This window comes from Rhipicephalus sanguineus, chromosome 1 (genome assembly GCF_013339695.2).
Source record: "Rhipicephalus sanguineus isolate Rsan-2018 chromosome 1, BIME_Rsan_1.4, whole genome shotgun sequence".
NCBI classification, from domain to species: Eukaryota; Metazoa; Arthropoda; class Arachnida; order Ixodida; family Ixodidae; genus Rhipicephalus; species Rhipicephalus sanguineus.
Genome location: NC_051176.1, coordinates 133,087,674 through 133,159,762, shown reverse-complemented (window position 1 = coordinate 133,159,762; position 72,089 = coordinate 133,087,674). Strand labels below are relative to the sequence as shown.

General features: G+C 48.1%; 2 protein-coding genes across 2 annotated transcripts in view; both read right to left on the bottom strand.

Moving 5' to 3' along the window:
* The window catches only part of LOC119379265 (cholesterol 7-desaturase nvd-like), a gene marked incomplete at its 5' end in the record, with an annotated part of 8,828 nt that extends 2,037 nt beyond the window's left edge, over nt 1-6,791 (bottom strand). The window contains 4 exons of the mRNA XM_049412100.1: nt 4,351-4,946; nt 5,298-5,486; nt 6,591-6,681; nt 6,780-6,791. Coding sequence (XP_049268057.1) covers nt 4,351-4,946; nt 5,298-5,486; nt 6,591-6,681; nt 6,780-6,791 — 888 coding nt within the window. The remainder of the gene's footprint in view (nt 1-4,350; nt 4,947-5,297; nt 5,487-6,590; nt 6,682-6,779) is intronic.
* Nucleotides 6,792-16,156: 9,365 nt separating this feature from the next.
* On the bottom strand, nt 16,157-47,718 carry LOC119398507 (cholesterol 7-desaturase nvd-like). The gene is made up of 6 exons (XM_049412098.1): nt 47,631-47,718; nt 43,976-44,164; nt 37,514-37,932; nt 30,384-30,453; nt 19,852-20,456; nt 16,157-16,477 (listed from the first exon to the last, which is right to left on the bottom strand). The coding sequence occupies exons 1-6, from the start codon at nt 47,716-47,718 to the stop codon at nt 16,313-16,315; spliced, it is 1,536 nt and encodes a 511-aa protein (XP_049268055.1). The 3' UTR covers nt 16,157-16,312.
* Nucleotides 47,719-72,089: the final 24,371 nt, after the last annotated feature.

The following is a 72,089-nucleotide window of genomic DNA, read 5'->3' as shown; positions in this document are numbered from 1 at the left end:
GGACAACAACCTGCTACGTATCACTCAGTCAAATGACGTGATCCGCTTCTGACTTGCGTTACATCACCATAGTTCTCACCCATGCGTGCGCTCCCATTAGCGGCCAACATTCATATCAAATGAAATTATGTTCAAAGTGTAATATTCTGATCACTAGTGACTCAAGTAGTCTCCACGCTTCATATACTCTTCAATACTGACGGTATCCATATGAAATTAAGTGATTGTGTAAAGGGAAACGTTCGCACGTTTAGTCACACGTCTTTCAATGAAATGAAGCACCGTTAGCGGCTGTCGACCTGCGTATCACTGTTTTAGTGGAGTGATACTTTGTTCATTATCCCAGCTCAGTCAATTAGAAGCGGGAAAATGGAGACCAGCTTAATCTCACATGAGGTGGCATTCTTTTCTTGCATATATAGCTCAAGCATCGACAACCAGAGGGTCACCTGCAAAGTAGCATCGTGACGTGCTTAATGAGAAGCGTCCTTCGAGGCTATGGACGTACAAAAATGCGGCTATCTCGATGCAGTAATGATTGTAAAGGAGACTAGGGCACTTTCTGGAGGGGTTTGTAAGCACAAAGAACGTCGGTATGTTTTCCTCTCTGAATGCAGACAAGTTGTGCCTATCGACAAGTTGTGCCTATCGAATGCCGCGCAATCCACGCGCTGAACAGGTGGCATTGCGTGTTGTGCTGCATTCACAAGCAACGAACGCCTGTGCTCCATTTGTACGCCCTATGTGGAGTCACCAGGACTGCGTCGCGCTGCTCACTGAGGTACTCCTTGACAATGCCTTTAAACTTCGAAAACACTTCCTAAATCGGATTAAAGAAAGCGGTGTATCACGGCGGCCTCTTGATAAAATGGTCCGAGCTGGCCAGATTTTCCTATTCTGCGCGGTTACGAGCAGGAACGTTATCAGAAATGAAGACGGCCTCTGTTTCGAGGTCCTCAGACTCAACCAGGGCCGACACGTCGGCGAGAAAGTCATCGAACACACTCCAATGGACTCTTTTGGCTATTAGGCAGTGCAGCGCGCCGTTGGCAGACATGCAGGCGATGACGCTGATGTTTGCTCCTTTCGTCGACGTCGTCGTGTGGAGTGCTGGCACGCCCCCTTGAAATGCGAAGCATTTAGCGAACTTCCACGACTTTGAGCGTATCTATCTATCTATCTATCTATCTATCTATCTATCTATCTATCTATCTATCTATCTATCTATCTATCTATCTATCTATCTATCTATCTATCTATCTATCTATCTATCTATCTATCTATCTATCTATCTATCTATCTATCTAGCCACCCACGACTTCGTGCTCCCCTGGCCGTTTCGTTATTGGGATGTATACCAAAATTGCCATGGCAAAACATGATCGTATTACGAACATAAATGAGCGGTCGTAACATGAAAATCATGGCATGCATGCCATGAACGGCATGATTTACATGCCACGTTCATGGTGCGCTGGCAGCCGTTTCGCTGGCTTTATATTCACCAAAATTGGTATTGCGCGACGCGACTGTATGATGAACGTAAATGAGAGATGGCAACATGAAAATCATGACATGCAAGTCATGTACGACATGATATACATGCCATGCTCATGGTGCGCTCGCGGCCGTTTCGCTCGCTTGATATACACCGAAATTGGTATTGCGCAACGTGACTATTCGCAATGCCCATTTATGCCGATAGACTGTCACGCCACCAAGCGGAAGTTAGGAGAACCCCCACGAGGAGGGTCAGCAGACGACAAACTGGCAGCTCTGGAAGCCGTTGCCTTGTTCGTCTGTGCTAGACCGATCGTTAACGCGTTGGCAGGAAAGAAACACTACGACGTGGCATGCTTCCTGCATCAGTGAACAAACCGGGCCCTGCGTGACATTAGAAATCTGGTTCGTTCTTGCGAGGCGCGAAGTTTTTGTGAAAATACGCGTGCTTTCAATGATAGCCCACAGCGTGCACATATCAGCGTCGCGAGGTTTTCTGTTGCCACGTAGATTAGTTAAATATTATCGTCTGACCTTTTCAGTAGAAACTCACCTTGTTTTAATTGCATATAGCAATTGTCAGTGTTTTTGTAGCGTATGCATCCCATAACATCGTACGCGGGAAGCCGCGCAGGTTCGTGATGTGCTCTTCTATAACTGAGAAATCTCAAATTGGCGATACTTTAAAATAGGGCGCATTATTCCTTGCCAGAAAAGTGCTGTTATGAATCGTGCGACCGACGCTTCAGTCATTCGAGGACGCGTCCGCCCCACGGATTTCGTGCAGCGAACGCTTTCGCCCTTCACCTGTGTGTTGTTTTCATAGCCAGCGCTGCGCCGCTTTGTTTTGTACGTTTCTTGACAGGTGGCAGCACACTGCAAGCGATTTTCTTGTTGAAAGTTTTGAGAGCAAGATTAAGCAAGATGTTCTCCGTGCCCAAATGTTTCTTTATTTGTTAACGTCGTGACACGGAGTGGTCGAAATCTTTCGGCTGGGGAAATTCTCCAGATTGCTTTCAGCAGTGATGTTGAAAGAAACCATCTCGACGACGAGGATTTTTCACTGGACGTAGGAGGCTGTAAAAGCACCGAGTGTGACAGCGCGGCGATGAACGATCAGCTGCTAACTCACGAGGAGCGAGCTCCACTTCACGTCCCCTCGAGTGTTAATGTTTTTAGATGCGAAGTATCTTTTGCTCGGGGGTATGTAAGGCGGCGTGGTCATCCGCACTCAGCGTTGTGGTCCGCACTCACACTACGCATGCGCGACTCTCCTCCTTCCCTCTCTCCAACAGCTGCGCGTTACTCTCTCCACTTCTCTACCAGCACCTGCTTGCGCTTCTCCTGCGTTTTCGCTTCTGCTCTCACGGCGCATACGCTACTCTCCTCCTCTAGTCTCCTCTCCTTCATATGGCAGGGCGCTGCGCGCGTTCAGTCCAGCGCTTGCCTCGGTTGGCTCCTCTGAAATGCGGGGTCGACATGCCGAAATTCTCTCCTGCGCAGCACCGCGATGAGGGCCAGCGCATTCGCGTCCCCTCCCCCTCTCTCTCCTCTCCTACGCTGCCTCTCTCGCGCGCTTGTCGACGTTCCCCGCACGCCCTGTGAGAATTAACGACCAGGCTAGAGGGAAGACACGATGCGCGTAGTGTTCCTCTTCGCGTTCCACGACGCGAGGTCGGTAGCATGCCCAGCGAACGCCAACGGAACGCGATCGTGCAAGTGCTCCGGCTTCGCATCGCCTCATGGTCCCCTTTAGCGGGAGATGGTGTAAGTTTTTTGCCTACTGTTTAATTCCTAATCGATTCCAGAATTACCTATTCGAAGTTGTCGTATATTCAACTCTTATATGAGGCAGCAGCGTATAGAATTTTTTTTCGGGGAGGGTGGTTCAGCCATACTTAATGCATGTTCGTGCGTGCGTTTGTATGCGTGCGTGGATATATACAGGTGCAGAATTGGAAAATTTCGGCGGGGGGGGGGGGGAGCAGGGGCGTTGGAAGAAACTTCTTTCGGGTGGAGGAGGGACACCTCCTTGATCTCAAGTCGGGGCCGGGCAGGCAGATGTGGGCGAGTGTCATTTTGTGCTCTGTATGCCATGGCAAAAAAAAAATTCGGGGAGGGAGGGGGAGGCATGGGCCCGGTGCGCCAACTCCTTGCTACGCCACTGGGGGGGGGGGGGGGGAGTTTGAACACCCACTAGCCCCCGGCTACGCCAGTGGTATGAAGGTCAAGAATACGCATTGCAGTCGTGAGGGGGACAAAACGATCAACTTGAGGGCTGTTACGAATGATTGTGCTGAAGAATAGTTATGCTGGTTGCTCAGAAGTACCACTTCCTGAGTGAACGCATGGGACTGCTGAATTTCGATCAATGATATCAACTCATATCCTAACAATGGCTCGCTTTTAGGCAGCATATATTCGATGTTGTTCAGATTTTTTTTACTTGCCCAGTCCCACCACCTTTGTACGTTTGTATTCTCATCACTGAGCACAGTGATGAAATTGCCTCTCAAACCTCTCACCCGAGTGAACGTAGAGTGCGTTTATGAACCACATAGACAAGCGATCAATTCCGTTCCTGTCGAAATGGCATGATATTAGACGCTTATAGCTATCCTGTAAGAGACACAGGTTTCCTAGACAGATGTGTACTAGCGATAAATAAATAAATAAATAAATAAATAAATAAATAAATAAATAAATAAATAAATAAATAAATAAATAAATAAATAAATAAATAAATAAATAAATAAGAACTGGCTTTGTTGGTGCATGCACAGAAGCCCGGACGCTATGATTAATTCATTTAGTTATTATGCTGCTCGTTGAACGCCCAAGCGTACTCACGGATTTCGTGTAGACGATGCTGGCCAGCCAGCGAAAGAGCAAGTTGGTGCCTGGCGCGTAGTGAATGGTGTGAACGACACGGATTCGGAACGGACCCAGTGGTGTGACAGCAACCACCGTGAGTTGGGCGCCAAATCTGCTTTCAACGTGCACCACGAGCAGTGCAGGTCCCTGTAGCCTCAAGTATGTCACGTTGTCGAACAGTCGTGGGCACCGACCGAGCACGCGGATCTTGGCCGCGATGTCGACGCAGCAGCGGTGCTCGTCTGTGTACCACTTGGCCGTCCACAGGTGCGTGAAGAAGCGGCCCCAGGTGGTGTCGCCCGCGTTTTTGGCAAACTCCTCCGGCGACAGGAGCACGTTGGTCCCGTGGAAGTAGCCGAAGTGCGTCACGTCCGACTCGTTCTCGGCCAGGTCCCGGATGTGGCAGCTGAGCGTCTCCTCGTATCGCGTCCACGCTTTCCAGCGGCCGCTCGTCACCTCGGGAACGTCTTCTACCTGCCAGCTGGGCTCCTCGCCGTCGGCATGGTGCCACAGAAACACGTTGCCCAGAAGCTCGACCGTGGTCCACGTTTTTATTTTGACGAAGTCTGGCACTGTGACAAGAGCGAGCAGCGTAATATGAATCAGAGGCGAATGCTATGGATACGCGATTGAGCGGGCGAAGGGAGTGTGTTTTACCTTCAGTGAATTGCCTTTATGAGAAGACTTAATAAATAACTCTGAATAAACACACAGACACAGGCACGCACGCACGCACGCACGTACACACGCACACACACGCGCACACACACACACGCACGCACGCGCGCACACACACTCACACACACACACACACACACACGCACACACGCGCACACACACACACACACTGACGCAAACACACAGAGAGAGGACGAAATTTGTACGCTGCAAGAACGTCATTACGAGAAGTTATGAAAGCGTACCTTTTGCTGAGTAAGGCACATGGGTGCAAGCACCATCCTTTGCATCGAACCTCCACCCATGGAATGGGCACTCGATGCACTCTCCCACTACACGGCCCATCACTCCAAGGTGAGCTCCCAGGTGAGGGCAGTAGGCGTCCAGCACATGTGCCACGCCGTCCTCGGTACGCAAGGCGATGAGCTCTAATCCTATAGGAAAATCATTGCCTATTATTGTTTTTGTCCGTGAATTGGTCCTCAGGCTTATGGCCCTTATCTGCAGGAATGACGTTTGATGATAATACTGACTTGCTTGGTTATGAATGTTATTTGACAGCTTCGTGGCACTAGTCTGGTTTCTCTAGCTGATGTGTCCGTACTTCCATTCGCCTTCGAAATAACAAGCAGGATCCAGGATACTGCTGTAGCGAGGTAACTCGGATGTCATGTCATCGAGGCAGCAATAAAAAAACACCGGAAATGTAGGCATTTGCGTGAGTAGGTTATGCCACAACGTAAAAGGACATTGCCGTGCGCATCACGAAGAAAGCTTCAAAGCACAAGAAAATACTACAGCGGCATCCAGCGAGAAAGACAAGACTAGGGAGCGTCCTGTTACCGCAGTTAAGGCTCATTCACACCGAAGGTGGGGCGGCCAAAGCGGCAAAGCGGTGAGGCGGAAAGCGTGAAAACCTCCTCTCCAGGCGGCGAAAGCGGGGCGGAAAACGAGTCGGCAGGTCCGATCGCTCTCGGACCAATTTTTTGCTGCTCGCCGCTACTCGCCGCTTTGCCGCAGCCAATCAGAACGCGCTGCGGCGGTGGCGCGGCGGTGGTGCGGGTGTCTCTTTGGGAGAAGCCGTGCCACGTGATAGCGACACGTGCGCTAACGCGCGAGAGGCCCTGCCTCCTCGGCCGCGCGGGCAGCCAAGAGAGCCATGCGGTCTGAACAGGTACGCGCGCTCGCCGCCTCGCCGCCTTGAAAAGCCCGCTTGGACGCTTTGCCGCCCCGCCTTCGGTGTGAATGTACCTTTACTCAGTTCACAACCAGGGAAATACACGGAGTTTCTTGAAGTTAAACGGACTTTACTTATACCTTTCACCTTCCGAGGAATGAAGTCTTACTTGTAAAGTACTAATAAGTTATCAAAATTTGTGTAAACTAATAACAAACAACAATTAAGAACAAAACGAGTACCTAATTTTTTTCGGAATTTTTTCCCTGTTTTAATAGATAAAGCCATTCTCACATGATTGTTACCTTTTTCTGTGAGATGTCATTGCATGGGCGATGGATATTCCGACACTCCAACTTACCAAGCACATCGACTCGCTTTACTTGTTTCACCTTGAGTTCTTGAGACTCGATAATGGGAAACCAGCCGTTGGGATACACCGGTGGCAGATCCTCTTGAGGATGCCGTATTCGGGCAGGAATCAGCTGCATGGGCAAGTTAAGTCATTCTTTGGCTTATAAAGGTCTCAAGCGGTTAAAGGGGTACTGACACCTTTTTTTTGAAGGCGCGTTTACTGTGCCATACATATCTCCTTTATGCAGAGACGGCTCTGAGTAAGTGTGAGGCTCAGAAAATGCTGATAAGGTATTTTAATTTGATATTAAAGTCAATTTTTCCGTGGCGAACCTACTGACATCGACACTAGCTGACTTCGGGCTACAGTACAAATTCTGGTGACTTCACACAGCAGTCTGGCTAGTTGTGATGACGTTAGGTACCAAAACTTCCAAGATGGCCGCTTGTGCGTCATCAAAACTTCCAAATGGCCGCTTGTGCGTCACCAACGGAGCCACGTTGCGGAGCGGCCGTGGAAACGTCATTGTATATTGTGCGAGCACGTGACGAGAAGCTCATACCGTGTTGTGACTTCAGGGTACAGTAGGAACCGAAACTAGCTTTAAAAAACATACTGTAATTACTTTTTCAGGGCGAACTCGCGCTTAGCACTACCTTTTCTAGGCTCTTGAGGGCTTGAACTTTCATTTGACGCAAAAAAACGACAGCTAAAAATATTCGTGTCAGTACCCCTTTAAGGTAGGAATAATGGGCCCCTTATGACCATCGAAACACACGCAACACAGCTACAGTTCCTCGAGGGACGTAGCGGTTACGTTTCTCAATATACCGTAAAATGCTGAGCAAGCGTCCCCCCACCCCCTGTCCTCCTCCCCTGCGGCCACATTTTTTTTCAAGACGAGCATCGCTTGTGAAACAAGAACCACAAGAATGAGTACACTGAATGCGTATCTAATGTTGTTTGTGAAATTCCGTTGTTATGTGGCATGACACGGAATTTCACGGAATTGGTCAAACCGGTCGCTGCTTCAGTGGTTTCACAGTGACGAGGGGGAATAAAAACAGTAAAAAAATAAAGCATTTCATTAGAAACATGGATGGGCATTTTTTTTATTTTTAGCGGTTCTCCCGCCACCATCGTGAATTTTGGTCTGGGACCGAGCAAGCGCCCCCCCCCCCTCCAAATCTGGTCCGATTATCCTTCACCGTAGGGGGGGGGGGGCGCTTGCTCGGCATTGGTAGTCTTGCCAATTTCTGCAAGTCATCAAAAGAGATCTAAGGTAAAAAAAAGACGTTAGAAATGCGGCTATAGAAGAGACTACCTAATTGATCAAGGATTGGCGCGTGATGCTTTTGGGATCCGCTAGTTCAATACAGGATGCTGTACGTTGAAAAATGTAGGCAGAGAGAGTAAGCAAAAGCCAGTGATGTTTAAAAACCGGTCGAATGTTTACATCTGCACACTCCTTGAAGGTGCATAAATCTGTGCATAAATTAGTAAGATCCTGTAGGAAAGAGGATGGCTTTTAAAGGCTCGTTTTTCTTTGTTAGACACAATGATAATGAGAGCTACCAGACAATAATACCAAGAAAAGTGTAGGGGACGTTATTTGTAGTGATTAGGATATAAGTGTGAAGAAACCAAAGCGGACGAAAAGATAACTTGCCGCCTTCGAATAACGCGTCCGATGCTCTCCCACTGAGATACGGCGGCGGTCATCCTCCCGTCCACCGTTCTGCGCAACTTGAAATGGCACACATGCCTATGCTACCTCGACGACGTCGTCGTTTTCGCCCCGGACTTCTCAACACACCTTCAACGCCTGCGGCAGGTTTTGACGCGCTTGAGCGACGCCGGGCTACAACTGAATCTCAAGAAGTGCCGATTTGCAGCACGGCAGCTGACGATACTAGGATACGTGGTGTCCAAGGACGGCATCCTCCCAGATCCAGCCAAGCTTCGGGCCGTGACAGAGTTCCCCAAACCTACGTCCGTCAAAGAACTGCGCAGTTTCGCAGGACTATGCTCCTACTTTCGGCGCTTCATCCGAAACTTCGCGACTATCATATCGCCGCTGACGAAGCTCCTTGGAAGTAACGGGCCCCTCAATTCGTGGTCGTCAGAATGCGACGACGCTTTCGCGAAGCTCCGTCGTTTGTTGACGTCTCCTCCCATTCTACGCCACTACGACCCTACGGCCCCTACAGAGGTACACACGGACGCCAGCGGTGTTGGCCTTGGTGCTGTCCTTGCGCAGCGAAAACCTGGGTTCCCAGAATATGTTGTCGCATATGCAAGTCGTACGCTTACTAAAGCCGAGACCAACTACACCGTCACGGAGAAAGAATGCCTGGCAATCATTTGGGCCCTTACAAAGTTCCGACCTTATTTGTATGGTCGCCCATTTGATGTCGTCACCGACCATCATGCACTGTGCTGGTTGTCGTCACTGAAGGATCCTTCAGGCCGTCTTGCCCGTTGGGCACTTCGCCTGCAAGATTACGACATCCGCGTGCTGTACCGCAACGGACGTCAGCATGCTGACGCCGACGCCCTGTCGCGCTCTCCCTTGCCTGCCGACAATGCCCACAACTCAGCGTCTCACTTTGTCGTTTGTTCCATCGATATTCACACCATCGCTACCGAGCAGCGCAAGGATCAATGGATTGCCTCACTGATAGACTTGCTGACTGATCCATCGGCCACACCATCCACTCGCTTGTTGCGTCGTCAAGCCCACCATTTCGCCGTTCGCGACGACCTGCTCCACCGACGCAATTACAACGGCGACGGCCGCCAGTGGCTACTAGTAATACCCCGCAGTCTGCGTTATGACATATGCGAGTCGTTCCACTCTGATCCGCAGTGTGCACACCCTGGGGTATCGAAAACCTACCACCGCATTCGCCAATGTTACTTTTGGCGAGGGATGTACCGCTACGTGGAGAAGTTCGTTCGCTCCTGCATCGATTGTCAGCGCCGCAAAACTTCAACGCACCTGTCGCCAGCAGGTCTGCAACCTCTGCCTTGCCCTGACCGACCGTTTGGGCGCGTTGGCATCGATTTATATGGGCCACTTCCCCTGACGTCCGCTGGCAACCGCTGGGCCATCGTCGCTGTAGACCACCTCACGCGATACGCTGAAACTGCTGCCCTCCCTGCAGCTACAGCGAGCGATGTGGCCTCCTTCCTGCTCCACCGATTCATGCTGCGTCACGGTCCACCCCAGGAGCTGCTCAGTGATCGAGGCCGTGTCTTCTTGTCGGAAGTCGTCGAAGCCATTCTCAAAGAGTGCAACGTTGTTCACCGCAAAACTACTGCTTACCACCCGCAGACGAATGGCCTCACCGAACGCTTCAACCGCACGCTAGGCGACATGCTCTCGATGTACGTCGCCGCTTCGCCGCTGACCACACGAATTGGGATGTCATTCTGCCCTTCGTCACGTACGCCTACGATACCGCTCCTCAGAGCACTACTGGCTTCACACCATTTTTCTTATTGTATGGCAGGCACCCGTCGCACACCATTGACACAATCCTTCCCTACAAGCCGGATCGATCTGAATGTGCGCCTATTTCTGCCACAGCCAGACTTGCTGAGGAGTGTCGCGAGCTCTCCAAGACCTTTACTACGCATAGCCAAGAGCGGCAGAAAAGCATTCGCGGTGACACCACCAGTTCTGCGTCCACGTTCCTTCCTGGAGCGCTCGTATGGCTCTCGGTTCCTACCACTGCACCTGGCCTCTCTTCCAAACTACTGCCCAAATACGAAGGCCCCTACCGTGTCGTCGAACGCACATCCCCGGTGAACTACCTCATCGAACCCATCGACCCATCCTCGGACATGCGCCGTCGAGGGCGCGACATTGTCAACGTGGCGCGCTTGAAGCCCTACCATGACCCGCTTGACAAGTTGCTAGGTCGCCAGGCGGCTCCCTTTTCGTAGCCGGGGTAATTGTAGCAAAGCGTTCCTACTGAGTAATGGGTCGTCCTCTCAAGCGCCTTCCAGTGGGTCGTTCTCTTCTCTGAGAGCACGCTCCTCGTGCAGAGAGTCGGCCCCGCTTTGACTGTCGCTGCCATGCGCCGTCGCTGAGTCCCCGTTAATAAACGTCTTGACAGGGCATTTATATATCTGCATTTTAACCTGCATATATCTGCATTTTATAGTCGTGAGGACAATGAGCGCATCCTCGTCGCTGCTTATTATCGAAAGGTGATTGAAAGAGCGGTGATACCTATAGTACCACGACAGGCGCGAGAAAAGAGATGCACGGAAACAGGACGCTCATCGTTACTGAAATCCAGTGATGGCGGCCAGCGCAAACGGAACGCGGATGAGAAAAAGAAACGACGACACTCGTCCGTGTTCCGTTTGCGCTGGCCGTCATGAGTATTTTCCAATTCGCCAACTGGCTACTCTGTTGAAATTCATTCATTTTACAGTTCGTATGTTGTAGCAGGATTACATGAAAAAATCAACTCGCTACGTTTTGACTAACACCATGTTGCAACCTAGAAGAAACCGTAACTGTATACACAGACCGCCACTGTCCTGCTTGATTTTTCGCAGTGTTTGCTTTTTCGCAACAAGGCCGTTGGTTTTATATAAGGTTGACTAACCAGCCGCTGTATAACCTGTGAACGAGAGCCAAAGGGCGCACATCTGTTTAAATTATTATTTTTTTCGGCCGCGAACATAAAGCTCTCTGTATTGCGGGTGTTCAAGAAATGAAAAACATTTTTTTTTTCACTCCCTTAATGCAAACAAAGACAAAAAAAGGCCATTAAAGGAGCTTCAGCACGTAAAATCGCCGGACTCTCCGGTTGGCCTTCAGGAGACTCGATGATCGGCCCTTTACTGAAGGAAAGACCTTGGAAGCTTGTTCTAACAGCACATCTGCCCGGAAAGCCACACGAGCCCTCCTGCAGTACTTGAAGGCAACAGCATTGAGCGACCGCCTGTGAAACCCTGCACTGTGTGTGTGCTGTGAAATGTGTCTCTCTTGCTCTCTCTCTCTCTCTTTATTCCCTTATTCCCCTCCCCATGTGTAGGGTAGCAAACTGGACGTAGTCTAGGTAACCTCCCTGCATTTCCTGTATCCCTTATCTCTCTCTCGAAGCAATGCTTTTTTTAGATGTCTGGTGAGGAGGAAAAGCAAAACTACAGCGCAGGCGGCGAATAACCATGCAGTTTGCGTCTAGGCATGTATGTGGTCAGTTACAATGAAAGAAATAGCGGGGCAGTATCCCAGCCATGAATATTATTATGAAGACTGTCTGCACCTAGAATGCGTGCGTCTTTCGCCACCCTGGTGGTTAACTATGTCACAGCTATTCCTCTGCGCCTATACTCCGACCCTCATCCGCTCCTCCATTTAAATTATAATTTGTATGGAACGTGCGCCATGCGCATACTCTTCCTTTCATTTGTACCCTTTCGTTTCTTTAATTAGCATGCTTTGTATGTTTGAAAGCGTGCTATAATTAGCTTTTTTTCGTTGATGCGCTCATACGCGACGCTCATATAGGCCTTATAGGGTATGCTTGAATAAAAAACAAACAGTTAAAGCTGAAATTTACTACTCGCTGAGTAGGCCTAAGTACTACTCCCTAAGTACGTACATATGTCTAGCAATCAGCGATGAAATGTACAGAATAAACAGAAATTCCTACCCTTTTCTTTTCTTCCGACGCCCGTGCACAGTGCCGCAAGAAGACCCACGCAAGGCTGGTGATCAAGGCAAAGACCGGCGCAAAGCTCACGCTGAACCACAGGACCTCGTCCGTGAAAAGCATGACAAGGGAGGAATCGTGTTGGTTTGAGTTAAGAGAGGACGCGGCGCTGGCTGCGTGAGTGCCAGAAACCGGCGTCTCTCTGTTCACTTATGCGTGCACCTCCGACGCAGACAGCAACGAGCTAAACAAAACGGTTTGGTCGGGCACCTCTGCGCTTCCTCGTTCCCGCAAGACGTTTTAGGCGAAAACAGGAGAAAGCTAGCCACGACGTGTGGCTGCCGATGGAAGAAGGCTCCAAAACGACGAAAGACAAAAAAAAGGGGGGGGGGGGTGATGACGGAGGAGGGGAGGCTGGAGATCGCGTAGCTCTACGGACGTTTCCTGCACGAAACACTCAGAGAGCTCAAGAGCGTATTCTTTAGAACAAGAATTTAAAATTAATTTCTAGAGTTTTACTCGTCGAAATCACTGTCTGTTTACGAGGGAAGCCATAGGTGACGGACGGCGGATAAACCTTGACCCTTTGGTATTCTTTAACACGCACCTAAATAATATACTACATAGTCATTTCTAATTTCGTCTTCAGCGAGATGCGTCCCCCTGTTCGGGAATTCATTCCAGCCACTTCATGCTCAGCAGCGCTCCGTCATAGCCGCTAAGCCTTGACGACGGCCGATCTAGTACGCCAGGGGCAACAATGGGCGACAAACCTTATGTAGTGTTATGAATGTAATTATGAGGCCTGTCTTGTTAAAATTCAGTCCACAGACGCAGAAGGATGGGGTGAAAAAGATGCACGCCCGAGATCAAGTATCTATTATTCCTTGCAGCGGACAATTATGGCCAGGTTGGCTATCCAGGCAGCTAGTTAATCATGTTCTAGCGAAGCAAGCAACGTTGCGATGTGTCGGCACTCGGATATAACCAGAAAATGTTTAATTGCGTATAGGAACAAGGCCGTGCTCTTTGCTGTATGGCCTACTTCATTTTGTTTTATGCAAAACCACTGGCCAAAAGGCAGACTATTCCTGTCAAAACTTGTTCTTACCTAGTTTTGTTCTCATTATGGCGAAAAAGAAGGTGAAGCCATATATCAGGAAATTAAGGGACAGAAAAAAGCTTCATTTGTGACTAAGTTAATTCAGCGAAGCCGAGCACACTTTAGAGGAAGTGATAACATAGGCAAACACATTTGCGCACTTAGAACAGGCAATATCGCAGTCGCAATAAACTGCTAAAGTAGACATTCATTCATACACACACACGAATAATTGATATTTATTGGTGTGCCGGGGCCTCAGAATTACCGCTGACAGAAATATCGCGCTTCTTTCTGACGCACGCGTAAAGTGGTTGGATCAAATTAATGAAAGGCCCACAGCAATGAAACATCACTTTCGATAAAATTGTTATAATTGAGTAACGAAAAGTTCGAACATACAGTCGATGATTGTGGTTGCCTCAGTTTTTTCTCAGACGCTTGTTGAAGCAGAAAACAAGTATTCCCAACATGAAGGAACACTAATCAATAGATTTATACCTACGCTTACACAATTGAAAACGCGTTTTAAAGCTTGACATAGCCAAAGGGAGAACTCAATGCATATGTCTATGAAACGTACAGATTGAAAACGTATGCAGCCCTACATGAGGAAGTAGTCTGCCCTAATTTGACCGTTTTTTCTTTGTCATTTGTTTTTGCCAATTGTTCTTGCATTTGTCAATCTTTTTTGCCATACAAGCTTACTGATCATATTGTGTAACGTTTTCATCGAGAAGCCAGAATAAGCTTAAGAACCGAGAAAGCACACAGAAAGTTAACTCGCGGAACTCTCCGCGAGCGGAAGGCGTCCAAAGCGTGTCAGCGTTAATAGCTGTTTATGAAATATGTAATGTTTAACAGATGTTGGTGGCATTAAGTGGCTCCGGCTACTCTTTTTCAACGCAAAGCCATTCCATAGCCAAGCAGACAAGTACCCATATGTGCACACATAGAGGAAGGCAGACCTACTCAGACATCTACCGAGGTAATCAATCTGATCACCAAGCTAAGTCGCAATGCAACAATAATAAAACACAGGGCGCTTTGGAGGTATGATATATATGAGACCGTGCGCGTAATGTGGAGAGACGTTATCGTAGTAGCGCGAACTTCCCCAGATTCAGCTCTGGTTTTGAAATCAGAGGTTTCGTCGAAGATTGTTTTTAGGCAAATGTCAGTGGGTCGATAGGCATTAGGAGCTAACAACAACAATAACAACAGCAAAGTTAGGCAGTGCAGGGTGACATGCGCTGGGATAAATTTCAAGTGAGAGAAACACCGAGGAAAATTATTCTTGAAGAAAGACGGCAAAAGTGAATGGACGGCTAAATTGCAGAAACATGAGTACCTCAGTAGCGCGGACATTGAACGGAGGAAAATGTCAAGAAAGTTAACAACAAACGACAGCACAATTAGAATTTTTATTACTATTATTATTATTATTATTATTATTATTATTATTATTATATTATTATTATTATTATTATTATTATTATATTATTATTATTATTATTTGATATCAAGACGGCTAGGCATAAACGCATACAAAAAGGGGAAAAAAAAGGAGGAAATAAGGAGGAGCAGGCAACTGCCACCGAGAGGGGCACAACGCTCGCCTACATTTACGGGAGGAAAGAATAGCAATAGAAGACAAAGAAATGAAGAAGGGGAAATAAAGACGAAAGATAACCAAATTCCAAGAAAGACAGACAAAAACACAGTAGGAACACAATATACACGCCTGAACACAGTAGAAAAAGATGAAGAAAAGAAGTGCTGTACAAGCGGTAGGTCAGTTCAGTTTTGTGAAGAAAAGTTAACAAGGTGCGACGAACGTGGTCGCGTCGAAAAGAGCACCTACTAGGAAATAGGCAGTCTTCGAGGTTCCAACAGTTCCAATCAAGAAGGCTGCATTCCTCTAGCAGCTGTATACACTGTAATATAAGGTGACCAAATGTCTTGGTGCTGTTTTTGGTGGCGTCGACGGTTCAATAGGTGAAAGTCGTCAAACCTACACAATACGGCTAGGCCATCACACTTATCCTGAGCAAAATTTGCATATGGTAACACAAGAAGCAGCGCTTTGATATTTAAAGCCCGAGCTCGTTGCCCGGAGGACAAAAATATATTGGAACAACAGGGCGGAGACCGGCCCCCCCCCCTAATCCCAGTAATTCCACGTACGGCTTGCCCCCCCCCCCCCCCCCCGAAAAAAACTCCTGGCTACGTGCCTGTGATGAGGCACCTGTATGCTGTATCGAAAGTCCGGTAACTATACTTGGAACGTTGTAATAGGGTGCCAGAATGTTCAGCCAGCAAGACCTGTACAAGGCATCCACCTTTCAGAGGCACTGTTATTAAAAAGCTGATGGAAGCATTAGCTGGTCAGCGGTTGGTCAGCGTCGCTAACAGTGCGGTACAGAAATGGAGGTTGAATGAAGAAAAGGAACAGAAATAGAGAACCATCACGATAACACAAACACCGGCGTTTGCGTCGTCTTGTTCCCTTCTCCCGAGTACGTGTTCGCGCGCTAACACTCCTTCATGATGAATACTCACCAACTAGCCTCTATCTGTCGCTCTCGAAATAAAGAACCTGAATGCTAGACTGCACTATATGTAATAACACCTGATACGTGGCTGTAATACATACAATATTTATCAAGTGAAGTGTCTAGTAAATGTCACCGGCTAGTTTTAAAGGGAACGCCCACAAAGATAACCAGCATCTCTTCGTAATAAAGTACTGAAATCCCATACTTGAAAAGAAAACACATAATATCGCGCGCAGACTCATCGACACTAACTTTTACTATCCCATATCGGTCATCATTTATGATTCAGCCGCAACAGAAAGACAGGCGGTACGAATTAGTCACCACTCGTCGATGTTCTGAGGAACATCCAAAGAAATCCATCGAATCCGATGCAAATGGGCCAGGTAGTCACCACTCCAGAGTTCGTTCTTTGACATCTTGCCATGTAGGGCTATTTCGGGTGTAAAACTTCTCGTACCATCTCCTGAAGATTGGTATCCCGCTGTCTTCCTTGACGAGAGCCGGATTCTTGAGAACAGTCTTGCTCCTCATGATTATGAAGTCTCTTTCCAGCTGAAACCAGACACCAAACAAAAAGTATGCTTATATTTCTCTTAGATAGCCTCAAAATACATTCCACGTAGATGGTGAAAGTTGAGTGAGCTTGCATGGCATACTTGCCGACACATAGCGCAATTCCCACATGACACATAAAAAAAGCACCAACACTCGCGGAGGGATGTGCGTATATGTGTCTGTGCGTATGTGCCCTTTTCTGTTTGAGAAATGACCTTCATCAACTAAATACATCGCCTGATTTGGATGTACATTCGCCAGTCACTCACAATAAAGATCCGGATGAAATTGTCCCTACACTATTTCAAAGGGCGCCTTTTAATACGTAAAGTAATGGTTCAAAAACGAGTCTCATGCCTGTTCCCAGAGGCACGTGTCAATAGCCAGAGATAGGGGAGATTTCTAGGAGCTGCGTATATTATTTGCAAATATCTTCAACGCTCTGTATCACGTGTTTGAGCTGATTTTATGATTGTAATATGACTTCATGTTCATTAGAGCGCCGGAATTTACACGACATTCTGTGGCAGGATTTGTATGAGTTTATTTCAGCTCACCTCAGGAGCCTTCAAGTACTTGACTTAGGGGATTTATTCTGACCTTTTACTTTTCTGTGTGTGTATGGTTTTCCTTCTGTTGGTAAGTTCACCCGTACTGGCTTTTATTTTTTAGAGCGCAGCTCTTAGGCGCCCGTTCCTGCGTTGAGCGGCGTCGCCGTCGGTGGCGTAGCCGATAGACATTAAAAAAGTAAAATAAGAAAAAAAAATCCAGGAACGAATAGCATTTGAACCCGGGTCTTCTGCCGTGGCAGTCTAGTATTCTACAACAGAGCCACACTGATTTTTTTTTCTTTATTTCCGGTTGTACATCACACAAATGGGGACAAAATAATTATGTTACAAGATTCCACAAACATGTAGGCACACATCTACCGACAGAGCCACACTGATGCTTGAAACAAATTTGCAAAAATACCCTATACAGGCGTCATGTCGGACAAGGAATCGCATTAACCTATGTAATTTAGCGCGGCAGAAGTATAAAACTAACAACTAGGCACCACACAACGCTAATTGCGCAACGAGTGTGTGGTTGAAAGCTTCCCACCCACTGCAAGGTGCTCAGCCATAATTCTTCATCGTTAGCAGCCACATGCAGCATCAACAAAGTGCACCGAATACCTTACAGATGTGTAGCGCGTACCTCGCTTATCCGCAGAAAGACGAATAATGACATAGTGGGTGCTTCCCTACTTCGCAAAAATTATGATTTGTGGCGTAGTGGATACCTTGCATGCGTACTTGTATTAGATGTCCCAAGAAAGTGTAAAACGGGCTCTAGAAAGGCCGCTCTTCCCGCTCTCGCTGGTTCGCGGCGCCTGCAATGTACAGAGTGGTGTGCGTAGCACTCGAGCGCTGGCAGTTTCTGTGGCAACATGTAACGAATGTTACGTTGCCCCGACAGCAGAAAGCCAAAACATGAAACACAGTTGGCGCTGCCCCAACACGAGGCTGCGCTCAGCATTCGCATTAGGCGGTATCGTAATCGTCGGTGATATTTTTTTTCAGTGCTTCTTCCTGCTTGCTGTTCATTACGTATGAATTGCTGTGTAAAAAAAATCTAGCTGCACAGCATACTTGCGCCACTACCACCTACGATAGGAACTACACGAATTTATATACGCATATCTCTTTCCTCTCCCCATCATCACCACTCATCACTCTTTTTTTCCCTTTCCCTTTTCCCCTGTGCAGAGTAGCAGACTAGAGCGCACTAGTTCAGGCCGACCTCTCTGCTTTCAAATAAAATTCTCTCTCTCTCTCCCCACTGCAACGAATTCGCTAGCCTAGACCACATGCTCTGGCGTTGCCCCTCGTTACGGGGCACGGACCAATCCAATGAAGACAAGTGGCTATCCGCTATCAAGAGCCAACTGCAGGCACAAATAAAGTTTGTTCCAATCCAATCCGCTGTCGGTGCTCAACTATGGGCTGTCCAGAGGGCCCACGATGCGGCGGTCGGGCTTGGCCCGACTGTCCCAACGTGGGAGCGGCCCGCTGCGCGTTGAGTCGTGCACCTCAGGACTGACAATAAAGTTTCGCATCCATCCATCCATCTCTCTCCACTGCAGATTTGTGCTCTGTATATGCGGGTTCCGGCTTGTCCTTTGAAAAGGCTGCCAGTTCAGCAGAATTGAAGGGGGAGGGGGATAATTTATTTCTTAAAGTGGTTCAAGGAGTGCACCATAAAGAACCAAGCTCAAGGTTGCAAGTTCGATGTAAGCCACAAAAATGAATGCGGTTGGCTTAGCAGTGATTGTTACCGAGCCAAGTGCACATTCATTTACATTGTACTCATTTGACGATTTAAAACTGTAGCTGACTGTTTTGCAAAAATGCAGCTTAAAGGGAAACTAAAGGCAAATAACAATTTATGTCAGAGTGAAAGCTCAGAGTGAAAAGGCAATATTATCAACAGCAGTGCCCTACTTACCGAGAAATTAAGCTAAATGTATCACACGATGTGCGCCACGAGTGGGACATTTTGGAAATGATCGCGATGATGTGAGAGCGCCCGACTACAATTAATCTCCAGTAATCAAACTACCTGAAATAAAAAAAGAACCATCCGTGCATCAAGAAACGTAATAAAATGCTGCTTGTTTGTTTCTTTTTGATTCATGGAAAAAAGAACCTCTGTGGCATTGCCATGGGGAACGGCGCGCGTGGTTCAAAGGTTCCGTTTTCGCCGAACTGCGCTTCGCCCGGCACCCTGCTTCGCTCACGCGATCGCGTCCCAGTGGTAGTTTCGGTATCGCGTACTGCCGCGTGTATTTTGTACGCGCGTGAAAGTCGCTCTGACAGAAAGTTCGACAAAATGCCGCATGCATGTGATGTTGCCGGATACCTGAATGGCGCACGCCGCCAGTGCACGCCGCCGCGCAGTAAAGGCGGGCAACGTTGGGCACGGAAGCAGTGACGTAAGAAACAACGCTTTCAGGCGGGTTATTTGAAGTGCGCTAACGGATGTGGATCACTAACACGTGATTTTATTTCAAACTAAGCACTTCCTTGGCAGAAAAGTAGCACTACGAAGTTTCTGGACCGTTATTTCAACAATCAACGTCGACTTAATATTTGCCTTTAGCATCTCTTTAAGACGTTCGATTTGACTGGAGTAAACATGCGTAAAGGGATACATTTCAGGAGGGTCCAGCATCGAGGTAAAATGCACTGAGTAAATTTATGACTCAACCATTATCCATTCGCCCCGCGTTTCCATTAATCCTGACATATATTCCCCGCTACTTCCTTATTACCTTGAAGTTCACGATTCTGTTTGTGGGGATTCGTCAAAACGGTCTGACTTACCATATTTTCGAATCCCCACTCCATCCCTATGCAGACCACGCAGGAAATGGGGGTTGGTCTAGCAAAAGTTCGGTGAATGATGCGCAGTGGAAACGGACCATCGGGAGTCGTGGACATTACTGATATGAAATTGCCGAACGCCGATTCTATGTGCACAACAGCAAGATACGGGCCACACTGGGATATGACACCACGGCACTGCAGAATGCGAGGCTTCCAACCGAAGAGAGACATATCGAAGGTCAATGGCGCGCAGGCACTGAAACATCCGGGTGACCACGACGCCTGCCACGTGACGGACATGAAGCGGCTTTTCCAGGAGGCGGTCGTGGCCGCCTCACGCGCGTACTCTTCGGCTGACAGCAGCCACGAGGCCTTGTGGACGCAGTTCAGGTGTGCCGTGTCCGCCACGTTCTCTGAGATGTCCTGCACGTGGCCCTGACTCTTCGTCTCGTAGCGTGTCATCTGCTTGAAGGTCCCGCTGCTCAGCTCCTCGTGATCGTCAATTCTCCACTCAGGTTCCTCGCCTTCAGCGTGGTACCACACGAATATAAGGCCGTACTTTTCTAGGCTCGTCCACGTCTTGACTGTCGTGAATGTTGGAACTGCAAGAACAAGAAGCTTTTTTAAAGACGATAGTCTTTCTTGGGGAACTTAAACGCAGAAATTTTGGTCTGTCTGTCTTTCTGTTTGTCGGCACGTCCCTCGATTCAGCCACTCGGCCAAAGTTGAACCACTTGCCCAAGGGCCAGCCGTCTTGAACTGGTACGGCTGTTCATACTTGTGAACGTTGTCGATCAAAAAGTAAATATCACGCATATCTAAGGTGCAGCATCACTAAATAAGTATTAGGTGGCGTGTTCCTTTAATAGAAAATGCATACATACGTAATTTTAAGGACCCTAGTTTCTTAAGCTGCGCTGAAAATGCATAAGAATGGAAGCTTGAGCGAGTTGGTATGCGTTCATCTTTGTTGAAACAGCGCTCACTAGACGACGACGAAGTAAAAGAAGGCACAGGACAGGCGCTGCCTGTCGTGTGCCTTCTTTTACTTCGTCGTCGTCTAGTGAGCGCTGTTTCAACAAAGCTGAAAATGCGACTGCGCTGAAATTTGCCTTCCTCCGTGCCCTTCGCACGAGCTCATTGTTGTGCTTCGGTTTCGGTTCTGTATTGCACTGTAAGAATGCCATGGGTTGGTGTTGAAAAACTTTAGTTTTGAGAAGGCCAAGAAGGTAAAAAAAAAATATTTAAAAAATGAAAAAGCAGCGTTGTGGGCGGCCTTCAGGCTGCCGGTTGTGGGCGCCGCTCTGGCGTTCCTGTTTTACCCAGGCGACGTGTAAATAAAAGAGTGTGTGGAGAGTACTCGTTGAGTGCGGACGTTTCTCTGCTTCAGCGCTTCGCGCCAAACCGCGTTTTCGGGCTGGCTGGCGTCCCCGCCGGTCGCTTTGGTCACCGCCGGTCTTCGCCTGCTGCTGCGCCGGGACTACCAGCACGCAACACAGCACTCATGTTTCCCGACGTATTGCCAGATGGCGTCCATATCTCACACAGCGCCTCTTCTATCGTCTTTACACGACATTTGCAGCGAAGCACGCAGATACGCGGCCAATTTTTTTTTTTTCATACATATGTGACATTAATACTTTTTTCTTTTTTGGGGGGTGGTGGTTGGGAGGGAGGGTGACCTGAAAGAGGTGTGAATTGGTGCTTACTGCGGTCGGGACAGGAATAAAGTGAAAAATGAAAATTACCACGACAAAAACACAACGCGCTTCTTGCAACTGCAACTATTCATGTCGGTATACAACGTTCTTAAAGGGACACTAAAGGCAAATATTAAGTCGACGTTGATGGTTGAAATGGCGGTCTGTCCAGAAACTTTGTAGTGCTACGTTTGGGCCAAGAAAGTGCTTATTTTGAAATAAAATCACGTTTTAATGGTCCGCATCGCGTTAGCGCACTTCAAATCACCCGCCTGAAAGCGGCATTTCTGACGTACTGTTCCGTGCCCAACGTTTCCCGCCTTGACTGCGCGGTGGCGTGCACTGGCGGCGTGCACTATTCGGGCATCCGGCAACATCACATGCATGCGGCATTTTGTCGAACTTTCTGTCAGAGTGACTTTCACGCGCGTACAAAATACACGCGGGAGTACGCGATACCGGATGGATGGATGGATGCTATGAGCGTCCCCTTTATAACGGGGCGGTGACAAGTGTGCCACCAGGCTCGACACAAAAAAAGAAACCCTTTACTCTTCTTTTTCTTAGCGTTGGGCTAGTGTCTTCGCTTCAATTAAAACTATTTTACTCAAGAAAAAAAGAACTTAAGTTTTCAGCTCTGTTCTCTGCCCTTTACGGCAGAATGTCCTTATTTTTTTTTTACAATATTTATTTTTGTCCTTTCTCTCTAGTTTTCTGCCACCAATACTCTAACCGTCTCTTACTTATTGCGCTCGCGGGTGTGTTCAGCTTTCCATTGTCTCTAAAACCCAAGGCGTCATGTAGGCTGGTGTCCAAACGTACACCTGGGTGGATATCTCCACATTCAATCAGGACATGGTCCGCCGTTTCCTTATCTTCCCCGCAGCACGTGCATTGTTCTTCTTCTTTACTGAATCTCGCTTTATAACTACCCGTTCTAAGGCAACCCGATCTCCCTTCAAACAGTAAAGCGCTTCCCATTGAATTATCGTAAAATGACTCCCTCCTTGTTTCATTTCTGCCCTTTCGGTAGTTACTCAAAGTCGGTTTTTTCTCCATAGCTGCTGTCCAGTAAATCCTCTCCGCCTCTCTGACTTTTCGCTTAACGCTCTTTGTTGACATACTGCTTACACTACCAGCCGTATATTTACTAGTGAGCCTCCTAGTTCTTTTTCTCCACTTGTGTCCACGCTCTTCCTATACAAATAACGGAACACCTTCTCTGCCCATCTACTCTCCTTCATATTCCTTAGCCTTTCTTCGAACCTTATTTTGCTCTGAGCCTCCCTCGCTTCAAAACCTGCCCATCCCATATCGCCCTTTACCGCCTCATTTGTCGTCTTCCCGTGAGCACCCAACGCGAGGCGTCCCGCAGTCCTTTGATTTATATCCATTCCCTATTGCACCTCTGCCCTCATGAACACCACTGAGTTCTCAAAAGTAAGCCCAGGAACCATTACACCTTTCCACAGACCTCGAAGCACCTCGTACCTATTGTATCCCCACAATGCTCTGTGCTTCATTATTGCAGCATTCCTCTTTCCTTTTGCTGCCGAGGCTTTTTCCTGTACCTCCATGTACCTGTCACCCTCATTTATCCATACTCCGTGGTACTTGTATTCGCTCACCCTCGGTATTTCTTGGCCCTGTATTGACAACGCCTGATCACAAGGATCATTGAATACCATCAATCCAGATTTTGTTACACTAAATCCTAGTCCTAGAGCTTCTCCTTCCCTTCCGCATATATCCGCCAGCTGCCGTATATCCTCTCGACTGTCAGCAAACAAGACAATATCGTCAGCATAAAATAATCCTGGAAGCTTCTGCTCAATCATCACACCGCCCTGTTTGTGTGACAGATTAAAACCAAAGTTGCTACCTTCTAGCGCTTTTTCCATATTCACCATGTACAGCATGAATAACAGCGGGGACAAAGGACATCCCTGTCTCAGCCCCTTGCTAATCTCAGCGTTCTCCTTCCTACTCATTCCTTCCCATTCTATGCAAACTGTATTTTCTCGGTATATCTCCCTCAAAAGCTGTATACAGTCGTCGCCTATGCCCATTCCTTTCAATATATCCCACAAAATTTCCTGATTAACGTTGTCGTACGCCCCAGTGATGTCTTGAAAAGCCATGTACAAGGGCGTATTTTCTGTTTTCGATATTTCTATACACTGAGTGAGAACAAACAGGTTATCGTCTAACCGCCTGTCGACTCGAAATCCATTATGGAGTTCTCCCAAAATATCGTTGTTTTCTGCCCACTTTTCTATTTTCATTTTTACTGCTTGCATCGCCAACCTGTATAGTACCGATGTAATGGTTAGTGGTCTATACGAGCGAATGTTATCCTTTTCTCCCTTGCCTTTATAAATTAAGTTCATTCTACCTTTTCGCCAACTATCCGGTATTTGCCTGTCCTTTAAGCATTTTTCTACAGCTTTCAGCAGTGCTTCTTTAGTGCTATTTCCTAGTTCGTTAATGAGGCTAACGGGAATCCCATCTAAACCCGCGGCAGTGCGCTTTGGAATTTTCCCTTCAGCCTTTTTCCAGTTGAATTTCTCCAGTACTAGCTCTTCCTCGGTTGCTCTCTCCGCTTTTACTCACCGGGGAAATCCCCTGGACGCCCTTTTTAAACGAATCGAATGTTACCTTTCGGATGTTACCTAGCGCTTCGTACCCTTCCAATTGATTTCCTCCTTCATCTAGAATATGTTGTTGCGTTGTGACAGACTTCCTACCTAGCGCCCTTATGTGGCTCCAAAGTATCCTAGGTGCGGCCTCCTTTTTCTTTTCGTGAATCTCTGTCACCCAGCGTTCATTTTCGCCTTTAATTTTTGCCTCGACCACTTTCTGTGCAATGGATATTTTCTCTAGATATATTTCCCATATTTCTTGACTTCGTCCTGCGGTCGCTTGTCCTTTTTTGCCCTTCTATGATTCCGTGATGCTTCACGCCGCTTCTCGATCGCTTCCCGGATTTCCTTGTTCCACCAATTTTTTGGCTTCCTCTTTCCTTTCCAGCAAATACTTTTCTTCTCTCTCCCTATCTCTTTCGTCATCAGATCTAATAGCTCACTGTACTCCCAGCCCTTGCCTGGTATTTTGCCTACTTCTTCCTCGACTCTTGAGCGAAACTACCACTGAGACGCGACCGCGTGAGCGAAGCCGGGCGCCGGGCGAAGCGCAGTTCGGCGAAAACGAAACCTTTGAACCACGCGCGCCGTTCCTCGTGGCAACGCCATAGAGGTTCTTTTTTTCCATGAATCAAAGAGAAACGAACAAGCAACATTTTATTACGTCTCTTGATGCACGGAAGGTTCTTTTTTTATTTGAGCTAGATCGATTACTGGAGATTAATCGTAGTCGGGCGCTCTCACATCATCGGGACCATTTCCAAAATGTCCCACTCGTGGCGCACGTCGCGTGATACATTTAGCTTAATTTCTCGGTAAGTGGGGCACTGCCATGGAGGAAGGAAAAATAAGGAGAGGCCCTGACGTCACATTCGTGAAGCCTCCACATCGCAAACACCCGCATCGCCTCCTAGCGAAGGAGCCTCGAAACATTTCGCGATTTCCGCCGTGTCGTTTGCAAGCGCATGCGCGATTCGAGCCTTTTTCTTTTTTTCGCCGTGCAAGCGGCGCCGCGGCGCAGTCGATTCGCGCGTGCTGCTCCTTGTGTGTGTTCTTTAGGAAAGCTACGCAATGCCCAGCTGTTGCGTATGGTTGCGTATACCCGGTGCAAATCGCGTGCACTGCGGAAAGTACTGGCTGTCACTTTTCATGAGTACGTACACGTTCGCTTCAGTGCTGATCACTAATGCATGGTATTTGCATGCGAAGCTCTCGGATGTGCGCTATGTTGCTTCTTACTCATTGTGTCAACTCAGAACACACGTGAACCTTTGTTTTTGGCGTCTGACGCGCCGTGCATAACATGCGCCGAAGGCATCGTACGTTTTTAGAGGCTGTGTCGTTCAACGAAAGGGCAATAAACTTACGTTGTTGTTATCGGACTACGTGATGTATGTATTGCGCGGTGTGCGCTCGCTGCGTGCTTGTTGTGTGCGTACTGGAATTACAAACTTTACGTGCACGATCGCGTATACAGCGGTGTCCTCTTTTCGACGTGAAGTTACGTCAACTATAGGTTGGCGTTGCGCCGAATAGCTACTACGCTCACTCCATATACACGAGCAAAGAACCGCTAATCCGGCAACAGATCGGGAAATCAGGCTACGAGAAAGGAAAAGCCTAACGCCCAGCAGAACGCGTAAGTCACTGCAAGGTGAGTTCGAATACGATGATGCAGGGGCTGAACGTTTTTGATTACGGCACTTACCGGTACTTTCTGTACTGTTGCACAAAACGCTCCACGAAGAATTTCAGCACGCAGCGCTCGGGCCTGCCACGCACGAACAGCCTGGTAAACGTCTGCTTGCAACATTTTACTGCGTGCGAACCGCACAATACGCGCTAAGTTTACACCGGGACTACAAATCTGCGCAGAAGCTAACCACCGCGGAGAGCACGCCGCGGGGCGTCTGCTGTTTTGTTTGCCCCATACCGGTTTGTTTGCCCCATAAATCTGACGTCACTTCCGCCACACTTTTCGCAATGCATTGAAATACGATAGGGCCTCTCCTTAGTATTCCTTCCTCCATGGGCACTGCTGTTGATAATATTGTCGTTTTAGACGTTGTCATACATTGAGTTTTCACTCTGACATAAATTGTTATTTGCCTTTAGTGTCCCTTTAAAGGGGCCCTGCAACACGTTTTCAGCATGGTCAGAAAACGATGCCGATCGGTAGTCGAGGCTGCTGAGAACACGTGAGCCAAATGTTATAGCGCAGCAGGTGGCCTGGAATTTACAATTAATTCTCAAAGTCCGCTAGAAATCGTTCCCTCTTCTTGCTACAAATGGTGCCATATACCCGAACGACCACGCCATATATCTCAATTCACGGCCATTGGCTGATTTGAGCATATCGTGAGCGGCACAGTTACCGTGGCCGCCGCGGGAGGCCTCCACGTGCCCGCGCACGCGATCTCACTGAAAGTAAGCCGCACGTTGCAAGGAAAACAAAAGTAAAAAGCGCTCAAATTCACGACGTGCGCGTGACGTAACTTCTTTCCCCTGGGTCATCCCTCCCTGCTTAGCTTCCAGTGCGCTCGTAGGGACGAGAGAAGAGAGAAAGCAATTACAGCGTTCGAGAAATCTCTGTAACTCCGCTCGTACTTGACGTATTATAAAAAAAAATTGCAGTGGCTTAGCTCGGCTATGCCAGGATATACATAGGGTTAGCAATGGTTCAGCTGATTATTCTTAGCTTTCCAGATTGTCTAGGATTATTAGCCTTCTTCTTTTCATTCTTCGTACGCTGAACCGCTAGTTGCCAGGCAACTACTTCGGGATCCGATGAGATAAGCTTCTCGGCTCTTCTGTGCCGTTGAGCAGCATTTGCGCTCTCCTTCTCCATGGCGTTACCCACCTGCAAGCGCCAGTCAGAGGCAGCGGCTCCAGCGCAGTGTCAGACGGCGACTGCACAGCGAAGGCGAATAGCTGCGCGCGCGCCTGCGCCAGTGTGTCTGCCATGGCTACGACGCCACTCCTCTCGAATGCGCAGACCAGCAGCGGCGAGTCGCACTCGGCGGTGGCGGAGTCTGCGCGCGCGCCGGCGCCAATGTGTCTGCCGCAGCTACGACGCCACTTCTCCCGAACGCGCAGACCAGCAGTGGCGAGTCGCGCGCGGCGGTGGCGGAGAGCGCGTGAGATGCCGGCTCCGGTGAGCCAGCTGTGTGACATCCCTGATCCCCGCGCATGCGCAGCACGGCTCATGAGGATCCACGCGAAATCGGCTCCGGCTAGGCGAGCGTAGCTAACGCTACAAAACTTTTGCTGCGGTCTTTCCGTGAGGCAATAAACACTTTCAATGAAGCCATTCGATGGTTACTTGGATAAGTGTTGCAGGGCCCCTTTAAATGTGTCATGAGCTGAGAAAACTAAGGCAAGTAAATAAAAAAATGTGACAATGATTAAAGAAGAAATAATGAGTGAGGGAAAGGTCGTAAATTACGTGTCCTATTGAGACCTATATGGTATCAGACGCCGTTAATTGATGCGAATATTACTGAGGTAAGAGGTGAGGCGAGGTTGTGCGATTGAGTCTGGGCTTAATGGGCGATGTGCATCCTTGAAGTATTAATGTATGTCGTGATTGGGGGATCACGCGTGATGACGGCAGTCGCTGCTGAAGATATTATCGTTGCTGCGCGTCATGCAGGGCTTCGTTCGAACTTCACGCTTGCAGCAAGGCCACCGTTACCGTTGTGGTCGCTACATCCACTCGAAGCCCTACTAACCAATCCCGGAATCCAAAAGAAAACACAGTCGTCATATTTAGCCCTACAGCAAGCCACACTACTGTTCCTGCATGAGGAACACAACGGACACCTTCATAATTAAAGGGATGGTTCTCTTGCTGCTGCGTGCTCAGTAAGAGCACTGGATATTTCCGCGAAGTCCGGCACCACAAAATTCAAGACATCGCGTTTCCCATCATCGACGACTGCAGCACTTGCCGCCCTCCGTACTGCACTAAGTTCGTAATTGAAACGTCGTTACAGGCATGGTCAATATTCTCCGACTCCAAGGCAGCTCTCCAGTGCACTATGTGGACATTTCGTCATGGACCGAATGTACAATTAGTCGCCGACATAAGACTGTTTCATCACGTCGCTGTAGGGAACAAACACAACATAGTGTATCAGGAGATATTGGACCATTCCGGCATCTACGGAAACGACCGTGCAGATGGCCGCCCGATCTGCTCATGATAGTCTCTATTGTGTAGCTAGCTGTACCGTTCTCTTGAATAGACGCAGGTGCAAGGCTTCGTTCGCTCGCACTTGAACTTATACTTGCACCATGGAACTTGTGGGGGTGCTATCGCCCCCTGTAAAGTCATTTTCACCTCATGGCGCACGCGCGTCCAGTGGGTCGGCGTAGTTAGCGTTCTCGCCGCCGTGCGAAGGATGGCGCTGCTCCTGCGGTTGCGCTAATCTCACCGTAGGTTGCGCTAAAGTAGGTTGCGCCGCCCTGTCGGCGAGGTTAGGCGGGTGCACGGGGAGAAGCAATGACCCTCTTCTGGGGTTTGGCGTGGTCGGCGACGGTCGGCTCTCGGGAAGTTCCGTGGGTGCGGTACCACGGCTCGTTCCCGCGAACTCCCGTGGTGAGTCGAACGTCGGAGACGCATTCGCGGTACATTGTATGCGTTATGTTGCTTGTGTGTGTTATGTTCTCTGCGTGTTTTATTCTTATTGTTATTTGGCACGTTCCTTCAGTTATTTCTTAGATTCGGCGGCGAGCTCGTTATTATGTAAAAGCTGTTAATAAATGTCCACGTGTTTGTTGCATTACGATGAGACCGTGTCCGCTGGTCCGAGAGCGGCCAATTAGACCCCACACACTTGTCGGAATTCGCTAACGCTAGTCTCCACAACTTAGACCTGAATCTACAACTCCGTCTTCGGTCCGGAATATCCAGAGCTGAGGACAGGGGTGTAGGCAGAAATCTTTTTCGGGGCGGGGGGGCACCTCCATGATCTGAAGTGGGGGCCGGGCAGACAGATGTGGTCGAGTGTCACTTTGTGCTCTGTGTGCCATGGCAAAAAAATTTAGGTGGGGGGGGGGGTGGTGTGCCACCCCCTGACTACGCCACTGGCTGAGGACACGCTTCTATGGCCTTTGAAGCGATGAAAAATCCCTGGAACACGCAGTGTCACTGGAGCCAACATTTCGACAAGGTCTTGTCTTCTCCAAGGTTGCAACTTGAAGACAAGACCGCTTGTCGAAACGTTGGTTCCAGAGACACCCCGTGATGCATGGCTTTTTTATCGCATCGAGATTCCATCTTTCCCTGAACTTCTACCTTCTGTGCCTTTTGCGGCTTGGCGTTGCCTTCACACATATACTACTTATTTCGGATCGGAATCTCCAACAGCCCTACATGCGATAACTGTATAGGGTGTATGCACGGCCGGCATCGACAGCGACATGCAGGCAAGTCTCGCTGTGCACTCTGGGTAATCCGCCATTTTGAAGCAATAACAAGCAGAGGAGCAAAGCAGCGTGTATGACCAGTCGATAGCTGTCATGGTTTACTGCACCGTTGTAGGCTGCAAGAGCCGTACGTACACCAAAGCCGAGAAAGAGAAGGCTAAGCAGAACAGTCAGAACCTCAGCAACTTTCGGCTTTTCAAGATTCCAAAGGTGCGAGTTCATGAATGCTGCAAGACGAGGCAGCTGTCGCAACGCCGGCAGCGCGAGTGGATCGCCCGCCTCAGCAGGAACGGTGTCGCCGATAATCCGCAGAAGTACAAAGTGTGTTGCCGACACTTTTTATCAGGTATGCAAGTCTCGCACCTACGTTACCTATTTTAAAGCGCTGCCCGTTCCTGTCATTGTAAAAGTGTTATTTTGGGCACCGCGGATGCAAGCATTGCTTTGAGCAGAGCGTTGGTGTACTCCGTTTCGCAGGGCCACAGCCTCCAATGGGTGCTGCTGGCACTGCAAGGGCTTTTCGGCTCACGAGCTGCACTGGCATCGGCATCTAATCGTCGTTTTTTCCTCGTCGACGACGCGAAATCCATTTCAGCGATACTAGGCCTCACATCCAATTTCCTGATGTGCGTCGGCAACCACGAGTTGGCGCTGTCCGTGCACGAACGCTCCTGCCGCACGCGCACGCCGTACTCTACGTAAAAAAGCAGTGCCGCGACATGGGAGCACACATCGCCGTTCCCGGCCATGCACGTACAGTGCGCGGCAACGACTTCACCGTCGCACTTGCACAGGGCCCATGAATCCACAGGTGGCCTGTTAAGGCTCTGCGAGTGAAGTCGAGGCTTTGACGGAAACCCGTCTGGTCGGGAAGTAACATGATAGAATAAAAGCAGGACACCGACCAAGAAATAAAATGCGGAAAAAGACGTTTCGGCTCCCCTGACGGGAGCCTTGTTCACAATGAAAGCGACGACGGGTGAAGCGATGCTTATGAGGGCTTTAAAATATGACGTAAGCTGCGGCTGTAGATAAGAGGGAGCGTTCCGTCATTTCGGTTCAGAGTATGATCCATCGTTTGAATCACGATGGATTCTAAATAGTGTCTCAAAGTTTCAAAAGAAAAGTTTCCTGGCGTAGTTTATCGGATCCCATGTAAAGACTGTGACAGTGTATATATCGGCGAGACAGGAAATTTTGAACAGCGGATCAAACAGCATGTCAATGACGTCAACAAGAAAAAAGTTTCTTCGAATGCCTTGGCCGAGCACGCTGAAAACTTGAGCCACCACATTGATTTCGATAACGCCACGATCTTGGAAAAGGAGAAAAAACTGTCTGCAAGACACCATTTAGAATCCATCGTGATTCAAACGACGGATCATACTTTGAACCGAAATGACGGAACGCTCCCTCTTATCTACAGCCGCAGCTTACGTCATATTTTAAAGTCCTCATAAGCATCGCTTCACCCGTCGTCGCTTTCATTGTGAACAAGGCTCCCGTCAGGGGAGCCGAAACGTCTTTTTCCGCATTTTATTTCTTGGTCGGTGTCCTGCTTTTATTCTATCAGGCTCTGCGAGTGTTTGACCTGGGCAAAAAGATAACATTGTATTCCGCTAGAAGAATAAAACACTTTAACGTACCTTTGTTTTTAGAATCACGCAGTCTGAGGAAACTTCCTTAACCGATGGCTCGCGCATCCAACCGCTGGTCATAAAATTGTGGACTTCTAATCCTTTTTAAGCCTTTAGTTGCTGGCGGGTAAGGAAGCTGGTCCTCAAAACAAGCAACTCGCTTATGTCTGCGGCGTCGATTCGCGGCCACAGGTTGACGTCTCTTACTCAGTCGCTTTCCCGAAGCTCAAAGTGGTCCACACCACACAGGGCAACTTTCTCACTGTAGCGCGCCTGGTCTTTGACGCACAGCGTCGCTGCATAATCCGTTTGATCATGCGTCATTTTGCCGCAAAACAATGTTGCATTCTTGCACAGAGATGCCAAACCTCACGCCCGGAGACCGACTGCGACCATACATCGACGACCAATCCACAAACGTTGCCTGCTTTGGTCTGCTTGTTATTGCTTCAAAATGGCGGATTACCCAAAGTGCACAGCGAGACTTGCCTGCATGTCGCTGTCGATGCCTGTCGTGCATACACCCTATACCTGCGAGGAAACAACCGCCCATCTTCTCTGTGAGCGTCGCCCCCCGCTTCAGTGCGCGGGGTCTGAAGTGGACATAACGCCAAAACGAAAACTGGAGAACCTGCGTGACAAGGCCTCGGTCGCTTACCAAAGTCGGAGGTGAGAGCGGTCAGAGCGCTCTGAGCTGGAAAGTGATGCTCAAAAAGTATACGTATGTACTTGCCGAACGTGTCCAGAGCACTCGACTTCGACCAGCTGAATGTGATGCGCGTCGCCAGAGCGCTATGACTCGCATTAGCTTGCATCATATTGCACAACTTTATGTTCTTTGACTGTTGCACAATGTGCCAGCGCAATCCGATCCTCGTCAGTGCGGTAGAAATTATATTCAGCTTTCTTTTTTTCTTCACACGCAGGTGACACCGCGCAAACCAGTCTCATCAGTGGCCACAATTTCAAGCGCAGGAAATATCTTGCGCAGCGTAGGTGTTATCATTGAAAACATTACTTCCCGCTCTCTTTACGTGCTGTCTGTTCCGAACGCTACATCAAGGGAGCAGGCCTTACTTCTGGGCGGCGAGAGTACGAGCGCCGTTGGCAGACTCGGCAGTCACCGTAATCTCACTCGGCAGACTCGCCGGCGTCCCCTGCAACGCAGGTGTTTAAAAAAAAGGGCGAAGGGGACAGTGCACCAACTTTTCCTCGACTAAAGAAATGGAACTTATGCCGCCTTAGCAAGCCTACTGCGCTCTTATTAAACTGATGATGTCAGTATAGCATTAGACTGCCCACGTGGCGAAAACTGTTCGGGTCATTACAATCAACATCGAGGACTGGTTGAAGCCCCTAGGCCTTCAGTGCTCCAGCGTCAAGACCTTCCATTTTGCAGATACATTTTCACGAACCTTATGCCTCTCTACAAAACATTTTGTAACACTGACCACTTCGAACGATGCTCAAGAAGGCAAACCTGAAATGACAATGGATTCTGCTATGTGCTCATGTGGGAAACGTACTCCAAGTAGAGGTTTACCTCTTTGGAGCCATTTGAGGCAGCCAGTGACATTGGTGTTTTCGAGTCCAACACTGACCCTAAAGCAATTTAGAGAGCACTGGAGAAGCTTGTAAAAGATTGCGGTGCACGCCCAAGGAACTACCTAGGTGTGGATATCAGGCAGTGCTTGTCACGAGTGAAAGCCAAAACACTTGATTGCTCAAAAGTGGCTCAGAAGAAATGGAAACTGAGTTTTTTCCATAGAAGAGAGCAGAACTGAAAAAATGAGGCCCCATTTTACATGCATGTAAAGTGCTGAGAAATCTCAAAGACCATAGTCGCAAATAGATTGAAGTGGCTTACTTCTCAACTTTCTTACGTTATCGTTTTTTTTCACATATCTTCACCTTAGTAAAACTGTTGTTCTTGAAGTAAAGAAGGTATACTTACGTGTAGGGTGCTTAGTATGGTGAAATCTTGTGGATAATGTAAGTGCAGACTTAAATTTCTGTGTTTAGCGTTCCTGTTTATATTGTAACGCACAGTTCAAAAAAACACACTTTAATGAACTATAGCGAGTTGGGCGAACTTGTGCCCGAGAAGGAAGCAGGAGATGACTAAAACGGAAGTCTCTGAGCAGCTCTGGAGAAGAGTCCTCTTGCGAGCTCCCAAGCTTCACCTCTTCTTCTTCTCTTCCTCTGCTTGTGTCCCGCGGGGGTCGCGCGCAGCTGTTCTGGCCTGGGTCAAGCAGGCACGCGCTCTCGGCCACACATTTATCTTCTTTCGCACGTATGCCACAAACAATTGGGAGGGCGCACAAATCGGCCTGGGCGCGTAGTTTGAAACCACCTTGTGTCATTACCCCCCCTTTCGAGAGTGCATCGTCCCGATGCCGATTAGCAACTGGTTTCCAGGCGATCGTTTACAACAACTCTTGCTGATTGCAGTTGCCGTCAAGCAGTGTGGCGTCCTCGATGGTTCATTCCCTGTCGTAGTAAGGTTTCATTCTGACGACATGCACAATTTCTGTGCGATGCCGCCGTCGTGATGAGATTTCCTGTCCCTCCGGAACAACTTCGTAATTCACGGAGCCAAGACGGCGGAGCACTTTGTATGGACCAAAGTAGCGGCGTAGCAGCTTTTCGGATAGGCCACGTACCCGTGCGGGAATACACACCCATACTCTGTCTCCGGGTGCATACTGGACGTCTCTCCGTCGCAGATTGTATCGATGCGTGTCGGCTTTCTGTTGTTGGTGAATACGATGTCGCGCCAGCTGTCTTGCTTCTTCAGCTCTTTGTATATAGTCACTGACGTCATATTCATTCTCTGTCACCTCATCAACAGGTAGCATAGCATCTAAAGGTGTGGTGACTCTCCGGCCGAAAACAAGCTGAAACGGCGCCATTCGGGTTGTCTCTTGCACTGCGGTGTTATACGCGAACGTTGCATAGGGTAATATTTTATCCCATGTACGGTGCTCTATGTCCACGTACATCGACAACATATCAGCCAACGTTCTGTTCAGTCGTTCTGTGAGTCCATTTGCTTGTGGATGATATGCTGTCGTTTTCCTATGACTGGTGTGCGTCAATTTCATGATGGACTTTATCAGGTCAGCCGTAAACGCGGTTCCTCGGTCCGTGATTAGCACTGTAGGAGCGCCATGCCGCAGTACGATGTTGGTGACGAAGAATTCGGCCACTTCAACGGCCGTTCCTCTAACAAGAGACGCTGTCTCCGCATATCGAGTCAGATAGTCGGTCGCAACTATCATCCACCGCTTCCCCGACGACGACGTAGGAAATGGGCCGAGTAAGTCCATTCCCACTTGTGCGAATGGGGCCTCTGGTGTTTCTATAGGCTGAAGGAGACCTGCTGGTTTCAACGGTGGGGTTTTGCGTCTTTGGCAGTCACGGCAAGTTCTGACATAGTGTTGCACAGAGCTTAGCAACTTCGGCCAGTAATATTTAGTGCGGATGCGTGCTAATGTTCTGATTACTCCTAAATGTCCAGCTGACGGATCGTCGTGGCAAGCCTCCAAGATCTCAGGTCGTAAAAGTGCAGGGACGACGAGCAGGAATGCCGCTGTATTGTTTTCAAAATTCCTTTTATACAGGACGTTATTGCGAAGAACGAACGTCGACAAGCCGCGGGCGAAGGCTCGTGGAACATCGCCAGACCCTCCCTGTAGGTACTTGATCAATTGTAGTAGTTCCGGGTCAGATTGCTGATGATGTGCCATCTGCGATGTTGTCACAGCTCCCAAGAATGGTAAATCCTGTCCGTCGTCGGCCAAAGTAGAGACAGGGGGTTCAATCGGAGCACGTGACAAGCAATCAGCATCGCTGTGCTTGCGACCAGACTTATATACGACTGTGATATCGTATTCCTGTAATCGTAGGCTCCATCTTGCAAGCCTTCCGCACGGATCCTTGAGATTGGCCAGCCAGCATAGTCAGTGATGGTCACTTATAGCTCGAAAATGCCTGCCGTATAAATATGGTCGAAACTTGGTGATAGCCCATATCACAGCGAGGCATTCTTTTTCCGTCGCTGAGTAGTTCACCTCAGCTTTCGAAAGAGTGCGACTGGCGTACGCAATAACTCGTTCTTGTCCATTTTGCCATTGAATAAGTACGGCCCCAAGACCTGCATTGCTCTCATCTGTGTGAATGTCTGTTGCCGCTTTTTCGTCAAAATGCGCAAGAACAGGATGGCTTTGAAGGCAATTCCTTAGTTCATTGAAAGCATCCTCCTGTTCAGTAAGCCAAACGAAGGGCACATCTTTTGTCAGCCGAGTCAGCGGTTCAGCGATTCGCGAAAAATTTTCGATGAATCGTCTGTAATAGGCGCAGAGTCCTAAAAATCGCCTCACGGCATTTTTATCCGTTGGCTTTGGAAATTTTGCGACGGCCTCAGTCTTCCCAGGATCTGGGCGGACGCCTTCCGCACTGATGACATGGCCGAGAAAAAGGAGTTCACGGAAGCCGAAATGGCATTTCTGCGGTTTTATCGTCAAATCTGCTGACTTGATAGCGGTGAGCACAGCCCGCAGCCTTTCCACATGTTGCTCGAAGGTAGCAGAGAATACTACGACGTCATCCAGATAAACCAGACAAGACTGCCATTTCAGACCGGAGAGCACTGTGTCCATCATTCGCTGGAAGGTGACGGGTGCTGAACAAAGGCCAAAGGGAAGAACCTTAAACTCGTATAAACCGTCCGGTGTCACAAACGCCGTCTTTTCGCGATCTCTTTCGTCAACTTCGATCTGCCAATATCCACTTTTAAGGTCCAGCGAGGAAAAATACTTTGCATCTCGTAGCCTATCCAGAGTGTCATCAATCCTTGGAAGAGGATAAACATCCCACTTAGTGACGGCGTTCAGTTTCCGGTAATCAATGCAGAAACGCAAGGTCTGATCCTTTTTCTTTACAAGGACAACAGGTGAGGCCCAGGGACTTGCTGACGGCTGAATGACGTCGTCCTTGAGCATTTCTTGAACCTGATTTCCTATAGCCTCTCTTTCTTTAGGTGACACCCGGTAGGGATGCTGGTATATAGGCCTCACCGACTCATCGACAATAATGCGATGTTTGGCGATAGGTGTACGACTAACTTTGGATGACATCGAGAAGCATGCGGCGAATTCCCTTATAAGTCTCTCTATTTCTTCCTTTTGATGGGGCAGTAGTCCTGGTCCGATGTCGATAGCTGCCAGGACAGAGTCCACGTCTTGTAAATCAGATGTCGTGGTTTCAGAAGTGTTCAGCTCCGTAACCTGCACGAAATCATTCAGACTGGCGACGACGGTTCCCTTTGCGATGTGTTGTATCTCATTTCCAAAGTTAGTAAGCAGAACGTTGGTACATCCGCTACGCAGCTGAACAAGGCCTCGTGCCATGCAGATTCCTTTTTGAAGCATCAGGTCGGTGTTGTTGTCAGCAAATCCTTCGAAGTCACTGAACGCTCTGTTGGTTACTGCGACAGATATGCTAGATCTCGGCGGTATCATGACGTCGTCATCCGCAATACAGAGGTCATAAACGTCTTCTCCAGTGTCGAAAGTTGCGATAGCGTGCCTCGTTGAGAATGAGACGCAAGATTCTCGCAAGTTGATTACAGCGCCGTTAGCTTGCAAGAAGTCCATGCCGATAATCAAATCTCTTGAGCATTCGGGCAGCACAATAAGGCTGGCGACGTATGTGAAGCCCCGTATACCAATTCTTGCTGTGCATATTCCCGTCGGATCGATGAGGTGCCCTCCTGCTGTGCGAACCTGTGGTCCCTTCCAAGGCGTCAGCACTTTCTTCAGTATTTTAGAAAGCTCATTACTCACAACTGAATAATCAGCGCCTGTATCTACCAGTGCAATGACTTCGTAGCCATCAATAAACACGCGTAAATCTGAAGCAACATCGCTACCACGGCACCGGTTTCCGAGTCTGTCGTCGTCGTTCAGAGTCAGCGATGGAGGTTCTTCTGCGTCAGCGTCGACAGCGGCCTTGCCTCCACAGGTCGCTGACTCTAGTTTTCCCGACGCGGGCTTGGTGAACGGCGTCTTGGAGAGCTTGCTGAAAGGCGGGGGCTCGGCGACCGATACCTCCCCGCCGTCGTTGCTCGAGGTTGGTGTTGCTGAAAGCCAAGTGAGTTTTGACGACTCGAGAGGTATTCCTCGATTTCGAAGGGGCGCTCGCCATTTCGGGGTCGAGGTGCATTTACAGGGAAACCACGAAGACCTGCCTGGCGATACTGGCACATGCGGTAGATGTGGCCAGCCTCCCCACAGTGGTAACAAAGGGGTATCCTATCGGGAGTGCGCCAGATATCACTCTTTCTGAGTCTCCTCTCGGGTGGTGGCTGCAGTGTGCTTGGATACATCGGGTGCTGTATCGGAGTTGTGGCTGCGACATCTGCACGCCCGGGAGTTCCTCGCAGTAAGGCATCGGCGTAGGACACACTGGGCTGCTGACGCTGTAGTGGCACTTCTGTATGTGCGTTTGTCTGAGGCTCCTGGACCGCCTGTCGAACCTCCTCGCGTATCACGTCGGCCAGTGATGAAAGCATTGGAGCGCTCTGGCCAAGTCGCTGTTTCTGTAGCTCTTCTCGTACTACAGACCGTACCAGCTCACGCAACATCTCCATGCTGTTTCCGAAGGCTGCTGGAAATGCGTCCAAAGAGGCGATGTTCATCTCTCGGTTATACATTCTTGCTCGCTGTTGTAGCGTTCTTTCCATAGCAGCCGCCTCGGAACAAAACTCAGTGACGGTGCGCGGCGGGCTGCGAACAAGTCCGGCAAACAGTTCCTGTTTTACCCCTCGCATTAAATGACGCAGCTTCTTGTCCTCGCTCATGTTTGGGTCCGCTCGGCGGAAGAGACGACATGTCCTCCACATACATAGCCACGCTCTCGTTGTTGCGCTGGCTTCTTGCTTGGAGAGCAGCCTCGGCTCTTTCTTTGCGATCTGTACTGGGGTAAGTGGCGAGCAGCTCCCGTCGGAAGTCATCCCATGAAGGCATGGCAGATTCGTGGTTTTCGAACCACGTTCGTGCGTTATCCTCCAGCGCGAAGTAAACGCGTCCCAGTCTGCGATCCGCTTCCCATCCGTTAGCCTTTGCAACGCGCTCGAATTGTTCTAGCCAATCCTCCGCGTCTTCGAAGGTGTCGCCGTGAAAAGGCTGCGGCGTCAATGGGGGATTCACTACGATGTTAGCTGGTGTGAGCTGAGCTGTCATGTCGGTAGCACCGCCGTTCACAGCCGCTAAGGGTCTAAGAGAATCCGACAAACGTGAAAACTCAGGAGCCTCACCACGTAGGCGTCGACTGCAGCGCTCATGAACAGGCGTCAGCTCGTTGGGTTCAAGTCGCTGTGGTTCTGGACTGAGTTCGGTCACTCGAGAAGGGCTTGGCATGCTACCCCGCACCTCCACCAGATTTGTAACGCACAGTTAAAAAAAACACACTTTAATGAACTATAGCGAGTTGGGCGAACTTGTGCCCGAGAAGGAAGCAGGAGATGACTAAAACGGAAGTCTCTGAGCAGCTCTGGAGAAGAGTCCTCTTGCGAGCTCCCAAGCTTCACCTCTTCTTCTTCTCTTCCTCTGCTTGTGTCCCGCGGGGGTCGCGCGCAGCTGTTCTGGCCTGGGTCAAGCAGGCACGCGCTCTCGGCCACACATTTATCTTCTTTCGCACGTATGCCACAAACAATTGGGAGGGCGCACAAATCGGCCTGGGCGCGTAGTTTGAAACCACCTTGTGTCAATATTATAATTATTAATTTTGTCGTGAGATGGATTGAACTGCCAATTTCAGTGGTGCCATATATCCATTATTTTCAGGCGAAGCTTTTATTCCCTCACAAGTGTCATTGACGTTGTAGGTGTGACCACAAAAAAGAAAAAAAAAGAAAGCCGGTGGCTGCGAGCGCGAAGAAATGCGGCCCTCACATGCGCATTTCTTGCGCCGTTTTCCAACAATTGATGCCCTCTTGATTGTGGGCTTGTCGACGATGAGCCGATTCTGATACGGCACTCTTATCTTTTATCGAGGTTATCAGGGTGACCTGTCATTTAACGTTGCCACATTTCATTGTCGCCTGGATATGAAGGCATGACCGTCGTTGTTGGCTGTAGCAACTCAAGTGTTTCGCTGCTAATAACGTAGGCGATGGTCCGATTCCCGGCATGGAGTAAACAAACAGTTATGAGGGAGCGTTGCGCAATGAGAAAGAAAGAAAGAAGGAATGCTAGTACGTCAGGCACGCTCACTCCAAGCTTCGCTTGCCCCCATTTTCTCGACAGGGCAAGGGCTCCTGAATTTTTTTTCAGTAAAGGCTCGTGAAATAAAAAAAAAAGATGGATGCACAGTGGCATAGTGTGTGCCTTTCTGGCATTATATTACCGAGAACCATTCTTACTCTTGTAGCGGCTTTAAAATTTTTCTGAGAGTGTGCCTCTCGCTCAGTTGTCCCCTTTGGAAGAGTCTGGAGTGTCTGCTCTCAGCTATCAACAACCATCTGAATTTGCTCAACCTTCGGCTCCGACGATGTCATCTAACGATAAATTCGCCAAAATGATAGCTCCTGATCTACGACCTTCTTACGCTGACGCCCTCCGCCGTGTTTTGATTTCCTACGAAGACGTATTTCATTTCGACAATCGCCCGCTGGGTCGAACCGACATCGTCAGCCATTCGATCCGCACTGGTGACGCTCCGCCCATCTATAGGCGTCCCTATCGTGTGTCGGCAGCAGAACGTCACGTCATACAAACAGGCGTCGAGTAAATGGTCTCTACGGACATTATCAAGCCCCCCTCTAGTCCGTGGGCATCCCCTGTCGTTTTAGTAAAAAACAAGGACAATACTTGGAGGTTCTGCATAGATTATCGTAATCTGAACAAGTTCACAAAAAAGGACGTTTACCCGTTTCCACGTAATGATGATGCACTGGACTGCTTACATGGTGCCAGTTATTTCTCTTCGATCGATTTACGTTCTGGCTACTGGCCAATCGCAGTCGATGACAGAGATCGCGAGAAAACGGCTTTCGTCACCCCAGATGGTCTCTACCAATGCAAAGTGATGCCTTTTGGACTATGTAATGCCCCAGTCACCTTTGACTGCATGATGGACTCTCTTCTACGTGGTTTTAAATGGTCCTCATGCCTATGTTACCTTGATGACGCTATTGTTTTTTCACCGGCGTTTGACAGCCATCTCCACCGGCTCTCGGCCATCCCTGACCTCTTCCGACGAGCAGGCCTGCAGCTCAGTTCTGCGAAATGTCATTTCGGCCGTCGTCAATTACGAGTCCTCGGTCACCTTGTGAAGGCTACTGGCATACAGCATGATCCTGACAAAGTGCACGCAGTCCGCGAGTTTCCACCTCCTCGTGCCTCTGCTGATGTCCGAAGTTTCCTGGGCCTGTGTTCCTACTTCAGATGATTTATTGAGAACTTCGCTGAAATCGCTCGTCCTCTCACCAATATTCTCAAAAAGGACATCCCATTCAGTTGGGCACCAGAGCAAGCTCAGGCATTTTCAACGCTTACGAGTCGCCTTGTATATCCCCCCGTTCTGGGTCATTTTGATCCGCCTGCTTACACTGAAGTTCGTACGGATGCAAGTGGCCATGACATTGGCGCTATTTTGTCCCAACGACAGCGGGAGATGAGTCGTGTAATCACTTATGCTAGCCACCTTCTATCGCCCTCAGAGCGCAATTACCCGATCATAGAACGTGAATGCCTCGCCCTTGTTTGGGCCATTGGCAAGTTTCGCCCATACTTGTTCGGACGACATTTCACCGGGGTAACAGACCACCATGCCTTATGTTGGCTCTCACTCAAAGACCCTACGGGGCGCATCGGTCGCTGCGCTCTACGCCTCCAAGAATGAACATTTTCTGTGTGATACAAATCTGGACGGCTGCACAAGGACGCCGACTGCCTCTCCCGTCAACCCATCGACCCACCTGACACCAACGAAACCGATTCGAATGCCTGTGTTTTGTCTCTCAGCGACTTCCTACACGTCACCGACGAGCGGCGTCGTGACCCATATTTGCGATCTCTTGTACAACACCTCACCTCAGAACAGCGGGACGGTCCCCTCCGTGTGTTTGTTCTGCACGACGGTACCTTATATCGACGCAATATGACACCACACGGCGCTGAACTGCTTCTTGTTGTTCCTCAGCATCTGCGACCACCTATTCTCTCGCAATTGCATGATTCTCCCACCGCTGGACATTTGGGTATTTACAGAATTTACCATCGCGTGCGCCGACGTTTCTTCTGGCCTGGCCTTTACCGCTCTGTTCGGCGCTACGTCGCTTCCTGCGAGCTCTGCCAACGCCACAAAAAGCCTCCTCTCCCACCCGCTGGGTACACAGCCTATAGCTGTCCCCAGCGAACCATTCTTCCGTGTCGGCCTGAACCTCCTTGGCCCTTTCCCGACGCCGTCCGCGGGTAACAAGTGGGTGGCCGTAGCGACTGATTATGCCACACGTTATGCCATCACGCGAGCCCTCCCTACCAACTGTGCAACCGATGTCACTGACTTTCTCCTCCATCGAGTCATCTTACACCATGGGGCTCCTCTTCAGCTGCTGACTGATCGAGGTCGCTGTTTCCTTTCGAAAGTTGTTGACGACCTTCTCCGCTCTTGTGCAACGTCCCACAAGTTCAGCACCACTTACCATCCTCAGACAAACGGACTTACTGAGCGCTTGAACCGTACACTCACGGACATGTTATCCATGTACGTATCTGAGGATCACCGAGATTGGGAGTGCACCTTACCGTTCGTGACGTTTGCGTATAATTCGTCGCGTCACGACGTTACTGGTTATTCTCCGTTTTATCTGCTGTATGGCCGCGAGGCGCTCTTGCCTCTCGACTCACTACTTCCTTCAGAGGCAAACTCAACCACATTCTACGCTCACGACGCCATCGTTCGCACGTCGCGTTTCCCGTGGTCGACTCCTGGCGTCTCAGGTCGACCAAAAGCGCCTGTACGACAGCCACCACCGGGACGTTAGTTTCGACTCTGGCTCCCTGGTCGTGCTTTGGCTGCCTTCGCGTCGAGTTGGCCTGAGTGAAAAACTGCTGCCGCGCTACGTTGGGCCTTACAGAGTTCTTTGCGAAGTGACCGAAGTCACATAAGAGTTCTCGCTACTAAACCCCAAGCCTTTGTCCCCCTCACCAGCTGCTGAGACTGTGCATGTGTACTACTACAGCTTAAAATATATCTGAGCATGGCACAAGAAATGCCAGTAATGGCACACACTGATGCCGGTGCCTCTTCATTCATTGCTTGATTTTCCTGTCAAGGTTGGATTCAACAAGTGGAATAACATGCGTCAATGAGCTCCGACGTAGGTTAATGTTAGCGAGTTCTTTTTTTTTTATTTTGAAGAAAAAGTATCCTCTCGTTGATAGGCGTTTTTATGCCCACCACTCAGGACACCTCTGTAATGAGCAAACGCTAAATGTAAAATACATAAACTGCAATCGGCGACTTAACGGTGCAGCCACTCGGCGACCGCCAATCGAAAACAGTGCTTCCATGTTGTGACTATTAGCAACAGGAGCTTCTCAGATTCCAAAAACCTTCGACAGAGTGCATCACTTTCCACTAATATGCTGCTATGAAATAAGTAACATCAAAGAAAAATTCGGCAGATCCCACACCTTGTGGGAATCGGTTTCATGCGATGCAGCCTGGGAGTAGTCCTATGCTGCATTTCTTTGCTTTGAGTCAAGCGTTACAAGGTGGATCGACGTGTTTTTGCGAGTGTAGTAGTTGTGTGCACATCGTGGGCTTACAGGGCACGTCGACAACACTGGCATTTAAGGGGCAACTTATGATCTGACGTAACGTTAGCACTCACGTTAGAGTACATACGTCAGTATTATCGAAACGAAGTGCACTGCATGGCGTGATGATGTGAATATCATTATATCGTAGCTACCGTTCGTTAGCGTATTAATTCGGCATGACTCCTGCATCGTAGGAGTACATAGGTAGCCCTGATTGCTTTGTTATAAAATTAGATAGCAAGCACCACAACCACAATTGACGCTGCACCGACATTACGCTTGCATAGGATGTTTTTACAACGCAGTTTCCAGACCTGGCGTGGCTCTGTGGTAGAATACCTGACTGCCAAGCAGAATGCTTGGGTTCGGTTCCTGCTGGAATCGTGATTTTTATTTGCATTCGCCACGTCAACGCTGCAGGTGTCGGTTTTTACCAATGTATGTTGTCGCCGTTCTTTGGTAGATATAAACTATAAATCACCTGTGGTTCATACACGTATACCGCGGCCCGTGGTAAACAGCTATGTGCCACACGTGTCTGGAGAAAAGGTTTGACGACGTACGCAACAGGATTTTTACGTTAATCATGTCATAACCAGACAGTCATACTCGTCAAGTCCTCTTACCCTCCCATAGACGTAGGCGGCTGGCTAGATAGATAGATAGATAGATAGATAGATAGATAGATAGATAGATAGATAGATAGATAGATAGATAGATAGATAGATAGATAGATAGATAGATAGATAGATAGATAGATAGATAGATAGATAGATAGATAGATAGATAGATACGCTCAATGTTCCAAAGGTTCGCTAAGGAATGCTTCGCATTTAAAACCCTTCGGGTACTGAGCGCATATCTAGTTTATTATTACTCACCTTTTGCTGCGTAAGGGACGAAGGTGCACGCTCCAGTGTCAGCGTGGAACCTCCACCCGTGGAAGGGGCACTCGATGCAGTTGTCTACTACGCGGCCCAAGACTCCGAGATGAGCGCCCAAATGCGGGCAGTAGGCGTCGAAAATCCGTGCCTCTCCTTCTTGGTTCCTAAACGCCACAAGCTCCTTGCCTGCATGAGTAAACGGAACGGTTGGTATTTTGTGATGTGTGTTGGGCCCGATATTAACAGCGAAGCTGTTTAAGCTAGCCGTAATGTGCGGCCTATCAGAACATTATCATCATCATGAACGGGTATGTGCCGCAGAATTTGGGCAGATCCCACTACTCGCCGCTACGGCGTGGCCTGTAATAACCCTGAGAACGAGTACAGAGAGAGAGAGAGAGGGAAAGGAAGGGACAAACAAACAGAGAGACGGAGAGAAAGATATAAAGAAAGAGAAATATTCTTGCCGATAAAAATTCTTCACGAGGCGGGATTCGCACCAGCGTACCCTCGATCCGATGGCGAGCGTCCTAACCACTCGGCTATCCAGGCACGCTAGCAGAGCATAGCATAGCCTTGTATTGTATAGTGTAGCAAGGGGGTGGGAAAGGGGAGTGAGCGTGAGGAGAAGAAATGTGATGGTGAGGCGGAGGGCGAGGAGGAGAAAATCCCACAACTCACCACTGGTTCATTGAGAGAGAGAGAAATATAGAAAGAAAGAGGGAGAGAAAAATAGAGAGAAATAATGAGAATAAAGACATAAAAAGATAGGAAGACGTGGCACGACTAATGCGAAGCTGCCATACTAGGGAACGGGAAAAGCAACGGCGGCTGCGAGAAGAACCCGAAGCGATGGAAGCCCTACGCCAACGACGATATGCCCGTAGATCTATGAGAAGTGCGAACGTTCGGTCTTGGAGTTTGGACATCCGTGTCGTGACTAACCTAGCTAAACCCTAGCAACAACCTAGAAACAACCAGATTAGACATCAGAACCATTCAGTTTCGCTGTTTCAAGCCTTGCGCGACTTAGTGCAAGCTTCGCCATTTTTTTTCTTTTGTCTTTGTTGTAGGTGTTTATTGTCATGTGTAAGTCCGCCGCGGTGGTGTAGCGGTTGCGGTGATCGGCTGCTATGCCGAAGGTCGCGGGTTCGATCCCGGCCGCGGCGGTAACATTTCGATGGAGGCGATATGCTAGAAGCCCGTGTACTGTGCTATCTCAATGCATGTTAAGGAACATCAGATGGTCGAAATTTTCGGAGGCCTCCACTATGGCGTCCCTCATAATCATATCGTGGTTCTGGTACGTAAAACCCCGGATATTACTGTGAATGTCATGTACAGATTGAATCACACTTGTCTAGAGCAGTCGAGCGGCCGGCTGCGGACTGCAAAAGCGCCGCTTACCGGCAGTCGCTGGGTTCGAGATATGTTGGATGCAAGCGCCAAAAGCCTGCAAGCGTCATGACTGCTCGCGGCCATTTCTGTCATCGGCTATAGGTTTTGCACGAACGAAGGTGGGCGGAATCTGCGCTTATTGGCTGCCTGCTTTGTTGCATGCAGCCGCAACTGCAGTTGATAAAAGAGCAAAAAATGAAACACGATTCCCCTAATAGATTCGTATGTTTTTGAAGCCGAAAGACTGGCAGCGTTTAAGCTATTCATTTTTGAAAAAGCACAGCAACTTGAGAAGACGCTTAACGCAACGTATAGAATACGTTGCTCATCCCTGATCTCATTCGCACTTAGAAAGTGGTCTGCTGCTGATGCGGCAATCAGTAGGTCTTCCTCAGACGACGTGACCCTTTCAGGGCGACCACGGGCTCCGTCTTCGATGCGATCTGTGTCACGGCACGCCTTTAAGACTCTGCTCAAAGTTCCCATTGGCCATCCTGTCACATCACAAATGGCTCTACGGGTCATTTTACGCCCCATTATTGCGATCGCTAGCCACTCTTTTTTCGTTAGCCGTCGAACCATCGCAAAAAAAATGCGTTTTACTTCGCGTCAGTCGTCGTTTGCATCTATCACTTCATCTGCCGATTGGCATTGACGTCACCATTCACCGAGACGCCGATGAATCACTGCCATCTTTTACCTTGAATCATGTGTAGTTCTCAGAGCCAGTGCATGCATTACGGTGCACATCCTCGCTTATCACGGGCAGCGGTCGTTCCACAACCGACAGCAAGCAAAAAACTAAAAAGGGCAAGAAAAAGAAAGTCACATAACTAACTATCTCTTATGATGAAATTTACAGGCTGACATCGCAGATAGGCCGAAGTGAACATGCTGCGTGCAGGCTTTTGGCGCTTGCATCCAACATATCTCGAACCCAGCGACTGCCGGTACGTGGCGCTGTTGCAGCCCGCAGCCGGCCGCTGGACTGCTCTAGACAAGTGTGATTCTATCTGTATAAGCCACATTCCGTTAAACACCATCATGCAGTAAGCCCCCACTCTCAGTAGGCTTGGAAGTCCCGCTTAATTGTACGTCACAAGCTACGATTTGTGTAGTTATTTTCGGCAAAGCAATCACTTAACCAAGCCAGCACATAACGTTTAATATTTTTCTAAATAAAAGCCTTGTCACCGTTATTTTGAATGTGCGATACAAGCAAAAGTGATGTGGTCCAGTACTAATGGTCTCACCGGCTTTAGACACACATCCACACGACGCAACTTACAAGAAATGCGGAGACCATCTTAACAGCTACGCATTTCATTGCGATAGCAATTATATGGACACTCCACGCGCATTCATGTCATGGGCGTCGACGCCGCCGTGAGGTTTCGTAGGGAGTCCAGAGGCGATAACATCGCCCTGCGCGTTATGTTCTATGAGCGAGTGCAAGCTTGCGAGGGCAGCCGACGATCGTGGCTCAAGCGGAAAGGAAATGCGTCGGCCGTTTTAGGGGGTGCCGGAGTGGGGCCTCGGTAGCTCTGGCAAGAACTGCGTACTTTGAGCTGCCGGGCGCATTCTCCCGCGCCCAATCTTGACATGGATCAGCAGATGGCTCATACCTTTGTATGTACGTGCTGTGTTCTCGCTCCTCAGTTTGCATTGAAGCGACAGACAGCACGAAGGTCGCTTCGTTGCTACAGCGGCCGCGTTTCCTTGCGCCAGCGCTTTCTTGAGTAACCCCAGGGCAGATGCTAAAGGAGTTAGCTGCTAGCCTAACATCGTATAACATTCCACTTTGTTGCTATCGCATTCATTGCTTCGCCCTTGCGGCGAAATCGTCACTTCTTTTCCATATATTTCATTTTTGTCTTGACATCACGCAACATATAGAATAAAGGTGTTTAGTCTGCTCACCCACTTCAACTATATGTGTGAATGGCAAGCCGTGTAAAAGGGCTACAGCAATGTAAAGCAGGATCAATGCGTGCACCATGTTGCGTCTCGGTTGATACTGTGTATGCGCCATGAACATTCCTTGCACGTGTTTTTGCAGGTTTCTGGTTGTACACGTTAATGGATAAGTGGTCGTGCGACTGAGTATTTGGCGGCAACATTCGTAAGGATAGGTTTCCCTGCAGCAACACTTTTCTTCCTCATAAGCATGCAAAAAGGTACCGTTCCTCCACACGCACTGCTTGCAGTTAGAATGCGTCCTATACAGAGGTGTGTAGGTTTACACATAACTTACCTATTACACTGAGAGGCTTCACTTCTCCTTTCTTCAACTGGGAAGACTCAACGACAGGAATCCAGCCGTTGGGAAAAACTGGCGGCATCCCTTCTTTCATCGCAGTCCGAGGTCTCCGTTCCTGTTTTGATATCGCAAAAAGAAAATCCGCAGGCCTGTGTAGCTATCATCAGATTTTACCCGAACCATGAAGAGAACCGCATGGCGGCTTATCTTTAGCACGGAGGTCTTAAGGGAGAAAAAAAAATTTAACTCATTCGAAGGAAGTCACTAGCACACTCAGGGTGGCCTCACCTATCGCAGAAACAAACAAAAAATGTTAATGAATGTTTAGGTTAAATGTGAATGTGTTTTGTACGTCATGACTCATTCATAACATGTAATTTCCGCTGGCGTTTATCTTCTGCTGTTTAGCCGACGGAACTGCGAGCAAGACATAACCAGACACATATCCCAGAAGCGTCATGCAAATCGCTCGTTGGTATTCTTGAACAAACAGTTATTACGTGTATCTTTACAGTATTCGAACAATGACGTTATAACAACTTTATCGAGGACAGGTGAAATTACGGCCGAATCATTTTTGTTTTGTATTGCGTTCTTTCCTACGATTAATAATGATGCCACCGCTGTAGAATCTTTTACTGTGTTTATCGGAGAGTTTGCCATTATGTTCGATGCCACTACATTTCTCCCGTAGGCTAACGCTGTATTGCACAAATAGACCGACTTCAAACAAACAAGTCAGCAAGACAGACGCAGTGCACACTAAATATCCAGCCCCTTTAGTAAGCGTACAGAAAATCCAGAGAAAAGAGAAGAGAGGGTTAAACGCACAAACACTTTGTTCCCATAATCTTCAAGAAAGCATATTGTCTTTAACGGCACTCAAGGTTTCCAAATCTTAACGTTTCCCATGTAGGGTTATTAAGCCTTAGATGCCTCATGAAATCCGAAAATTGACCGTCGGCGGCGACGTCGGCGTCCGCGAGCGATGCAAAAGGTCATCACAGGATGACACCACGATATGACGTCATCATGACGTCACATATCGCCAAAATATGTGACGCCGCTATGAAGTCACATCACATGCTTACGTCATAGCATATCGTGATGTCATCACGATATGCTACGAACATTCAGTGTGGCGAAAATTTGTGACGTTGCCATGACACCATTATGACATCGCTATGACGTCTGTCAACACATGACACCGTCGCTTGGTCAAAAGTGGGTCGATCACGGAGGCAGTGCAAAACCAGGCGAGGTGCAGAAAGCTTGCAATGTCTCCGATCCTGGAGGCAATACAAAACCACGTTAGGTTTTGTACTGCCTGGCAGGGGAGGATCAGTACATCGACTGAGAAGAAAAAGAAGATGGCTTTCGCCTTCGTGTCGCCTTAGGCGAATGCATTAGGGACCCTTTGAGTTTTTTTTTTTTTTTTTTGCATCTCAACAATATTCGCCTGGACACACTATATATAACGCAATATACGGGGTGCCCCAGCTATAGAGAACCAAGATTTTAAGGAAGAGAAACTGCATTACGCGAATAACATTTAATAAATATTGCTCCCAGTATATGGAAGAAGCCGCCGGTTATTTTTCGTTAATGAGATTTAATTACTTAATTATATTAAATCTTGCGATTCTAGAAGTACTCTCCATATTTTCAAGGTGTCAATGAAAAACCTGTAGGCATACTTAAGAGACATCTAGTTGCACTTTATTTAGCAAAGTACCTATCCTGAGAGAATTTTTTCGTCTAAAGAAGAAAGTCCATGAAATTTGAAAACACCACGTGACCACACCGAAAATCACATCAGGAATAAGCGCCCTAAAAGGGGTCACTGAGCATCCAGTACACTGTTCTCCAGCGTACCGGATACGTTAAGTACTAAGTTTTGTTTCTGGACGTCCCGACGCCGACACAACGAGGAGCTATCCGTCTGTCTGCCCCTCTGTCACTAAGGGAATCATAGCCAATAAAGAATTAAATGAATAAAGCACATTAAATGTTCTCTCTGGGACTGGGTTTGAACCCGCGCCTTCACGCTTCGAGGGCAAGTGTCTTAACCATTTGGCTACGCACCCCCTTCCCCTCCCCCCCATTTCGTACGTCTGCAAGTACTCTGCAAGTACTATGATGTATCGGACACTCGGTGTCATATGGTATGGCGATGCGTAAAAAACCCTAGCGCCGCTACACTAACCGAAGAGCAGTGGGAGGCCAAGCTATCGGAGCCAGACCTGAATAATCGGCGCAGCCTGGTTCAACGAGTACGAGAGATGGCGAAGGCCCGCGGCTACCTGGAATAAGGAGGCCACCCACCTTGGGTGCCCAGCGCTTGCTCACAATAGACGTTTATTCTCTCTCTCTCTCGTACTATTCTGGGTCACTTTTGGTTCGTAACGTGTTGGCTCATCCTAGTGACCTTTTTGTTAGTTAGCCACCAGAGAATCTGTAGCGTTGTGAAACGAGTGCTTTTTAAAGCTAATCGTTCGATCATTGCTCATAAATAGTGGTTACAGAGATATTAAATGGCCATAGAATGAAGGGTGTATCTTCGAAATGAACGCTTATTAGAGAGCCAACGAGCCCTTAAAAGAAACGAGTTTTTAGCGCAGCATCTTATGCTTTGTATTTGAGAACTGCCGAAGTATTGCACGTGAGCTGGTTCATTCGAGGACCAAATTTAATACCGGATGTTCGGATTGTCGTAAAAAAGTTTCGCTTATTCGCAAAATGTTAAATTTTTGTAACCGTAACTTAAGTAATTTTTGAAGTAAGACCGAAAGTCGAGCTAGTTGGTACATATTCATCTTGAGGAAAAAGGAAAGCCGCTCACGCACTTAGCAATGCATTCTGCGCAGTGTGGAGGCGAAGCACGCTTCTCTGACACGGTCACCTTATTTAAGCACCGTGATCGCACCACGCGAGAACTGGCAGAGGCTTATCACGTACACATTAGGGGATCATCTTGCATCAGTCACCCGTCATTAACGATTTCTAACAAAGAAGTTTCGCTCCTAAAGGAAAGGGGTTAACAATAGGTAGGGAGAGATAGTGCCTTGTTTTGCACCGTTGACCGTGCGCATGTGCCGCGAGTGACATAGTCCGAGTATATATGTTTTCTTCTGGCCTAATAAAGCCTTCAGTTGATAGTAGCGCTGGTGTTGTTCCCTCCCTCTGTGTCCCTGTCTTTTTGCGCTAAAAGCTTCTCACGATGAATAAGTAATTTTTGTTGTGTACGATCACGAGTCGTGTAATCTTAAGCATCAGGTACTCAAAGAAATGTTTTGCTTTTTTTCTGCTCTTGTTTGCGAGCTTATACCCTCATATTTGCCAATATTACTGAATTGTATGTAGTGTGACGCGTGAAGTAATGTTAATACCTGACATTGTTACAAAGGGCAACTTCGGCAACTTCGTGAAGATGCCGAAAACATTTTTTTATTGCACTCCTCATGTTATTTATTGTACACACAAGAAACTTCTGAATGTACGACCCGATAGGGTTTTGACTTGTGCCAACTTTTGATCAGCTGCGTCTTGCTGCCTCTCTTTCAAGAGCGAAAATCCTTGTAGTTTATATTTCATTTGTGTTTTAAATATCCTTTTCAGGCCATCGACGTGCGATGCGTTGACTATTGATTGTACAGTTCTTTCATACAACCGTACCCTTGGTGCAATCACAACGCAAATACGATACCTCGTAAGGAGAATGAAGAAGCTCAGTAGCTTGAAAAATCCGTACCTCCTATATTGTTCTTCATTGCTGTCTGTTATTGAAGTGAACTACTGAGGCGTCAGTATGGAAGTCAAAATATGAGATAATGTGCAAAGGCGAGGGAATGGCTCGCCGAATTTCAAGTTTTGTCATCTGATCACTACAAGGGACACGGATGCTGTTGCTTCGTCGGTGTTATTCTCTTACCTCGTCCTTACCCGACCTCCGTTTGCAGTAGGTGAGGACCAAGAAGATACAGCAGGCCGCCACAGCAAACACGGCCACCGGGACAGAAGCGTTCTCTGGCAACTGGTAACTTTGTGAGAGAATAATTCGAAAAAGAGTGGTCGATTTATTGCCTATGAAATATGGTTTTGAGTGTTATCAGCAATCGGAAAGACGCAAAGACGCCAAAGGACTAACGTTTAGTGCCTTATACTAGCACGGTGTGTTCATCAGAGAAGACATTGCGGTTTTCGGAGCAAAACGCTGAGCTCAGCTGTGTACACTGGCGTAGCCCGGTGGGGGGGGGGGGGGGGGGGGGGGGCGCTGTTTAATTCCCTCGTCCCTCCGAAAATGTTCAAGTTTGCATTATACACAGGACATGCATAAAGTATGGTTGAACCCAAGGTTGAACCCCCCCCCCCCCCTCGAAAGAAATTTCTGGCTACGGTACTAGCTCTGTGCATTTAGCTGTTACGACAATGGCGTCACCCGCCACGGTGGTCTAGTGGTTATGGGACTTGAGTGCTGAGCCGAAGGTCGCGGCATCGAATACTGGCCGCGGCGGACGCGTTTTCGGTGGAGGCGAAAATGCTTGAGGCCCTTACACGTAGCTTTAGGTGCACATTGAAGAACCCCAGATGGCCGAAATGTCCGGAGTCCTCTACTACGGCGTCTCTCACAATCATATCGTGGTGTTGTGACGTAAAATCCCATTATTATTATTATTATTATTATTATTATTATTATTATTATTATTATTATTATTATTATTATTATTATTATTATTATTATTATTATTATTATTACCGTTTACTTCATTCAACGCTACTTCGATTTTCGCGTTCGTCATCGGCTGAGCGCTGCGTCAGCATACCTACCTGCGCTTGTGCGCGAATTTAGTGTAGTATATACGCCTAGTGCTCGCCGACGGAAGCGCGATAGGTGGCGAACTTGCTCATTACTCTCGGGAAAGTAACCTGACGGCCGCCGTCGTTACGTTGTTGTACGTGTGTTTCCGCGTTGTTCACGTTTCCGTAGTGAAATAAGCAACGTTCGTTGTATGTGTGGTGGCTGAAACTTCAAGAGATGTCGAATCACAATTGCTCTGGGGTGGGGTGCTCAAACACCTACAAAAACTCGGCCGCAACACGGTTTTGCTCATTTACCGCAAGGGGTCATGAGCAAGAGCGACGGTAGCAATGGATGGCAGCCGTTCGTTGGGAAAGGCGAGCCGCTTCGTCATTGTGCGAGTTAATGCGTCGCTTCTTGAGCGGTGCTCGTTGGATGCACTCGGTCTTTCTATTTGACACTGGTAGGCGACGAAAGTTTTCGCAGCCTGAGCATGCGTTGGTTCGGTTCGACCGCCGTACAAGGGCACTTCGCTCAAATGTTCTGTATTTATTATTTACAGAAATAGCAATGTAGCAATGGTTAACTTCACGAAGAAAAAGAAGTGATTGACACGTCGCATTTGTAAACTAAACAAAGCGGGTGTTCACCACGAGACATAAAATCACGTAACATTACGTAACAACGTGTCACGCGACTAAAAATCACGTAACATCTCGCAACACCTAGTCAAGTCACTAAAAATCACGTAACATCACGTAGCATACTGCCACGTGACTAAAACCACGTAACATCTAGACACGTGCCTAAAAATCGCGTAACATCATGTAATATAGTCAGGTAACTAATGTCAATGTAACATCACGTAACGACTCACATCACGTAGCAACTACACTATTGAAAAGGAAAACAGAAAAGGAGAAGGCCGGGAGGTTAACCAGAAACACTTCCGGTGTGTTACTGCGGGTTCAAGGTAGGGGTGTGAGGACATGCCGGCTTCGTTTAGTAGTCGACGGCCTGCCTTGGAAGAGGAGAGGTGGACCACTTGGGCCGTGGTATCCGTGGTCTGGCCCTCGATCACTTCGTCTATGTTGTTGTGCATGCCTAGTTGGTCGAGACGGGAGGTACACGTGTTTTGGGGTAGGCCGAGGACTTGTTTAATACTTTGGCGCATGAGCGTGTTGAGTTTCGTTTTTTCCACCTTTGCCCAGTTGTGGGCAGAGGCGACGTAATTGATGTGGCTCATTAGGAACGCATGATATATGCGCATGAGCTTGTCCTCGCCGAGGCCTTGCCTGCGACCCGAGACTCGCTGGATGAGTGGGAGAATGTTTTCTGTTTTAGTTCTGATGTGTGTTATAGTACGTACATGGCACCCGGTGGCCTCGACTAGGAGACCGAGAATGCGTATGGAGTCAACGCGGGGTATTCGTTGCCCGTCTTTGGCTTGCAGTGCTATGGGAAGCTCGTGTAAAGGAGTTAGATTACGAACGCCTTGGCGAGATTGCCGGTGCAGTAGCAATTCGGATTTCGTGGGTGACAGTCGCAGTCCGGTGTTTTGTAGGTAGGCTTCTGTTATATCGAGAGCGGCTTGAAGGGCTTGCTCTACTTCCGCCAGGGAGCCTCCCGGGCACCAGATGGTGATGTCGTCCGCGTAAAGAGCATGGTTTATGTTAGGGATGTCGCGGAGTTTGTCGGACAGTCCCTCCATTCATATGTTGAAAAGGAGTGGAGAAATGACTGTCCCTTGTGGGGTCCCGCTGGGACCTAATGTGTATGTGTCGGATGTGAGTTGCGATACTCGTAGTTGGGCTTTTCTGTCTTGCAGGAAAGAACGGATGTATGCCTGGAATCTTTTACCAAGGCCGAGGCTGGCAATGGATTCCAGTATGAAGCGGTGGGAAACGGTGTCGAATGCTTTGGCGAGGTCTAGGGCGAGGATGCCGCGGGAATCCCTCGTTTTTGAGTCGAAGATCTGCTTCTTTAGTAATAACATGAGGTCTTAGTGTTGAGAGGTGTGGTCGGAACCCTACCATGTTGAATGGAAAGAGTCCGTGGTCCTCTATATAACGCGATACGCGATTAAGGATTGCATGTTCAGCTGCTTTTCCTATACATGAGGTTAGGGAGATGGGGCGTACATTGTCAAAGTTGAATTGTTTGCCTGGCTTTGGGAGGAAGACCACCGTGGCCGTGCGCCATTGTTTAAGCACGTGGCCGGTTTCCCACATGTGGTTTATGTCTTTCGTGAGTAGTGTGATGGCTTGGTCTTCTAAGTTTCGCAGCAGGCGGTTGGTTATCCTGTCGGGGCCAGGGACCGATCTACTGTTGAGGTTGTGCAAGGCTTTCCGAATTTCAGACTCCGTGAAGGGGTCATCGAGTTCGGGTATTGTTTCGCATTCTATTTGGGGGTAGTCGGTGGGATGTGCGGTGTGTAGGGGAAGGTGTCGTTTGGCGATTTCCTCAAGGAAGGATGTCTCCATTCTTCCCGTCTTTTTGTGCGAGTGAAGGTGACGGTCTTTGGCATGACTCTGGTTGTCTTTTGTTTGGCGGTCGTCGAGCATGTGTTTTAGCAGGTTCCATTTACCTCCCGCTCGCATGCGGCCGTCTACCGCCGAGCAGAGTTCGTGCCATTGGAGTCGTATGAGCTCCTTACAGTACTGGGCGATTTCTCTGTTGAGTATTGCTATGCGTTTGCGTAAGCGTCTGTTAAGTTGTCGTGTTTTCCAGCGTGCGAGTAACGATGCTTTTGCCTCGAGCATGTGTGCGAGGTGTGGGTCCATTCTCGGGGCGTCGAGTTGTTCTATTTGTATGGTTTTCGTTGTTTTGGCTATGTCTTCCTGGAGTGAGGAGAGTAGTTCGGTGAATGCATTTGATGCGGTTGTGTTGTTTTTGCGAAGGGTGCGGAAGGCATCCCAGTCCGTTAGCGTGAATGTACGGGGTGGGGCTGTCGCGTTGTGTAGTTCGGTGCGTATGATGAAGTGATCGCTGCCCAGGTTCTCCTGCTGAGTAGTTTTTATAAATTTGTCAAAAAGTACGCAGTACAGTATATGCAATGCAAGTATACTGTACCGGCGTACTTGATCGGACAGAGTACGTGTGCTTTTGCCTTAAGTATTTAGGTGATTTGGGAACCTACGTATGTTGACACACGTGTGCTCATATGTGTGAGCGATTTTGAGGTAGGCGCCGTTTGTGCTCAAATACTAAATCAAGCTATTTCTTCAAACTATTACTGTGTGTTTTAAAACATATCCGTATATCTACACTCGCATGCTGCGCTCGAGACCCGCCTCTCACCGTTCCCCGTGTTTGCCGATTTCTACTTATCGCTTTGTTCTATAAACTGCGAAATATCTTGTATCCATTCGCAGAAGAATTCAAGAACACAATCACTCGACAACCGGCTACAAACGCGTCGCAGAATTGCGCGTGTTTCCTCTCCGATTACACTGAACAGCAGGCACCTTGAAGCAGCGAAGAGCTAGGCCTCGAACCGGAAGTACCGTAGCAGACGACGCGCCGTTTTGCTATCCACCTATTGCGATAGCCTCCGCTGTTGATGTGCAGCGCAGCAAATAGACAAACTCTGAGTGCCTGGCCCTGGGCGTCTTCGATTGTGCGTATATTACTTTTGCAAGTGTTTGTCAATACCGACAAGCTGTACCTCGTGTACCCAAGAAACAGCGTCCTGTATAACTGTAACATCGCGTGCACTGACGCGCCCCACTTTTTTTCCTCCGAGGAATTTGAATAGCTGCGCGATGCCGTTAGACGCTTCTTCAGAGCGGCCACATGTGTACTCCAGCGGAGTTCTTGATCGATGGTTACTCCAAAGAACCTGTGAGTCCTGGTGTACCAGACATTTTGTCCATTGATGGCGATGGGATATGACGTAATTGCATTCCGCGTGAACGCGACCAGCGCCGATTACTCAGGAGTGATCTCGAGGGCTCGATCTCTAAGGTACGCCGATACTGAATTCTTGCTGCTTTCTGGGGCCTCGCGCGTAGCTGAGGACGTGTTGCACCTGACTTCCCGGCACAAATATCGTCCGCATAGATAGATATCTGAACGGAATCTGGTATGCATTCCACGAGACCGGTCAAAACAAGGCAGTATAGTGTGGGGCTCAAGGCGCTACCTTGAGGAACACCGCGGTCTGTGCAATGCTCAGAAGTCAGCCCATCATCAGTTTGCACAAATAATAATCTCACATGCAGGTAGCAACTGATCCAGCGGTACACTCGGCCGCGCACACCGACCGACCGACTCGAGGGCGTCAAGTATGGCTTCGTGAGAAACATTGTCGTATGCACCTTTGACATCCAGAAATAGTGTCACAGGTAGCCGTCTGCTCATTTTTTGTTGTTGTACGTAAGTCACCAGATCATACACATTGTCAATGGAGCCTTCGTATACGAAGGCGTCGAAAACCAGCCATGGCGTCTGGTTTGGTACATAAGTACACTCCATAACGTGTACTTATGTGTAAAAGAAGAATAAAACGCCCAAACTGAAGTGTAAACAAAAGCTGGTCGAGAAATACCATGAAGGTCATTGCTATGTCTATTCGAACACAGGAAATCGTTATGTACGGGTGGGCTACCATCACCCTCTTTCTCACCTATTTTGAACAAGCATTATTGTGACCTGTGATTCCTAATAGAGAGTACAAAGCTGCTTTACAGTTTCTGGTTGCTGAAGAGCAACGGGGGAAGAAAATAAGGAAATTATTCGTTAGCACCCATAGTCAGTAAAGTACAACCGAACCATCCTACAAGGCAATTATTTTCCTTGAACGACCGGAACTCTAGCTAGTTTATAAGGAATCACCATGAAGGAAGGCAAGGCGTGCACAAACGGACACTGCAGAACCAGGCAACACAAACACCTGCGTTAAGCATCTTTCATGACTATTATTTCTTTGTTCTTCCAGGGTAACTACCTAGCATTGCAAAGTTTTCTATGGTCCAATATAGGTGGCTATTGTTTCGCATAGATGGCTCCATTGGTTCAGACATACCCAGAAATTAAAGACATTTCGATCTATCACCTCGTTCCATCACCACGTGGCCTATTGATGTTGAAGATTCCCGCGGATGTATGCAGTGACGCATTACTAAAAAAATGAATAAAAAAACGCACCCTGAGACTGTAGCTTCACATCAGTACGCACAAATGGAAGCGCATATGAGCCAGCATTATCTCGAATTCCAAGTGGCGAACTATCTGCTTGACTGGCATTGAACCTGACTTTTCCAGACACGCGAGCGCCGAACAGGCCAAACATTTGCGTTGAATATATATATATATATATATATATATATATATATATATATATATATATATATTATCACTTGTGCCTTTTTTGCTTATGCACAGTCATGGCCTTGGGCTTTCAGCGCCGTCACAATGGCTTTTTTTTAAATGCGCAAGCATTTCCATGTCGCCTTACGAGAAAACTGCCCGTCCGTCTGTCGATGGCGTAAGACGATCGCCACTATAAAGAAATAAATGAATATAGAAAGTAGGGTTTCGCTCCGGGGCGTGGGTTTGAACACGGGCCCTCACGCTCCGAAGGCGAGTGCCTTAACTGCGCTACGCATCCATTCTTGCAAAATTTAAACATACGTGACCTACACGAATACGTGACCTACACAGGACAAGATGTAAAGCTGACAGGCAGGACTCTACACATAAGAAAAATTTGAACTTCGCCAAACGCGTTTCAGTGTTCGCGGGAGGCGCGTGCCATGGGAGCGCTAGAGAAAACATGAAAGACACAATGCCATTGCCGCCCGAAAACGGCGTTCCAGCGACGTTCTGCTATACCTACAGTAAAACACAACGCTTCTCTTTCACTTGGACGACTCATAGATGACATTATGCGCGTGTTTTTTTTTTTTTTTTTGCCACGTACACCACAGCTGTTTCTTTAATTATTTACTATTATTTTTACACTGTTTTAACGATTACATGTGTTATGGCCCACCCCAAAATTTCAAGTTGGTCCAACCCCAAATTTTTTCAAGTTGACCCACCCCAAACACCCACAAAGTTGAAGTTGGCCCACCTCCATTTTAGGCTTCTCCGTTCATTTTCTATGGAGCCATATATACACGTGCATATGTATTCATGTGGGATAAAAGGTGTCACGCTTGGTCGCGTTACCGACATGGTTGTGGCTCCGATTTTCCAAGGGTTCTCGCCAAAGAATGCTTACGCTTTATTAATTCATAACTGAGCTAAAGAAGGTCATAACTACGGCGGAAAGAAAGTGAAAATACGAAAAATAAAGAAAGCACAGGCCGAATCGTGATGAGACCACACAGGACGCTGCCGCATATTATAGGCACGGGCTGATGGACAAGCATATCTAGCACCTACAGCTATCGCGAGCATGCAGCTTCGGACGCTGGTACAACCAGCAGCCCGCGGCTCTACCACTGGCGTAGCCAGAGGGGTGGAGGTTCAGCCCCCCCCCCTTTTTTTTAAACAAATTTTAGGTTTGTGCGAATATTCGAGCAGCTCGAATATTCGAACGAATATTGCAGTATTCGATTTCGCTTCGAAACAAATTTAAATTATTCTAAATTTCGAAATATTCGAAATGAACGAACATACATACATAAACCGCATGTAGTTCCTTGTAAAGATGGTTTCACTGCAGCTTGGAATTGCTATGCCGTGAAAACACCTATTCAAGGAAAATCCGCACTGCCGCGAAACTACACTTCAAGGTTAAATGAACAAATTATCCTCACATCGATTCATCTTTTTATAAGTTTAAAAGCTTGTTATACCGGCTTATATGAACTGATTATAGTAAAGTTTAAAAAGTAACGTAATTTACAGGATATCACTTGCATTCTACTTGTATTCTACCACAAAGAATGACATTTGCACATACCTTGTTTCAATTATCAAAAATATCGTGCAGGTTAGTTGGGTCATGACAAATATGCTCATTTTTTTATAATATGTGATAGTATATACTATTCGAATTCCATTCTAAATTATTCGATCATACCACTATTCGCTTTGAATTGGCTTCGAACCTATAATGTACTATTCGCACAAGCCTAAAAATTTTGCATGTGTATATATGCACGCATACATACAATCACAAACATGTTATTTAAATACAGGGTGCTTGAAGACCCCCCCCCCCCCCAGAAAAAAATTTCTGGCTACACGCCTGAGCTCTACGTATTTTACGTTCGACACATGGGTGCCTACACCCTGGGCCGTTAAACAAATGTTTTCTTTTTTTTTGGTTTTTGTCGTGCCGTGAAATTAACAAGGTCAGGAAACTTCGAATGCACCAACTCAACCGTTTTTATGTGCATGCGTCTACTGGATAGCACTGTTAGTTTAGTTAAAGGTACAAAACCGGGAGGTCAACAGCCCACTATGGCGGCACCGAAACCCATCTGTAAAATGAATGTATACGCGAAACCCTTCTCTTCAGAATGTACGCGCCGTACTGCCCGTGGTGTGCTGGTAGTCGCTGTCATTAAATTTTAATTTGATCGAAGCTTTAGTTTCGTGTCCGTTATCAGACATACGTTGTATGTGACTCAGAGAGACGCATATAGCTCTACCGAGTTAAGACCGGCAAGAACAGCAGGAGGCCTGAGCCGCGCGCACCGTGAAAGGCTGGTTTGACACCGAAAACGCGACAAGTGCTGCTGCTCGCTTTTTTCTCTGTATATTGACTGTACCTATGTGAAGATGGTCACTGCGGGGTCAACCAGATTGATATAACGGCTCATACTGCAGGTCTACAGGGCGCCTTCCTTGCGTTATCTATTTGTCTGTAGTTTATCATATGCACGAGGTGGCAGCTGACCAATAAACCCTCGCATGCTAACTAAGGCATCAAATCTGCCGGGACGAAGCCCTCGTTATGAAAGTACATGCGAGTTATCAAGCGAGGGTTTATTGGTCAGCTGCCTCCAGTGCAAAGATCACGCGCCACGTGGCGCCCTCTGATAAAAAGAGTGTTCCACACTCGCCGGCTTGGCTACGAGTGGCGCTGGCTAACACTCCCAGGGATTAAAGCGCACATAAATACCCAACAGAGTGTACGAGGGGGTTCTCTCCGTCGTAGATCAATTGGCAGAGCATAGGACACGTAATTCGAACCTTGTGGGTTCATATCCCACCGGCGGAAAGTGTGCTTTATCGTCCACTTTATTTACCTTTCAATGTGGGTCACGATCATTACGCTACAGTTAAAAACAACAAATAATATCCCTTATGCTTGCCTTGACTTAATTGTCTGTCGGTTTCATTAGTTGTCTCTAACAAAGAAATGAACCCATCGAACAGTTCACCTTCTTAGGCACGGTTAGACATACTCGAAATACCACTCCAAACGATGGAAAAGTCGTTGGTGTGATTTTCGATCCCCGGAATAGAGAAAAAATTGAAAATACCACCCACTGGGTTTAATAATTTCGCGCTTTCCTACATTGCTGTTACCGAGCATATTTTCGCAGATGGCACTCCAACAGAGACCTTTTCAGCGGCCGCTCTAACAGTATGCGGAATGTGCACCACGTAACGCTTAAGATAGCGCGTAGGCATCGTTCGTATACACTGCAGCTGTGATGACCGGTGTTTGAAAAGGCAGTCCACTGCATAGTACGGCAAAGCCTCGCGAATTGGACGGTATTATGCGACTCCAAGTCGACGGTTCAAGTCAGAATCAATTACATAGCAAGAAGCAGCGCACGGTCTCTATGACATCATGAGTTTGTTCACTGAGGCGCCTCTTTGCGAACATGACTCTCGCACTGCAGTGGATTCGTAGTCATTGTGGAGTAGCTGGAAAGGAACAGGCTGACGCGGTGGTACATGTGGCGCACACTAACGAGAAAAGTATGTCCGTTAACATTTCCGTCTCCGCCTTGTTCTCTAACGACATTAAAACATCCGGGGCGCGACACTAGCATGACTCCAACTACCGTCAAAGTGGACTACCTAGACCAATGCTTCTCATATGGGGGTTCGCAGACCCTAGGGCTTCCTCGAAGCCATTTCGGGGGGTCTGCGAAGTGCATGTTCGAGAAAAAACAAAACGCGTTTTTTGAAACCACTTTATTCCCCTTCCGATTTTTGGTATGCTTCACCGCATCAGATTTTTGCATTGCGGCGGAGCTCACTTATGTTTCCCCTTTGTCTTCTTTATGAGATGGCTGTAAAGCTTTTGTTGCAGTTTTCTACGACATATGCATAGCCTGCTTTTTCCAGGCTTGCATGCTTCAAACGCAAACGCAGCTAGAAGCATATTTATTGTGGGTGCCGACCGTAGAACAAATCGGCAAGCTGTTTAGACCGAACTGGCGTGGCACATTAGTTTGACCGTTCTTTGCCAGGTAGATATAAAAGGCACCTATTTCACGCTGCATGTTGCGTGAGGTTACGACGCCGACGCCCACTTTCTCTCGCTGCAAGCACTCTCCCATCACTTCCACCTTTCTACAAGGGGTCCCCGGAACATCCGTGGCTGAGAACCACTGCCATAGACATTGCCCTAGTTTGCGCTTCCGGCTTCCACTTCAGCTGCGAAGAGGCCAAGAGAGAGTACCTCATAATTCATAAATTGTGGCTCGATTTGGCGTGCGCTCTCTGGCACCTTCATGGGACTGGAACACGTGAAGGTGTCAGAGAGCGCACGCCACATCGAGCCATAATCTATGAAGCAGTCTTTCCTGGCCTCTTCGCAGCTCAAGTGGAAGCCGGAAGCGCAGACCAGGGCAATGTCTATGGCAGTGGTTCTCAGCCACGGATGTTTCGGGGACCCCTTGTGGACCGATGGACTAGACCTGTCGGTCCCGTCGTGAGATTAGCTGGGTGCGCGTTTTATCGCGTTTCGCTGGACCAAATAAAAGTTTGTTCACTCACTCATGTTCACGTGATCGGATGGGAACGGAACGCCGATTATTGCGAGTGTCACACTTTAGAGTGTATATGCCCCATCCTCTGCGTGTGCCCTCATTACACGGCTGCGCAAAAGGCACATGCTGTAAATGTAGGCTGTTTCGTCTCCTGGACCTTTTGGAGCAGCTTTTAAACGTACGAAAGCAGGTTGGACCATGCCGAACGCGCCAAAAATTTCTGTTGAACTTTGTAACTGAGAAACGCCTAGATGATCGTCTCTATATATTCCACGTGAAGACTCCTGCGCAAATTGCAGTTATAGCGCACATCCGTCTACTGTACAACGTGTACGCAGCAGCTAATTGTACGGTGTCATATTCACGTGTCCATATATCGCTTTCTATCCCTGTCTCTCACTCTTCCCCTTACCTTGGTTAAGAGTAGCGCTCTATAGACAGGCTTTCCTGGCCGAGTTCCTTGCATTTCTCTTCATTAAACTTTCTCCCTCCTCCTTACTGCGATGACCATCTTCTATTTACTGGCGATGTTTAAGAAAGACCTGCATGTTTTTGTTTACGCTATTGATGTAATATAATTGTTCGGGTTTTACGTCCCAAAACCACGATATGATTATGAGAGAGGCAGTAGTGGAGGGATCCGGAAATTTCGACCACCTGGGGTTCTTTAACGTGCGCCTAAATCTAAATACACGGGCCTCTAGCATTTTCGATGGAGACGAAAATGCGGCCGCCGCGATCGGGATTTGATCCCGTGACCTTCGGGTCCGCAGTCGAGCACCATAACCACTAGACAACCGCGGTGGGTTTATGTTCGTTATTACGGTAGTGCAAACGATTCTGAGAGCAACGACGTCAAATGTGTTGTTTGAGCTCGAAAGGTCCATTATGACAGCTCCACAAGAGAATGGTTACAGTTCTTGAAAGCTAATCACGATAATAATATTTGGTCGGGCTTTACGCTTGAATTCTACGATATGATTGTGAGGCACTCCGCAGTCGAGGGGTCAGGAAATGTTGACCGCCTGGGGTTCTTTAACGCGCTGCTGAATTAAAGCCCTTTAGCTTTAACGGCCTTTAGCGTTTCGCCTCCATTGAAAAGCGGCAGCCATGGCCGGTATCGCACCCGCGCCTTTCGGGTGAGCAGGCAAAAACCGTAACCACTGTGCAGCATCGCGGTGGCTTGCAGAAAGGTTGCCAAGCACTCCTAACTAAATTTGAATGTAAAGCTCAGCTGTGCCACCGGCTGATAGCATGAGATAGACAATGTAAATAAAAAAAAAAGATATTTTGAGTAGAATTCACAAAGCTTTCCTTTCTTAAGTAATTTTTGCCATTGGTCAGCAACCACAACTAATGGTATGTCCGGCATCAGGATTGGCTGTAGTTTTCTCGCACACACAATTACAGCGTCAGATAGCTTTGTGAATACGGGCGCTGGTAATCTTCTTAATTATTTTTTCAAGATTGTTATCGTGAGCTATTCGTGAGCGTCTGACGCACTAATTTCTGGTGTACGAAGTAAAACTGTCGCTCACCCTGAAAACGTTGGGGGATGCAGGCGCACACATTTCTGGGACGATGTTTTCGTTTCCATGCCGACTCCAGCACCCGAGTAAGACTAAGCGCACCTTCGGCGAATCTTTTAAGAGAGAGGCAAAAAAAAAGAAAAAAAAGAAAAGAGGTGATGTTTACATCAAATGTCTCCCTCTCGCTTCTCCTTGCGCACTCACTGAGATGCTCTGCTTCAAGTTAGTCCCTCGAAAAAATAAGACATAGTTTCGGCCAGTCATTTATTTATTTTTTTTCCAATGTCGTGGTGTCGGGCGTCTTCGGCTGTTATGATTATTTTTTTCTTTGACGTCCAATAAGGAAGTACTGGGGCAATGAGATGTTGTATGTAAAGAAATACACCGTATTTATTTCATAAGGTCGAATGTGGAATATGAAATTAGCGCAAGCGACTACCGCGGAATATTTCTGTTTTCTCCTTACGCAGTCATCGGCTTTGTCATCCTCCAAGGAAGTGTTCCTGTTAACGTGAAGGCAAAACAGGGTGAGGGATGCGTGTCCGTATATACTGAATGCTGGGCATGCTAACTGATTTTTGTTGTTGTTGTTGTTCTTGTTGTTGTCGTCGTTGTCGTCACTGCCCTCACATCCAGCGCTTGTGTTCTTCTCTTCTTCTGTCCGTCTTCTAACTGTGTTGCGCTGTAAGTTATTCCACGATGATCTAGTAACGAGCTTGAGCAGCAGCCAGAGCACAAATGCATATCTGTTGTGCATGTAGCAAGCTGCGTGCTTCGTCCTTGAATGACACATTCATTCCACATCAATAATAAGCACTTAATGAGGCTGCGAGGGATGTTGACTTCTTCGAAGACGGAATCTGCTCGCTATCGTTCAAATGCCGCGTGCGCTAACGCTCACCCAAAACCGGACGCACACGACCGGTATGTCCCCTTTATTTTTATATTCACCGATATATCGTTGGCGTCACAGCTGCTGCTTCAGAGCGTTATTTACATTGGAATGCATCTTTGGATACAGGAGCAGGTGCACAGTATTTTAATGCGCAAGCCTTCTTTCCCGAGTACACCGGGAAAATCGCAGCAAAAACAGTCTCCTTAACGCGAAAAAGCACGACACCTTGTATCCGATGGGAACACATAGGGCTCCCTGGAATATGTATTGGGAAGCCTGTATCGGGGGTGGGACAACTCGAAAATTTCGAGAGTGGTTTCCTTGTTCTGCAAGGCTAACTATTTAGGATTAGAAAGTTTTCCATGATCTAATGTGGGTGGCTATTGGTTCGAATAGATCATTCCTCTTGGTTGAGTCATAATCCACGCATTAGGGACATTTCGCAAGGTTTTCTTCTTCTGTCGCCGCTTGGCATATTGACCTTAACTTATTCGGAAGCCGCGCCACGATGTATGCAGTGATGCGCCACTAAAGAAAATTGAATTAAAGAAACGCACAGTGAGACTGTCGCTTCACCACTCTGTGCGAACAGGAGAGCACTTACGTGTCAGCGTTATCTCGAAGACGGCCAACTATTTGCTTGACTGACATGGGACAAACAATTTTTCTAGACATCCGAACGCCAGACAGTCCGACAACGTTCCGTGAGATGAACGGCCTTGATAATTGCACTCGTGTTGATTTCCGTCGAATATTCTTTCACAGCGAAGTTGTGTATGACCAGGTTCTGGCGGATCACGTCCGCGGACAGAACGACGCGTAGAACAATTTTCGGCACCCCTCGCCCCCACGCCACCGCTGATGCCTCTATCACAAGTATCGCAATACTCGGCGGCTGCACTTACCACCGATCATTGTGCCCCTTTGTCTTGTGACGTAGGGATCGCGGTAGCGCTATCAACTGTTGCCCTTTGGACTCCCTATGGGCACCGTGCATGCGTTAGGAGCCGCCACAGTCGCGCGCTGCCTCCAGCGCCAAAGCGGCCATGGCAGCAGATCTGGGAGCAGACGACGCAGGCGGCGGCAAGCCACTGCGCCGTGTTTTGGTGCTTCGCTTGAGGCGTTTTCTTTCCCGTTTGCTTCCAAAAGACATCAAATTGTTAGCAGCTGTCCGAGAACGTAGCGTTAGCGCGGGTGTTTCTTTTCGCCAGACCTCGTGTATCCTCAGGCGAACGCGGTAACATTAAATGCATGAGCTGGGGGAAGACAACGGAGGTGACGAGCCCGTTGAGCGAAACTGCGCACGTGTAGCGCGGGCCGTCTCACTCACTGAGCAATCACAGCTTATCCCCTTCGGGCCAACGCGGCAGCGAGCTCAGCGGCAGCTTGAAACTGGCGATACCAGCAATTGCACTGTCACGGCCGCTGAATGAAAAAACGCTTTCCATCGAACGGCCATGGCACTGCATTCGCTGCGCCGACTTAACCAGTGCAGCCGTGTTCGTCGTCGCGGCTGGTGTTTTGCTGCCATGGCATGCACTGCATAGCGTGCCAATTATTATTACGTTTGGATTCAGAGAGCTACGTGATATAGATAGTTTCTTTGGAGGAGCTAATCTGAAGAAGGGCATGGACCTCCTCGAAGCGGGGCACGTTCACGGCGTCGTGGAAGAGGTGTTGCTCGGCAGATCAACAATCACGGGCAAATGCACCCCCCAGAAAAAAAAATACCCCATCTATTCACGGAATACGGAATATGACGGCGACGGCGATGATAAAAACCCGTCGAGAGTGTCCGTATAATTGCTATCGCAATAGTAAGGTCGCCAATATGCACAAGAGACGGTTCTCAATTTATAATCTTATTTACGTATGCCTTATGTGTGACCAATGGACTTTTTTTCATACATGCCACACCGCGCCTTGTCCTGGCGGCGAACTTTGGCGAGAGGGCGCGCAAGCCAGTAAACAGATATCTATAGATATCCTTTAGATTTAGTGATGCGCGCCTCTGAGCGACTTCAGCTGCTTCAGCGTCGCAAAGGCTTGTTCACTAAGTGCCCGCAAGATGGCTCAAAGGGCCTATCGCGCGGCGTAGGGCGGCGGCGCGGCGACTATTTGGAAAGCGGTGTGCGAAGCAACGAGTGCAAAGTGTAGTTGCGACGAAGGCTGATGACTTTGTGCACAAAGTATTCTCGCCGCCGAGTTCGCGTTCAGCGAGTGCCAGCGCGAGTGTTGGAACTGGCTTGTTGGAGGACCAGCAATGTCGGAAAGTTGCATCTGCTGCGGTGAGGCGCGCTGGTTCTGCTGCCAGTCCTCGTACTCACGTCAGCAGCGTTCCGACTGCGTCCTGGTGACGTTGAAGAGCGCGATATCACTGCTGTAAGTACTTGCACACACGCCGGCAGCGTTCCGTGGCATCGCATGAAGTACACTGACATCATCCGATCACGGACACCATCACCAACATTCTACTCGCGGTTTGTTGTGGTCATAGACTCGTTGTCTTCACGTGGGTCTGGAGACGCCGCAGCACCCCTGCTTACTTGGCAAGCTGATGTTTACTACATATTGCTCTTAAAGTTGCTAGCCTTACATCGTACAACATTAGAATTTGTTGCTACCCTCTTGCATAGCCCAAGGGCTGACTATTTTGTTGCTATCGCATTCATTATTTCGCGCTTGTGGCGAAACTGTGACTTTTTAGCGAAGCTTTTAGAAGTCACAAATTTCGGTGGATGCGGCGTCGTACGCAAGAACCCGGCGCCGGCGAGCGTACAGAAACGCGGTCCTTGTAGGCGCGCTGGTCATATGCGTATTTTTATGGTACGTTTCTGAATAACTGACGCTATCTCACGTTGACGTCATTTCACGTTGCCATATTTCATTGTTTCCTGGATATGAGCGCAGGACCTTCGTTGTTGCCTGTAGCAACTAAAGTCTTGCGCTGGTAAGCACCTGGATGAAGGTTCAATTCCCGGCATGGAGGAAAAAAATTAAGAGGGAGCATTGCTGAATGCGATAGAAAGAAAGAAAGAAAGAAAGAAAGAAAGAAAGAAAGAAAGAAAGAAAGAAAGAAAGAAAGAAAGAAAGAAAGAAAGAAAGAAAGAAAGAAAGAAAGAAAGAAAGAAAGAAAGAAAGAAAGAAAGAAAGAAAGAAAGAAAGAAAGGAAACTAACAAGTCTGGCACGCAGACGAAAACCTTCCTTTGCCCATTTTCCCGATATAGCAAAGGTCCCTGAACTTTCTTTTTAAATTTTTTCTCTAATAATTTGCCCACTTCTTAGAATAATCTTGATGATAATAATAACAAAAATAATATCAGGGGTTTTACGCGCCAAAAGCACGATATATGATGAGGCACGCCGTAGTGGAGGGCTCCGGAAATGTCGGCCACCTGGTGTTCCTTGAAGTACACTGACATCACACAGTAGGGTAGGGCGGGGCAAAATGCGACAAAAATTTGAAAATAGTGAGTATTTTATTTTATTTCACTCGTTACCATGAAATGTCAATACAGGAACTTTCATTTGGGAACAAGGTATGTGCTACATAAATATGGCCATGTTGCGACTGCTCAAAATATTATTTTAAAAAGAAACAAGAAATGCACCAGATGTCTCATTTTGCCCCAACCCGCGGGGCAAAACGAGATGCTGCATGAGGCAAAACGAGACAGTGTGAAAAAATTTTATCCTTTCAGTTCTTGTCGTAGAAGCAGTTCAAATTCACTCCGTGGGCCCCCACGCAGCCTTCATGAGCCCAGTCTTTGCACTCCACGCATTAAATCCAAACAGAACCCGACGTTGTGTTGCTCCGAAACTCCTTAAATGCATTCAGTGCATTTTCCACGTCGTTTTCCTCCCAGGAAACTCTAGATGATAGTCTCTTGTACGTCCGTACCATCCTAAACAAAAAAAAATATTATATATAATGAGCGTAAATAAATGGTTTACTTAATGAGACACTCTCTAAGGCAATTCAATGCCTTTTTGTTGCGTTTTGCCCCTCACACATGCCCGAATTCAAAAAAATTTGCCCTTTGGCCCACGGCACCAAATGAACTAAACTTTTGGTGGCGTGTAGCTAGTAGTATGAAGTAACAATATAAATACTTACGTTGTTGTACTGACGCTGGAGTAGCCTCATGCACGGATCCGAAAATTTGACCGTGCAGAATTTCGCCCCGTTTTGGCGAGCCGCAAATACACTGACACGCAATTTTTCCCGCGCGAACGCTGTGAGCAATCATCAACTTTTACACAAAAAAACGTCGAAAACTACCGGCGCCTATCGCTTAAATAGAGAGACAAAGAAAATGCACTTTTTGTATTAGCTGTAGGGGGCGGCAGAGTCAGAATGTCGCGTTTTGCCCCGCTTTACCCTACACGGGGACCTGGCATTTCGCATCCATCGAAATGCGACCGCCGCGGGCGCGATAATCTAGGTGACGAGGTAAAACATTGCTAGATGTCGCGGCTTTTTTTTAAGTACTGTTGTGTCTCATAAGTGTAAAACTTGAATTATTTGCATAGTTTTACAAAACTGGGGCACTTCAAGAGCAACTTTAAAGGGACCGACAACTGGCCAGAACATGTGATTACATTCTGATGGAACTGAAAAGACCATGAATTATACTGACAGGCTGAAGCATCCTTTTCGCCATCTGAGTCGTATTTATATTTTGAAATAGCGTTTAAAGTCACAAAAAGAACGGTATATCGCGCAGCCTAGCGGAAGAGTATTGGAGCTGGATTATGGAGTCGTTCACTTTGCTCCACGTAGTCTGATGCTTTCATGTGCACCGTAATTAGGGCTCAAAATTAGAGTTTGTATATATTATGCATCCCCGCTCTATTCTGCGTTGCTTACGAGGTAAAAGGAGTTGCACGCTGGGAAACGGCGCTGCCTTCGTGGCAAATAAAGGAGCATGTCGCGCCGCGGCGTATGAGCGCTGTGTGCACGCATGCGCAGCAAACCACGAACCTTTCTCGCGCTCACCTCCCACTGTTTGCAACATGTGTTGTCGGTACGACTTCCCCTGCCAGGGTGGTGTGGTGGTTACGGCGCTCGACTGCTGACCCGAAGGTCGCGGGATCGAATCCCGGCCGCGGCGGCTGCATTTTCGATGCAGGCGAAAATGTTTGAGGCCCGTATACTTAGATTTAGGTGCACGTTGAAAAAACCCCAGGTGGTGGAAATTTCCGGAGCCCTCCACTACGGCGTCTCTTATAATCATATCATCGTTTTGGCACGTTAAACCACATATATTATTATTATTATGTCGGTACGACTTCACAGTCGCAGACGGTCGGAAAAGTTTCATTATAAATGTTTCACGACGTTTTCCGCGTTGCCATTCCATAGTTAGACACTCTGGCCGGGAAGATTTCCGAAGAAAACAGGTACCACAAAAATTGGTTGTCGGTCCCCTTAAGTTTTCACATTTTCTTGAGACCTGTAGCTTTGCCTACAAGTCGCGACTATAGTTTTACGTCCGCTAAACAATGTGAAATTAACAACCGACAACGCCCTCTCAGTATTCTTACAGCTTGTTTTCTTTTTGTCTTGTTTATCAGTGGAGCCACGTTGGACGACTCTGCAGTCCTGCACAAGGAAAATTTATTCGACCGTCAGCAGTAACGGTGTTTCGTGTAGAGCTGTTCGTCACCAACATAAATTACAAAGTAACTGCGTCCTCATACGGCAATGCTATCAAGGCCATCTGAAATCGAAGGTGGTTTTCAAGCTGTCAAAAAGAATGTCGCTTTAGCATTCATAAACTAAAAAACACCCGCCACTAAGAAACAAAACAATAAGCACGGCCTCAACCCTCGCCTGTTCGGATGTTTATTTATTTATTTATTTCTAATCGAGCGCCATCAAGAAGTCCCTTGGCCGCTACAGTAACGGCTTAACGCTGTGGATTTGCATGCACTGCGCACGTATATTTCACATTTATTCTCTCCTAGCAGCATACTCATTAATCTATTCTGCGTACAATCGAAAACACTTCAAAATGTCCAAATAATTGATGATCTCTGCGCTTTTCGTGTTTAAAAGCAATGAAAATCTTTTTGCATGTGCAGATATCGCTTGTGCACGTGAGGTAACTCTTAATGCGACAGCGGGCGCTAAACATAGGAAAAGTTTCCTTCGATTTCTATATATATGATTGGTTCCTTTATGAGGTTTACCCTCCCAGAGCGACTCAGGCGCCGCAGTCGAAGGCTCCGCTGGGCCGTCCGGATAATTTCGACCATATCTATCTATCTATCTATCTATCTATCTATCTATCTATCTATCTATCTATCTATCTATCTATCTATCTATCTATCTATCTATCTATCTATCTATCTATCTATCTATCTATCTATCTATCTATCGTGACGAGCAGTACAGCGCGTAACCAGTGGGCCACCGCGGTTAACTGCCATGGTGGTCCATTGGTCACAGTGCTCGGCTGCTGACATGAAAGACGCGGGTTCGAGCCCCGCTGCAGCCGTTGCATTTTCGATGGAGGCTGAATGCTAGAAGCCCGTGCACGGTGCGATTGCAATGCACGTTAAAGAAACCTGGGTGGTCCAAATTATCCGGAGCCCTCCACTACGGCGTATCTCACAGCCTTAGTCACTTTGGGACGTTAAACCTTATAAACTAACCAACAGTATACATGTAGCTGTAATTTAGAACACAGGGAACGATTGGGCTTGTTGGTGAAGCATAAGTTTCAACTGACAGCGCAAAAAATACGGAGGGCACAGAGAGGTGCTTCTACCAATCTTGTTTTCAAAACGCCACGCTATGTGCACACTGTACAGTACTCACGGATTGAAACTGGACAATTTAGGGCTCAGTAACGCACATACTTTTGTTTCCACCGTCTTGAGTTAGGTCCACATCGGCGTAATTTTGACACGAACATTTAAAAGAGAGCCAAGACTATCTTAAGCGACCAGATTCGTCGCGACGTGACGTGGTTATCTCGAGCAATTGCGCATACCAGTCATTATACTTAAAAACTTGGTGTTGCGTGTGAATCCGTGAATACTGCACACTCTAAGAAAAAAAAGTCAAAAGAGGGTCGTGGTCGCGTGACTCTCTTGGGGTGTCCATTTGACCCCTTTTGGAAGGTAGATGAAGAGAAAGAGAGTTTGCATTTGGTCTAGAGTCACGGGACTCTCCTGAAGCGTGTTTCGATTGGCTTCCGCGATGAAGGCGCCGTCGTATGCGCCATACGTATCGCGCGTTTGCCGTTCGGCGTCGTTTTGGCGCGGTGGCTCGCCTCGCTCGCCGACAGAGCCAGCCGGGCTGGCGCCGCGCC

What these genes read in the sequence shown, in the direction of transcription:
- LOC119398507 (XM_049412098.1), bottom strand. Translation starts at nt 47,718, where the DNA reads ATGCCGCCAGTTTTTCCCAACGGCTGGATTCCTGTCGTTGAGTCTTCC. An exon ending in CGTCCCTTACGCAGCAAAAG is followed by an intron (nt 37,933 to 43,975) that starts GTGAGTAATAAT and finishes ACGCATTTCCAG; the next exon opens with CAGCCTTCGGAAACAGCATG. An exon ending in TGAAGTCGTTGCCGCGCACT is followed by an intron (nt 20,457 to 30,383) that starts GTACGTGCATGG and finishes TTGTTCTTGCAG; the next exon opens with TTCCAACATTCACGACAGTC.